Source organism: Leguminivora glycinivorella, chromosome 12, assembly GCF_023078275.1.
Source record: "Leguminivora glycinivorella isolate SPB_JAAS2020 chromosome 12, LegGlyc_1.1, whole genome shotgun sequence".
In the NCBI taxonomy this organism is placed as follows: Eukaryota; Metazoa; Arthropoda; class Insecta; order Lepidoptera; family Tortricidae; genus Leguminivora; species Leguminivora glycinivorella.
This window is the reverse complement of record NC_062982.1, coordinates 15,637,199-15,698,290: the sequence shown is the minus strand read 5'-3', so window position 1 is coordinate 15,698,290 and position 61,092 is coordinate 15,637,199. Positions and strand designations below refer to the sequence as shown.

Sequence of the window (61,092 nt, the reverse complement as noted above, 5' to 3'; positions counted from 1 at the left end):
TTAAATAATCTCATCTCATATAACTCTAATGACTTGACTAGAAGTATATGTATTAAATTAATGAGCATTATTGTGTATAGCGCCATTTCTCGGTGAATTCGCTAATTTGCGCGACCTGTATAGTGTGATCGTTTTTCAGAGATAATTTCTTTATAATGTTAACCGATTTCGTCAGTTTTTACTTTATTTGAAAGATAATGTTTTACGTAAAATCTCGTATAATTTTGAAATACGATATGTGCATTTTCGCGAAAAAAGATTCATAAAGTTATTTTTCCAAATTAGGTAAATTTAATGATTTTCTTACTCAGAATCACGAGCCCTTTCGATCATACTAGGCAGGAAAAAGCATCCCAAATTTAATTTTTCCACTTCGTTACTACTTTTCAAACACTTTGTTCAGCGGTTACAAAGTGGAAAGTATGCAAAATAATAGAAAATTTTGGGACCAAAATTTTGTCTCTCGTTTTTTATCCTAGATCGAAAGGGCTCGTGAATTTGAGTAGGAAAAATATAACTTTTACCTACCTAAAAAAATTTTTTTTTGGTGATTCTTCGCGCGAAAATGCCCGAATACATCCGCAAGGGTGGTAAAATTGAAAGTTGAAATCTTTAGAGAAAGTTTTTTGTCAATTAAAAAAAAGTTTCAGGTACAGACACGATTTTTTTTCCTGTAATATTTAACATAAAGCCAATGTTTCGTAAAATTTAAATTTTTCGTCACTAAACTTCAGAGATAAATGGGCGGATTTTTTACATTTTCCTTCAAAATATTTTTTTTTTTTCAACAAAAAAACTATAAAAAATTGTTTTTATATGTACAATTTGAGCTCTTTCTAACGATACCCCACTTGATCTAGTAACTTAAAATTTACAGTTTGGCCCCTTTTAGTTTCGCCATTTTCTATAATTAATATTGATAAATAAAATAAAATAATACTCTCAATTTATATTAGTGGTTAACAATATTCATAATTATTCCTAATTTAAAATCGATAAAATAAGTAATTTTCGAGATATTCAGTAATGTGACAGACGGACAGAGTCGCACTAAACCCTTAGGTTTTGTACCTTTGTGGCACGTAACCCTAAAAAGAGACAAATTTTATAAGAAAAATTGTTTTGTTTTTGTTAATGTTTATTGCAAATTACATATTGTGTGAAATTAAATGAATAAATGGATGAAAATTCAAGGTCTTGTTTTTTAAAAATATTGTTTTCCGACTCGTCCGGGGAAAAAATGCGTTTTATGCGAAATGTCCGGGTTTTTCTGAATCTTTGTCCGGGTTTGGCGAAATTCGAGATGGCAGCCCTATTAACCTACACCATAGACAAAAATTATTAGCGCATCTGTGGTTAAGAGCGTTTGAGACTTATGAATAAACGTTCGTACTTGTGTGCACTTTATTACAACGGCAAGTAAAAGTTAAGCTGGAAACAAATTATCGGACACAGCCATGACGCCATGCCATGACACAGTTCACAGCATAACAACAGTCACAGCCGCGACCGCGACTTACAGGACGTGGACTATACGAGAGCTTGCAAGTGCATAACCGTATAAAAATGGAGACTAAACGAATAATTGAGTGCGTTCGCAAAAGGGAATTTCTGTATAATTTTAAATTACAGGATTACAAAAATACTTCAAAAAAACATGAAGCCTGGGAGCAAATAGCCACAGAATTAGATCTAACGGGTGAGTATTACCAAATCTAGTATATACAGTTATTTTCATGATAGAATAATGTATTTAACAATATTTCATTCCCATATGTACATTAAGCTAAGAACAAATTATGAGACGCGTCACGCGGACGCGGCTTGTGACCTCGACTTAGGCTTGTGCCGTTTCGTTCGTTGATCGGAGCGCTCCGATCTCGTTCAATCGCTCCCACGAACTAGTTCGCTCTTTTAGGTCTTTGCTCATTTAGTTCAGTCAGACCAGCGACCACTACGACGGTCGGAAAGATCAGAACGAATGGGAATAGGATCGGCGAACGCGAGCGGTTTGGATCAAGAACGAGTGTGTGACTGCGCCGACCGAGAGCGAGAGCTACTTAGCAGAGCAACAAAAAAAAGTCAAGTTTTCATATTAAACTTCGGTTACTTACAACCTTTCGGCCCGGAATGTTACTATCTGTTGACTATTCATATCATTTTGACACTATTTGGTCCCATTCGTTCTGATCTTTCCGACCGCAGTGGTCACTGGTCTGTCTGAACTAAATGAGCAAAAGACCTAAAAGAGCGAACTAGTTCGTGGGAGCGATTGAACGAGATCGGAACGCTCCGATCAACGAACGAAACGGCACAAGCCTAAATGGGACCGAATAGTGTCAAAATGATACGAATATTCCACAGACAATAACAATTCCGGGCCAAAAGGTTGTAAGTAACCGAAGCTTGATATGAAAACTCGACGTTTTTGTGTCGCTTTGCTAAATACCTCGCTTCCGGTCTTTCTTGATCCAAGCCGCTCGCGCTCGCCGATCCTATACTGAACTAAATGAGCAAAGACCGATTCACGGAGCACGGAAAGATTCAGTTCATTTCGGTCATTGATGGGATTTTACTCCTAACAGTTCATAGTTCGTGAACGACACAAGCCTACCTCGACTGATCAGATAAGGGTGCGCGCCCACGGGCGACAAAGTTGCTCGGCAACATATGTACCTATTTGTATGAAAAGTTGCGTCGCTTCGTGAGCTCACTCTAAGGGCCTGTTCACACTAGCGATTCTTTTCGGCGATTTTTGGGCGATGCGAGATCGCGGCGAGCACGCAACGAGCTCGCCGCGGGTCGTCGCGGCATCGCAGCAGTTTTTGATCGCGATTGTAACGCCGCGTACTCGCGGCAAGCTCGCCGCGATTTCGCTGTTGTTATCTTTACGGGCTTTCATTATTCACAAAATGGACTCTGACGAGGAGATACTTTTAGCTGTGTTGCTCAGAAGGCGATTAAAACGAAAATCAAACCGTAAATTTTGGGAGGATCCCGCATGGGACTACAGAAAGTGATCATAATATTTTGTGCTCTTTCGCAAGCGTGTTGAATGTAACCCAAAATAGTACATTTCGTTATAAGTGCGCATTTCTTCTATAAACAATTAATTATCAATTTCTGATGCCATTTTCGCGTAACGGGATGCAAATTTTCTTTGACTTGAATGGTAGCATAAAGTGGGTAGATTAGATTGTCTACCTCATAAACAATCGCGGCGATATCGCAGCTTGCTCGCCGCGTGCTCGCGGCGATATTATGCGATAAAATAATCGCCGCGATGCCGCGGCGACCCGCGGCGAGCTCGCTGCGTGCACGCCGCGATCTCGCATCGCCGAAAAGAATCGCTAGTGTGAACAGGCTCTAATACTAGCCCATGGTCGCGACAAAAAAGTCGCTTCGAAAAGTCGCCAGTGGGCGCACCCTCTAAGTGTGCACAGTCATAAAGGGCAATTTCAGATTTTGGGTACCGCAAGTAAGTTGTTAACAAAAATTAACTCGCTGTCAGTTTTGTGACGACAATTATTAAGCATAAAATCTGTCTAAAAGTTTCTTTTTTCTCATTCTCAATGTGGATTATCGCTTAAAGATTATGTAGTTAACGCAAAAACAATATTTTTATTGAAATTTCATGCTTAGTTATCGTCACGAAACTGACAGTGAGTTAATTTTTGTTAACAACTTACGCTAATTGGGGGGTCCCAAATTCTGATAATGCCCTAAAACATCCAGCTCGCCAGGTGACGTCTGGAAGTCCGTGCGCTCAAGGCCACGTCCACGGCTTACGACCGACAGTTTGCACAATTCAGTGTACATGCGCGGACCCAGGGGGGGGGGTTATGGGGGTCATGAGCCCCCCACCTGTAGGCCTAGCACATGATGGTCGCGAGAGTATGTCGCCGCGAGATAGATGACACGTCTTCTTCTAACTGTATTAATGACATAAGGACGGGTAATCTATCTCGCGGCGACATACTCTCGCGGCAATCATGTGCTAACCCTGCTGGAGCCTAAGTTGGCCGTACAAATAGACCACGTGACCCCGTGGATCCGCGCTTGACAGTGTATATTCATTATCTAGATCGCGTCCTATAATTTGTTCCTAGCTTGAAGCCAAGGCAGACGCTCATTTTCAGAAATAATGTAGTCGCTAAATTTATCATGCACAGTAAATGCTTGGATTTTGACGAATACCCTCCAATGGCACAAAGTTTTCTGGTATACAATTTTATTAGGTTGTTCCTGTTGGATAATAGTTATTTGTTATACAAGGGGGCAAAGTTGTATTTTAACGCCGAGTGTGGAATTGAAAAACGAGCAAGTGAAAGGATTCTATAGTTGAACCACGAGCGAAGCGAGTGGTTCGAGAATAGAATCCTGAACTTGCGAGTTTATTAACACACGAGAAGTAAAATACATTTGCACCCGAGTGTAACACAAAACTTTTCCCCTCACTATAGTGAGGAAACTACAACGCAAAAAATGCGTTTATCACTGCTTCCAGTAGTTCCACAGGTGGTAAATCATCTTTATTACTAGATTCACCTACTTTTATCAATTTTAAAGCAGTTAATTTGACTTTATTCAAGGTCAAATTACTTTACCCACTAGTGGATAAAATGCGTTTTTACCCGCTGGTATTAAAGGACAAAACACGTGTTTCTGAGCTAGTGAGGGGAAAAAAAACTATCCTCGTCGTCGCTACGTAGGAGGTCGATATGACTAGTAACTAGCCTAATAAAGAAATACCTACTAATATGTACTTACATGAAAATGAAAAATGAAAAAAATATATATGCGTGATAAATTTGATTTTCATTAGACTTATATTGACCGGGATATAAACCGTAATCACTGATCACCTTGATGCATGCAACTGCGCCGAAATATCTGAAGCTCGACAAAAATCAAATTGGTAATCAACACTGTCTTTAGTCCCAGTTTCCCGGTCAATATAAGTCTAATAATAAAAATAACCGTGAATCATACAAAACTCTCAAATTTGATTGTGCTACGAAGGAAGTGATGTACCTATTATGGCGAGATACCTAAAGTATCAACTATTTCAAATAACTTTATTCGTAGATCTGCGAAAACTATATCTAGTACTTTGGAGACTTCCGGAGACTCCTACTTCCGTAGTCGTGATAGTTTTCAGGTGTCCGTGACTGGCATCATGATGACCTCGGACACTTGTACAACCACGCTTAAACTAAATTATCCAACGCGTTTACGGTGGCTTAAGGAAGACCACATTCATCCGAAATGAAATTTAACTCTACATAATACATTTATTCGTTTGTATATTTGTTTCAAACATCAATAATAATAAATGGCTTAGGCTAGGTATACCTGTCTCTCACACACAGGCAGGTGTGCGCAATTCCATACTAGCACATAGACCGGATGTGAGCGACAGTCGAAGTGAGAAGTCGTCGAGCGGCTTTGTCGCCCGTAGGTGCACACTCTTAACTCCCTTTAGGGTGCGCGCCCGCGGGGGCAACAGTTGCTCGGCGACTTTCGCACTTCGTATGAAAAGTTGCGTCGCCTCGTGTGCGCACTTTCATATTAGGCCATGTTCGCGACAACAGTTGCCCGTGTGCGCGTTTTCTTAAGGGCCCACGCACACGGGCGACAAAGTTGCTCGGCGACTTTTTGTCTCTGTCGTCGCTCCTCCGGATAATTTGCAGATTTGCGCCCACGCGAACGACAGCGACGAAACTTTTTTTTTTTTTCATGAAATTAAGAGCCTATGCAAAAAAAAACTTTTTCCTCTCACTAGCTCGGAAACACGTGTTTTGTCCTTTAATACCAGCGGGTAAAAACGCATTTTATCCACTAGTGGGTAAAGTAATTTGACCTTGAATAAAGTCAAATTAACTGCTTTAAAATTGATAAAAGTAGGTGAATCTAGTAATAAAGATGATTTACCAGCTGTGGAACTACTGGAAGCAGTGATAAACGCATTTTTTGCGTTGTAGTTTCCTCGCTATAGTGAGGGGAAAAGTTTTGTGTTACACTCGGTTGCAAATGTATTTTAATTCTCGTGTGTTAAAAAACTCGCAAGTTCAGGATTCTATTCTCGAACCACTCGCTTCGCTCGTGGTTCAACTACAGAATCCTATCACTTGCTCGTTTTTCAATTCCACACTCGGCGTTAAAATACAACTTTGCCCCCTTGTATAACAAATAACTATTGGTACTTCAGAATGAGTGTTTAAAAGTTTAGATAAACTGGTTAGAATTTTACAACCCGGCATCGTTTTTCTCCATATTGTCGGAATATTCTTTTAAATTCTTGTCATATAAAATCGGTCTCTCCTCTACTTCTTTGATTAAACGACAGATATCAATGTCGTCTTCAACAATTTAATCGGCATTTAATTTTTTTTTTTTTTCGAATAATAACATACGTTCGCCCAGGCGGTTGTGTGATTACTGTCAAAATGACCATGACGACTGTTTTGTCGCCGGTCGGTTGTCATTTTGACAGTAATCGCATTGCAGCACTTGCATTGAAACCAATAGGGAAGGAGACAGTTGCGTCGCCGGCTTGCTGCCGAACCCGCAGACAAAGTTGCATCGCAACGTGTAGTGTGTGCACTTTCATACTAGCCCATAGACCGATTATGTGAGCGACAAAAAAGTCGCCGCCAAAAGTTGCCCGTGTGCGCGCTCTCTAACAATTTGTTTCCATTTTTTTTAGTAGGATCGGCATAGTACCTATATCTTTTATTTTTTTCCAAATAGCTATGTTCACATCCTAAGTAATATTTTCTCACTGTGCTGAATCCCAAATTGTATTTAATCCTAGTGATCGAAATTATTCTCCAATTGCAAAAAACCTGAAACAATTAAATGACGGTCACGGAGCACTGAGAATGTCGTACATTGCCCTATTAACATTTGTTTTTGTCGCACCCGACAGAAAAGAACAGGTCAATGTGAAAAATTCTTAGTGATTCGTGGCCCGCCTTTAGCTGTCAATTTTATTAAATTTTTATTTTCAGCCACGGAGTGTAAAGCCAAGTGGAACCGTGTTCGCAATGCGTTCGCCCATGCCATGTCTAGAAGAAAGGCAGGTGAAGGAATGAAGAATTACGTAGAATGGAAATATGAAAATGAAATGGCCTTTTTGTTACCATTTATGGTAAATAAGAACAATAGGAACTCCACTGCAACACCAGTTGCAGAATACCTGCTGGTAACAAATCAATCATCCGATGAAGATATAGTCGAAGAATCCTTTAACACAAATAACACCCCACGAAGAAAACGGCACTCGATGAAAGAAACATCTCCGGAGAGGTCTGAAAAAAATGATATCAACTTATTTTTTGACAGTATCGCAGAGACTGTTAAGAAGTTTCCCAAATTAGAGCAAGTTAAATTAAAATTTAATATTATGAAAATGGTTAACGAGATAGAAATGAAGACGTGTTTGGAATACGACGGAGCTTCGACTTGGAAATCTTCACCGTCCTATAACCATAATTTTTCTCCTTAATCATTATATTCACCTTCACCCCAGCAGAGATATGATTATGACACTCATTATTCCATTTCTTCTCCTGACACTCACCAAGCTGCTCCTCCACAGTTCATACCTCAGTCTTCACCTCCATCCCATATTGAACTCAACTGTTCCTACTGTCACGCAGCCAGTCTACTCTCCTCAATTCATACCTCATAAAGCTAGGAACATACTACGCGGACGTCTGTCGTAAATCGACCGCGATCGCGACCGACCATCAGTGTGCACGGAACAAAACATCCAACGAGCCAGATTTCGATCGGACGTCCATGCGCTCAAAGGCCACGTCCACGTCCGTCGACCGATAGTTTGCACGGTTATTTGTAATTTCATTGTCCAGATTCCCGTCCGCGGTCGATTTACGACGGACGTCCGCGTAGTATGTTCCTAGCTTTATTCGCCAACCTTCAACATTAAACGTTCCACTTCACAAACATCTCATCTCAGTCTCTTGCGGTTAACATCTAACACGCAAAATTGTGTAGTGGAAATTTCGATCTCGGAATTTTAATTCAAAGCAATCTAGTAAGAGGACAACCGCGCGGGGGGGTTGTCACGTGGTCTATTTGTATGGCCAACCTAGGCTCAAGGGTGGGGGGGGAGGGGTCATGACCCCCATGACTGGCTCAGATCCGCGCATGGGTACTGATCTTAACGATTTTTTAATTATAAAGAAAAATAAATAAATATCGAAAAGCATGATTATTAAGTAAATAATTGTAAGCTTGCTTAATAATATTGCTTTGATATTATTTCAGCGCGTTTAGATAGCTTTTTACTCTTGTCGGAAATAAAACTCTCAGTGCCATCAATCAGATCCCATCACTCAGAATACTGGCTCTTTAATCTGAATAAAGTTCGCACTAAATATGCTCAAAACTCACCAATAAATCGTATATTGAAGCTTTATAATACCAAATTTACTAGTATAGATTGCCCTGTTTATCAAAACTTACAAGCCTTGTATTACAAGTATTTTGCCTGTAAAATTATTCATTATTACAAGAATGTGTTTATCAAAACTTCACTTGTAGACTACAAGTTACGAGTGACGTTTTTAATTTTACAAGTATATTGTTACACGTGTATTCGTGATTCTGTTTATCAAAATATTACTTGTACGTTACAACTTGTAAAAAATGACGCAAAAACCTTAGAGTGTCCGGAGACCCTCTATTCCGTATTACAAGTTCACAAGTGTCGGTTGGTTGGTGTTTTTAATTAGATTTCATTTCAAAATGTGGCTAAATGATTTGAGTGGCCACGGAACCAGATTTATAATACTCATGTTTATACAATAAAATATATAGTAGATTATATTAGAAGGGAGTAAAATTACATATTTACAGCGAGAGCGTAAATTGAATCCTGAGCATAGCGAGAGATTCAAGTGCTAACTAAAGGTGGACATTTTGTTAATACTATATACTGACAACATGAAGTCCATGAAGGAAAAGTGCAACTTTGCTCCCTCCTCACAGAGAAAAAATGTAGCCTTTCCCTTGAGGGATGTGAAAATATCATTTTAAAATTCCGCTTCTAACGAATAGGATTTGTCGAATTATATCAATTAGCTCACTAATTCCAATAAGGTCTAGTTAACCCTTCGGGTTGGAAGGTGAGATGGCAGTCGCTTTAGTAAAAACTAGTGCCTACGCCAAATCTTGGGATTAGTTGTCAAAGCGGACCCCAGGCTTCATGGGCCATGGCAAATGGCGGGATAACGCAAGGAGGATGATGATGATATCAATTAGCTCATACATGACTATGTCAAAAATTTAAATGGCCATGTGCCGGAAAAAAAAAAATATGTCAGGCACAGAGTTATACTATTCAGCCATGTATTTAACTAAGTAGTCCACAACCGTTTAAAAACAAAAACTAGTGACATGGCGGGGAAAGAACATGGTGGCGGTACTTACATTAATTTGATTTTAGAATTTACAAGAATTACAAGTAAAAATTTACAAGTGTGTAATTTTACAATCCTTGTAGGTTTTTTTTGATAAACATAATTTACACGTACTTGTGATTTTTTTCTTGTAACGTGTAACTTGTGAACTTGTAGACTTGTAATATTTGATAAACAGGGCACTGTTCGACTTCACAAAGTGCACACTAAAGAACCGTATGCGACTTTTATTAATGCAAGATAGACCGACAGCTAACTAACTAATATATGTATGCAGTATTACCATTTATCTACCTACCCTTCATCCACTCACACATTAAAAAAAAAAAAAAAAAAAAAAAACTCACACAAACACACATGACACACGAATACCTCTCACACCTCACACATTCAATACACTCTCACCGTTTTACGCGTGCTAGTTGTTAGTTTCTGGTTTTAGCTTGTATAATTGTTATATTCACTTTTCCTTCCACCTAGTATTAAGTATTAATTGTATTCTTGTGGACATCTTTTATTGGCTTACTGTATTGCATTTTACAATAAGCATTTGTTTTTCTTGTATTGCTGTTGATGCCCCAAATAAATATAATATAGAATACCGTATAATTTTACTGTGTTATTATTTACTTACCTCAAAGCAACCACTAAACGTTCTTTTGCTGATACGCTGATACCTATTATATCACAGACCTATCTAAAAACTGCTGAAGTGTGCAAAAGAGAAGCTTATGATAATATGACCACCCTACTAATATGTATAAAAAAAACCGGCCAAGAGCGTGTCGGGCCACGCTCAGTGTAGGGTTCCGTAGTTTTTCGTATTTTTCTCAAAAAGTACTGAACCTATCAAGTTCAAAACAATTTTCCTAGAAAGTCTTTATAAAGTTCTACTTTTGTGATTTTTTTCACATTTTTTAAACATATGGTTCAAAAGTTAGAGGGGGGGGACGCACTTTTTTTTTTCTTTAGGAGCGATTATTTCCAAAAATATTAATATTATCAAAAAACGATCTTAGTAAACCCTTATTTATTTTTAAATACCTATCCAACAATATATCACACGTTGGGGTTGGAATGAAAAAAAAAATCATCCCCCACTTTACATGTAGGGGGGGTACCCTAATAAAACATTTTTTTTCACTTTTTATTTTTGCACTTTGTTGGCGTGATTGATATACATATTGGTACCAAATTTCAGCTTTCTAGTGCTTACGGTTACTGAGATTATCCGCGGACGGACGGACGGACGGACGGACGGAGACGGACAGACATGGCGAAACTATAAGGGTTCCTAGTTGACTACGGAACCCTAAAAACCGGCCAAGAGCGTGTCGGGCCATGCTCAGTGTAGGGTTCCGTAGTTTTCCCTATTTTTCTCAAAAACGACTAAACCTATCAAGTTCAAAACAATTTTCCTAGAAAGTATTAGGTACCGGCCACACCAGAGACGTTTTTTGAATTACACTCAGGTGGCGTGGCGCGGACGTCCGTTGCGCGCCCCGAGACACGCAACGGTCTGATGTGGCCGGTCCCTTATGTTCTACTTTTGCAATTTTTTTCATATTTTATAAACATAAGGTTCAAAAGTTAGAGGGGGGGCACACTTTTTTTTTCCTTTAGGAGCGATTATTTCCGAAAATATGAATACTATCAAAAAACGATTCTAGTAAACCCTTATTCATTTTTAAATATTTATCCTACAATATATCACACGTTGGGGTTGAAATGAAAAAAAAAAACACTCCCCACTTTACATGTAGGGGGGGGGGGTACCCTAAAAAAACATTTTTTTTTACTTTTTATTTTACCACTTTGTCGGTGGTATTGATATGCATATTGGTACCAACTTTCAGCTTTCTAGTGCTAACAGTCACTGAGATTAGGTATCCGCGGACGGACGCACGGACAGACAGGCATAGCGAAACTATAAGGGTTCCTAGTTGACTACGGAACCCTAAAAAAAATACTTATTTTGTACTTTTGGCTGTTGAGAAAAGTGTAAACAAACTGGAGCTGTCAAATTTGACAAATCCAGGTGTAGTGAACCTTTTAAGGCTGACCAAGATAGGACTTTCGATTGATCCATGGAACATGGCGGATCGTTCTCCAAATATGTATTTTTTTTATTTTTGCATTCTGCTGTTTAATGTATAAGTTTGATAGAATATTATGCGGTAAATAGCCTACGCAAAGGGTGCAGTTGATGAAGAATTCGTTTGGACATGCGAATATCCAATTCTACGGACATCACTCGGCAGTTCATGGTCCCGGCCGTCATCATGCTTTGTACTGCTGCTCCAGTGCATCGCGAAGGCCTCGTTCGCAAAAAAACTACTTATACTGTTTTATATATCTCTGTAATTTACTTGACATTGGCAAAGTGCCCTGGTAGCAGAAAGCCATTATTATACTAATAAAAAAAAGGCTGACCAAGAATCTTATATACATAATCATATATACATTGCTGGTTTTTGTTCGTTTCATAGGGATACCATACTTTAATTTGATCTAGGTACATTGCTACTGCCAAAACTTGGTTGACAGGCTACATAAGATTCTTGGATAAGTGATAAAATTGAACTACTTTTTAGGGTTCCGTAGTCAACTAGGAACCCTTATAGTTTCGCCATGTCTGTCTGTCCGTCCGTCCGTCCGTCCGCGGATAATCTCAGTAACTGTTAGCACTAGAAAGCTGAAATTTGGTACCAATATGTATATCAATCACGCCAACAAAGTGCAAAAATAAAAAATGGAAAAAAATGTTTTATTAGGGTACTCCCCCTACATGTAAAGTGGGGGCTGAAATTTTTTTTCATTCCAACCCTAACGTGTGATATATTGTTGGATAGGTATTTAAAAATGAATAAGGGTTTGCTAAGATCGTTTTTCGATATTATTTATATTTTCGGAAATAATCGCTCCTAAAGGAAAAAAAAGTGCGTCCCCCCCTCTAACTTTTGAACCATATGTTTAAAAAATATGAAAAAAATCACAAAAGTAGAACTTTATAAAGACTTTCTAGGAAAATTGTTTTGAACTTGATAGGTTGAGTAGTTTTTGAGAAAAATACGGGAAACTACGGAACCCTACACTGAGCGTGGCCCGACACGCTCTTGGCCGGTTTTTCTTTAAACGAGAAGTAGGTTTAAGAAAAAAGGTTGAAATTGCACTGGGCATTGTCTGTCAAATACCAAAACCAACGAAGTAAGATAAACATGGAAGCCGCTTTTAAGAACATTACCGTTCAAATTCTTGGCACCGTTTAGCACACATACACAATTACGCCTACATTTACACAAGACAATACGTTTACAGGCCATGTAATCAAAACTGGTAAACAAAACAATAGTCATCTCTTTTATACTAATGCACACAGATAAGTGTAGCTGAAATGCATATAATGTCACTAACTACCAATCAGCGATTTTATTCGGCTAATAACCTTCTTGCTGTACGTACTGGCAGCTAAGAATTCGCGGTTCATATTTGACTAAAATTTGACACGAAAAGGGATGGGTTTATGTCATACATTAAAGAACCAAGCAGAAATTTTTTTAATTTTATGCATGTTAAAATTACATAATTAATTCGTTGTTATGAAGTAACAACCTACATATGAAAATAATAATTATGTCGTACACGTATTCCGCTATAAGTAATAAGTATTTTTATGGCTAGATAAATTCAATTTATATCTGTATAAAAATGTACAGTCACGTTCATATTGTTCTCAGTTGCCATCTATTGTTAACAGGTGTTAAACGTAGGCATTCATTTTATAAATTTTACCTTTTGAGGGCTGGTTTTTAGTACAGTACAGGTCAGATAAATATCAGCTGTCACTGTCATTTATACGTGTGATGAAAAGGATAGTGATAACTTTATCTGGTAGATATATTTATCTGGCGACTGAAAAACCGGCCCTTAAATATGTAATTACTTAGATGTCGCCACCGAAAGATAATAACATAGAACACTTCTTTCAAACAAAATGCCAGCCGAAAAGTGGTTCCAAGATTATAATACGCCGTACTGACACCGGACCATAGGTCACGTCTATTTCTATTCTACAACCTTCTAAATTAACACGTTTAGGGACGCTTAGTGACGTCATCTGTCATAGACCAAAGGAAACAAATGACTACGCGTATGCTATACCATACGTGTCCACGAATGTATTCAGATTGGCCATTTAAACCACTATGCCGGTGACACAAGGTCTGTGATTAAAATAATCGAACTGCTATGCCACTGACACGTACGTGTGTTTAAACAAGTTTACTGGCCTATGTCGGCCGCACAGCAGGCAGGCAAACATGATCGCGCGATATTAATAAAATTATACAAAAATGAAAGTTTTTAAATATCAATGGCTATTAAAAATATTGCATAACATCATCCCCATACAAAAGTAGTTCGTAAAAAATAAATCAAAATAATTATGATCCTCGCCAATTTACACATGAAACTTAATCCCATATTTTTCTACGTATTTGTTGGAACGACTAGCACATGATATTACAAAACAGTACGGCATATTCTTTTTGTAAACATATATTCTAAATATGCCGTACTACGACTGTTCCGACTGGCCGCCATTAGCGCACTGACAAGTTCCGTGGCACAATTTTGAGGCCCCGCCTACCGTGGCACAATATTTGTGGGGTCATTTATGAGAGCTCTTTAGACATCTTGGTATATTAACAATCGCTGGCCAAAACATTTTGAAATGCGTTTGGTAATGGTTTGGTAGAACCAAAGTAGTGATAATAGTAGAAATTATATTCTCTTTGGCATTTGGATCGTTTTGGCGAAATTATAGGTCTATGGAATGTAGAAATTATCTCTATTCTTCATGGATAGGTCCGTGTGAGTCTGTGTTTGGGAGTTTTGGACGACGATGGGGCCACGATAAGCATAATGGGAACCGTTACAAATCAGACCCAGCGAGGAGCCAGCAGAATACGACGACGGTGAAGGATCCGGAATCCTAATGAAAACTATGCAGTTCTGAGCAGGTACAGTAGTTTTGAATTTTCGTTAAGTACCCAATTTCCTCTGTGCACTTCGTCAACACAACATCGGTGTGAAGGCAGCATAAAGGATTTTTTCCCTTGACTAGCTCGGAAACACGTGGTTTGTCCTTTAATACCAGCGGGTAAAAACGCATTCTATCCACTAGTGGGTAAAGTAATTTGACCTTGAATCAAAGACATATATAACTCCGTATAGACAGATAAAGTCTAAGAAAAAAACGTACCTCAGTACCATGCAGAAAAAGGTACGCAGGCCTAGATGGCATTACACCTTTGGGGTACACTCAGCTAGATGGCGCTAATATTAATATTTGACATTTTAACACATATCAAGCTAATGGGCCAAATTGTCAAAACTGAGGTTCAAAAGTTTTAGGCCTGTGTCAAGAGATGGCAGTCTATGCACTGTGATTACATATTTTACTTTGACATTAACTCTCTATAATACTTTAATACTTTATCCTCTTTGCCTTGAATAAAGTCAAATTAACTGCTTTAAAATGGATAAAAGTAGGTAAGGGTCCCCCCACATCTAGCGTCTCGCGAACGTCGTCGCCTCTCCAACGCCCGCGCGGCGTCGACGCCGCGCTTCCGCAGCGCCGACGCGACGTTGCGGCGCCTCTCGAACGTCGACGTCGCAGTGACATCCGCGCGGCGTCGACGCCGCCTCTCGAGTCTCTCGACGTCAGTGGCAGTAAATCAAAAGTAGCCTAATTATACGTTAGTTCGTATGCCTTAACCAATTTTTGTAAAGTGGGAGCTGAATTTTTTTTTCATTCCAACCCTAACGTGTGATATATTGTTGGATAGGTATTGAAAAATGAATAAGGGTTTGCTAAGATTGTTTTTTGATAATAATAATATTTTCGGAAATAATCGCTCCGAAAGGAAAAAAAGTGCGTCCCCCCCCCTCTAACTTTTGAACCATATGTTTAAAAAATATGAAAAAAATCACAAAAGTAGAACTTTATAAATACTTTCTAGGAAAATTGTTTTAAACTTGATAGGTTCAGTAGTTTTTGAGAAAAATACGGAAAACTACGGAACCCTACACTGAGCGTGGCCCGACACGCTCTTGGCCGGTTTTTTTTTTTGAAAAGTTATTTCTATAATGTAGCCAATGTAGGTGCATCAACTTGTTTACAGAGAGTCTGTGGCCTGTGTTGTATCAACTACGTTTGACGTCCCAAGTAACAATTTCTGGTCCTATAGTGGTCGAGAGCACCAAATTAAATCACATTAAATAGTCCTATAAATAGTCTATATTGGTACTGTAGAGCCGATTTGGCGCAATTATGCAGCCATTTAGTGATATAATAGGGCTATAGCAGTATCATCCGTGACGTTTAAGGTCTATAATGGTGATGTGATGATGACTATTGTGCCAATTTGTTGACATAGATGACACAGTAACGCTATTATAGTATCAATTTATGCTATAGTAGCATTTGAGATTCCGTTATACAGGTTTTTTGTTCTGTAATAGCAGTTGCCGTCCCTTTTAATGCGAATGAATGAAATTTCTAAAATAATTTAATGTGTGTAATATTTAACAAACGAGGAACTTTATGAAAAGTGGCGTGTGAACTTGTGAAGTTTAGTGTCAATCAAAATAATTTGGATTTCGTATAATTCCATCATTACTGCAAAAAGGTATGCGATGGAAATTTTACCGTTAAAAGAATATTAGTTTAATGGAGTATTTTAAGTGCGCCCTCGATTTATACCTGTTTTGAATAAAATAAATAAATATAATTTAATACAATAAAATTATTGGCACCATAGTTTCTACTATGGATCCAAGAAGTAAAACATACGCTTTTATAGTTCGACTATGTCACTTATCATACGCATTCACTGCCATAAGCCCGCCATTGTGGATTCAATTAGGATTGCATGAGACTTTAACTATATGATCCAGTTTAACTTATAAGTTCTTTATATAGAAAACAATACTTGTTTTCAATGTTTTACTATAGAAAGATCTTCTAACCAATTTTTTTTTTTATAAAACATATAGTAAACTCAGCTATAACGCTATTGTGTTTTAAAAGAGATACCGAAACCATTATTCCACAGTTCTGTTATATAAAAGAGTAATTGTGACGTATACGGCGATGAGATATAAAAGGCATTAGAAAACGACTATTAACGCTTTTCAGAGCTATATAAACGTATCCTGAAAACTTCATTATACAGCAAAATAGCTCTATAATGGTATTCATATCACTACTACAGTGTTTAATACTGTAGCAGTGTTTTCCAAAGCCACTATATCCCAAAATAGTGGTATAGTTAGGTTTTAATTTCTGTTAAAATACGACTACTAAAAATACTATAAGCGGCTTGTTGGGAACCTTAATAGCGCAAATTGATAGCATAACAGTGATTCCTAACACTATTATACAATAATATTGTTCTTTAGTAGGTTATTTGATCCTGTTATAGACCAGGCCTATAGCGGCTGTATAAAATGGTGATATAAACGTTTACATCACTTCCTAATAACACCTTTTAGCTGTATAACACAACAACTATAGCGGCTTGTCGGGAACCTTAATAGCGTAAATTGATTGCATAACAGTGATTTCTAACACCATTATGTAATAATATTGTTCTATAGTAGTCATATTTGATCCTGTTATACATCAGGCCTATAGCGGCTCTATAAAATGGTGATATAAACGTTTACATCACTTCCTAATAACACCTTTTAGCTGTATAACGCAACAACTATAGCGGCTTCTCGGGAACCTTAATAGTGCAAATTGATTGCATAACAGTGATTTCTAACACCATTATATAATAATATTGTTATATAGTAGTCATATTTGATCCTGTTATAGACCAGGCCTATAGCGGCTCTATAAAATGGTGATATAAACGTTTACATCACTTCCTAATAACACCTTTTAGCTGTATAACGCAACAACTATAGCGGCTTGTCGGGAACCTTAATAGCGCAAATTGATTGCATAACAGTGATTTCTAACACCATTATATAATAATATTGTTCTATAGTAGTCATATTTGATCCTGTTATAGACCAGGCCTATAGCGGCTCTATAAAATGGTGATATAAACGTTTACATCACTTCCTAATAACACCTTTTAGCTGTATAACGCAACAACTATAGCAGCTTGTCGGGAACCTTAATAGCGCAAATTGATTGCATAGCAGTGATTCCTAACACTATTATACAATAATATAGATCTATAGTAGTCATATTTGATCCTGTTATAGACCAGGCCTATAGCGACTCTATAAAATGGTGATATAAACGTTTACATCACTTCCTAATAACACCTTTTAGCGGTATAAGCTTATAGAGCTAAAAGGTGTTACTGGAGGCTTTTATACGACAAGCGGTCACGCCGAAAACCTTTATACGACATCTATAGTAGCTTTTGGCGTCGAAAACCAAAATTATAGCACTAAAATGTTACTTGGGGTATTGCTTCCTCTTCATCGGAAAAACTGTCATTTCATAGAAATATTGTAAAAACACTAAACAGAGAATGTGTCGAAGAAACGAGAGCAAAAAGCAATATTTAGGCGTCTAGCGACCGTCATGATGCAGAAATTTAAGGTTTTTGATTAGTAGTTTACGTTTATTTGCCATAATTTGTTAGTTACTTTACTAAAAATACCGGGATTCCGATTACAAAATTAAATATCGGTTTTGAAATCTACCCCAAAAATCTCGAGATACTTGGATCCAGGTATTGGAAGCCCTAGCTGGACGTTGGTAGCCGCTGGCAACGTCTATATAAATAAATAAAGGAATATACAAGAAATGCTCGTTTTTACTTGTTCATAGTTCTAAAATAACAGTAATTTATTATTATTATGATTATTTGTATGTCTTACCATATCTCGGGACCATGGGGTCCCGGACTTTTGGGAGGCATGTGTGGGGCCGAAGCCAACAGCACAGAGGCCCTTTTAGACACTTTAATCTAAAGGCAAGGGATACCATCCCCGAGCGCACAATATGATACATCCGGAGATGGTCCCCGCCAGGTGTAAAGACTATTTCAGTGCAGCACTTTTGTGTTGCGATGGGAACTAAGGTCATAGGCTATTGTTGTGCAAGTTGGATGGACTGGATAATGGTCTATGGGGGGAGACTATCGAACACCTGCCATGACAACTAGTCTCAAGATTGTAAAAGACAGGCGGTGACTCGCCAACTCATTGAGTGGGCCCTGCAAAACGGCCGCACGCATGGTGCGACAACAGAGCAACACTTGAAGAGTGGCTGAAAGGTTGTTGGTTTATTATTATTATTATTATTACTTGCTAGTACGGATTACAATTAACAGATGGCGGTATGTGCCTATTATTTCCGGATAATTCTAGAATGCACTTCTGTTTGAAGTATTGAATTTTAAAAATACTACTGAGATAACGGAAGAAACTTAAAATTCGTAATAATAATTAAAGCACTTAATGAATACCATAGCTGGGCATTAACTCGTTAATCCGTTAATCGTTAATTAACGAAGTTAACATTTCGATTAACGGATTAACTTTTAAGTTAACTTGAAAAAATGTTAACGGACTCGTTAACTTCCGTTAAATTTCTCCGAGTCCGTTAATCGTTAATCTAGTAGGGCACAGGCGCCATCTGCGCTGCGAAAAACACGTTCTGAGCGCTACTATAAAAGCCCGAAGTACGGCAAATCCTATGATTTGCCGGTAAATCCTAGGTTTACCGATGTCGATTGCTAAAAGTCCGAAATATTACATGAATACGCAAGTTTTGTCATCCGCAAAGCATAAGTTAGTCAATGTTGTTGTTTGTATCCTTGACCTGTGTCGCCATCTAGTACCTACATCGAGCGAAAGAATTATCAGTCTTAACAATACAACTACTTCACACGAGATGGCGCGCGTTCCGCCACAAAAATTATCATTAAGTATTTTTTTCAGTAATATGAAATGACTTGAAAAAATTATTACACCTCTCCCGCGATTCATAAGTTACTCAATGTTTGTTGTTCGTATACGGGGCCTTGACCTGTGTCGCCATCTAGTTTTTGCAATAAATAGTACCTACATCGACCGAAAGAATCTTAATAATACAACTACTCCACACGAGATGGCGCGCGAAGAAAAACTCATGAAAACTCGAAAATTCGCGTTTTCCGGGACCTAAGGACTGTTAGATCGACTTTTCATCCCCGAAAACCCGGTCTACGAGTACATAACAAATTTTAGCGAAATCGTTAGAGCGGTTTCCGACATCGTCGGTGTAGGTATATAAATAAATAAATATACAAGAATTGCTCGTTTAAAAGTATAAGATTCTACTAAAATATCTATAAGTTTTGTAATAAACAAAACAGTTATTTGTTTAACATGGCGACAAAGCTGTTGAATCGCTCGTGCTATAAATATTGGTACCCGAGCAAGCGAAAGATTCCAATATCGAACCACGAGCGAAGCAAGGAAACATGCATTTTGCCACATAACCACACAACCATATTTCACCACACGAAAAAAAGGAAAATATCAACTGTAAAACTGATACAACAAAATATTGTATCAGTTTTCCTTCCTTCAATATTATAAATGGGAAAGTGTGTATGTCTGTTTGTTTGTCCGTCTTTCACGGCAAAACGGAGCGACGTATTGACGTGATTTTTTTAAGTGGAGTTAGTTGAAGGGATGGAAAGTGACATAGGGTACTTTTTGTCTCTCTCTGACCCCTCACTTCTCTAGAATGGGGGATGGAAGTTTGTATGGAGAATCCGCAATTTTCGAATTTAACGCGAGCGCAGCCGCGGGAAAAAGCTAGTAAGTATATAAATATGTTCATGTAAATAAAGAAATTTATTTTGTGTAATAAAAAAGGCTGTTATGTTGATAAAATATTCAATCCAAGAATTTATGATAATAAATTATCACTCATTTCTACCAGACTTCAATCAACAAGTTAAAATTTGTATAAAACATGTAAGTATACATAAGTGCTTCGTGCACAATACCTACATATATGTACATATATCGATAAAATGCAATTATCTCAACCGTTTCTAAAGTACTAGGTATAAAGATAATTACGATAGAGTTGCTACTATTAATAATGTAGGTATGTACTTCGTGTGTTCAATTAGTATGTAAAATGTTTTCCTAGCCAATCCTTCCACCTTAATTAGTGATCCCACCTAATTCATTATCTGTCTTATAAAAACAACCTTCGCCCGTTATCACGTGGGCCTCCGATGACGGACTAAATACGTAGCGAGTTCAATGACCCCCATCTCCACGGATCTAAGAGATAAATCACTTTAGAAAACAACGAATAGTTAGATAAAGGCTAAAATTTTTCCCCTTTACCAGCGGGTAAAAACGCATTTATCACTAGTGGGTAAAGTAATTTGACCTTGAATAAAGTCAACTTTAATATTGATAAAACATCATAAGATGAAACTGGAACCAGAGATAAACTCGTTGTAGTTTCCTCGCTACAGTGAGGGGAAAAGTTTTGTGTTACACTTAGAAAACAACGTGAACATTGATTAGATAAATTCCACACTCGGCGTTAAAATACAACTTTGCCCCCTTGTATAACAAATAACTATTAAATAGATAAGTTAGAAAAAATAGAGTTAGATTTAAGTTAAAGCTTTTTCTATTGTCTGTACTAAATAAAATGATGCGTCATAGTTTATTAATAGGACGAGAAATAGCGGAATGAGAAATCAGATAATACGTCATTCGTCACAAACTCATTGGAAAATCCGCCACCCCACCCCAGGCCCAGACATTGCAAAAGCTAGACAAACGAAACTCGACCACTCCGCCTAGGTGCAAGTACCTACAGCGCGTAAACTACAACTACGTTCATGTAGCTTCTCTGTATTTACGCGAGACGTCTCTTTTTGACTTGTATCACGTACTACGCCATACACACACACCAATACGATTTACGAGATCCAACTACTCACTGGTTTCATTCATGTACCGAAACTAGACCTCTCTTTCTATCTCATTCAAGCGTACCGGAAACGACTAGCGTATGAGTGAAACGGCGAATCCCTCGATGACACGAAATGGCGTTTGTTGAACCGAACGTCGCCGTGCGTCGTCGGCCGTCGGTCGAAGCGAAGTCTCGCTCCCTCGCGCATTGGCAGAGAACGCGTTAGACTTTCGAACGCAGTACGTACGCGAGCGTGTATGTCTCAATTATTGATGCAAAAGTTCCACGATGGTTGACCATAACGAGAGATTGTTACAGGAGTTACAAACGAAAAGTGGGAACAATGTTTGTGCCGATTGTGGAGCCGACGGTACGTGGAAATCAGTGATTATTTAATAGTGATAATGTTTTCGTTGTGAAGCGTGGTATTTCCATGGGGTGAATAGGCGGGGGGGCGTAAGTGCGTCCATGCTTTGGAGTTCAGTGACCTCGGAGTAAAATGCTTTCAATGAAAATCAACATAGAAGCACAACTCGTTTTTGAGCCAGAGAATTAAAATAATCCTTTGCCAAATTTGGGTAAGGTAAAGCGGTAAGGAAGGATACGTGAGTATTGTCGGTTCCGCTTATGGTGCACGCTAATTGAAAATTGATTTTGTGTGACCATGCGAGCCGCCTCTACTACGTCTCTATTTGTGATTGTTTTTTTTAATTGAAGACTGCCCGAATTGAATTGAATAGGTAGCGTAAGAGGAAAATATACTATCCTAAAAGCCTAAAGCTGCATCAATTTCGCAGAGTAAAGTCTGTAATTGTTTGCAGACGCATTTTCTGATATCAAGGCTAATTTTAGTGGTCTCGCTTTTATTAGTGTTTAGTGCATTACACAACTGTTATGATTACCAAAACATAGCGTGGTGTTATTTACGATGTAACAGAGGCCATCTGTGGATGTGTGCGTTACTGCGTTGTGACGTTCTCGTCTACTGTTGTTTGTGTGCGTGAGCAACACGGATGTGTGTAGGGTAGGCCCAGCATTGCAGCTTCAGCAATAACCTATCAGCTGGTCAGTTGATGGTAAGGAGAAACAGACTTGCATATGTAAGCAAGGTACCTTACGCTAAGCCGTTCACTGTACCAAATAAGCTCTGTTGTTGATGACTCACCATTTGTTTGGGTGTGACTAGGCCTCTATGCCTATAAAAAATTCAATTGCTTTCATGATTGTCGGATGTTGACGTATGTGGGCAGTTGTAAAACGGAAACGGGTAGGTTTCGCGTAGGTTTCCTTCATAACATGAATGTTTTGCTTGGTTTATGGTAAAGAACGGCTATGGGAGTAAAGTGCGCCATTGAGAACTTGTTGCGCAATGTTATTGTCGTTTTAGTTAATTGGTAACAAAAGCTATATCTAGAACTAAGTTAGATAGGTTCCTGAGTTCGATTTGTGAAAGACTTAAAGACTAGTTTTTTTAGCTTACGATTCGTGGAAGGTAGAGTCATTATAAGTACCGAGATATGTTGACACAACGATTTTGACGGCTCTGCTCTGCATGCCGATGCCAGTCTTAGTTTAAACGTCAAACTCGAAACGATGACTTGAGTTTTATGACTCTACCTTAAATAGGTCCGCAATGTTTTAAGATATTTTGCGTTCTAAAAATCATCATCATCGTCCTCCTTGCGTTATCCCGGCATTTACCACGGCTCATGGGAGCCTGGGGTCCGCTTTGACATTCGCATTCTAAAAACATAGGTACAACAATATGTATACTATCCTATTCACTAGAAAACATAGTCCAGAATACAGAATCATTTATTTTGTCATGTGTACATAAGGTGTTACATTACATTTCAATCACATTCAGAATCCTGTTATTGCTGTTGGTACTACGAGTATGTCTGACCCGACCCAACAGGGGCACGATTTTCTTCCGCATAATTGCCGCGATTTGTAAATAGAGATTTAGAAAAGAGTCGTGAAATGTATAAGTTACTTGTATAGGAATCACGCACTGCATTCTACGATTCTTCTTTCGCGCACAAACGCTAATAGAGCACTAACTCTCGCATAGCTTCCATTAAGAGTCTATAGAGAGAGAGAGTAATCTCAGCAGTTCTCAAAAAGTTTGTACATAGCCACTTCAGCAAATTTTAATTGATCCTATAGAGAGTGACATAGGACATAGGCAATTTTCGAATTTAACGCGAGCGAAGCCGCGGGAAAAAGCTAGTATAGTGTATGTATGTTTGTATCATGTGATCATTGCAACACCCTAAAGTGAACTCGCGACAACGACGACCCTCGCAGGTCAATGATAAACCTACTGCGATGGCTGTTAGGGGAATCCAAAACTCGTTCCGTGCCCATGACAAGAATATTCAGAACTGGCTTTTGGCGCTCGCGTTAAACTCCTCGAAAATTGCCCAATGCTCCTTACCCCCCCCCCTTCCTTTTAGGAAAGTGCCGCGAAAGACGAACAAACAAACACACACACTTTCCCATTTATATGGCTGCTCGTAGTTGGAGCTAGCTAAACCACAGAATATATAATAGTGCTAAACTTAGTAGATACACTGACGAAAACAAAACGTGAAAGTTCAACACAGAATGACAAACACACGACTAAGGTACCTTACTAACGCCTAAGATGGCCCTCCCCAAATTAATTAAATAACTAACATAAGATATTGAAACCAGGCAACTTCAATAAGGAAAGCTACAATCAAATATTTAAACAAAATCGGTATAAAAGTGAAGATGCCAAGCTCATTTCAGTCATTGAATACCTACTGTAAACCCGTATGCCTGTGTGGTGACGGGTTAAGAATTTCACCACCCCTTTTCTTCCCGTGGGTGTCAGAAGTCGACTGTGCGGCATGGGTTAAATTGTGGCGTAGGCGAGAGGATGTCACTGCAATGTCACAATTTTGTTTTCTTTCAACCCCTTATTTGCCAAGAGTGACACTGAAACTTATGTACAGGTTCATGTCCTCTGCCCTTTATAGGATACAGGCGTGATTGTATGTATGTAAATGAAAATTAGTGTCGAAAGTGCGTTGGAGATGGTCGCAAGTTAATTCGTCGATGAGACCTGGTTTGCGGCACTTGCTGACAAAAGGGAAAGAACACACCATAAGCGAAACGTCGCAATCGGTTGCAAGCTTGAAGCTACCCTTGTCAGCTATGTGGCAAAGTATGTCGCTCTCGCATAGCTCTGTTTAGCCATCACATATCAAAAGCGATGTCTCTCGGACATTGTACCATAAATCGTCTGAAATAGACGCTAAGACCTACTGCTACAAATGAAAATGAGTAGTCACTGTAGTTAGGTAACCTGCAAGTTGGCTAAGTAACAGTCCAAGTTCAGTCTCGGCGGGAGTTTATTATTTATAAACTGCCCTCGCGGTGTACATTTTTAGGGTTCTGCGTGCAAAATATGCATATGCACCTGTTACGTTGTTTTATCCATAATATTTATTTTTACCCTCACTAGCTCGGAAACACGTGTTTTGTCCTTTAGACCAGCGGGTAAAAACGTATTTTATCCACTAGTGAGTAAAGTAATTTGATCTTGAATAAAGTCAAATTAACTGCTTTAAAATTGATAAAAGTAGGTGAATCTAGTAATAAAGATGATTTACCACCTGTGAAACTATAACTGGAAGCAGTGATAAACGCATTTTTTGTGTTGTAGTTTCCTCGCTGTAGTGAGGGGAAAAGTTTTGTGTTACACTCGGGTGCAAATGTATTTTACTTCTCGTGTGTTAAAAAACTCGCAAGTTCAGGATTCTATTTTCGAACCACTCGCTTCGCTCGTGGTTCAACTATAGAATCCTTTCACTTTCTCGTTTTTCAATTCCACACTCGGCGTTAAAATACAACTTTGCCCCCTTGTATAACAAATAACTATTATATTGAAGCCTGAACCGAAATTTATTCACTATTGTCAAGAGAGCGCTGTTATTCTGATGTACCTAAGCGGTGACTGTTGAAAATTAGTTAAGAAATATGTAGTTGTAATCAAATTCCGCAACATGGCGCGTAGTTATATAGAATATCTGGTCAGGCTACCTAGTTTAGTGCTTGTTTCCCATCAGATCAGATGGTTGTAAACCTACCTAAACACTACTCTCTTGCTCATTATCATGGATTGTACAAAAGTATTTAAATTAATTAGTAAGGTAAAATACCCCATAATGGACGGTGATGCCATTATGGACAAAAAAACACAAATGCTTAAAAATAAGTATCTAAAATAAGTTTCTAAAAACTGACGGCTATGTACCATAAACTAGAGTTGTAGAGCTGTTTAATTTTGAAGTTTCAATTAATTCGGTTATTTCTGAATGATTTGGAGACAAGATAAAATTCACCAGTTTACTGAAAAAAATATCAAGGCGAATTCTTAGTAATGTTGCTAAGAGAGATGAGTTCATGTATAAAATAATAAAAAAATAACGCACGGCGTAATCTTGAATGCGTTTTACTTACTGCATTAAGCATGAGATAAGGTATAAAACATACTAGTTTGTTGCTCCAAAGATATAAAGAAATGACGTTATTTTGCAAGTGTCCATTACTGGACCCGAAAAACTGCCTACCTCCTATGATGGACAAGGAACAATTTACAAAACCCAAATTTACAAGAAACAATCCTATGTTAAAATAACCTAAACTAATTGTATTTATGGTGCATAAAATTGACTCATTGCGTATCAGTTGGCTTTAAAAGTAAAATTTTAAACTTATTTCACTGTCCATAATGGGGGATCCATTACTGGAGAACTGCCGTCCATAATTGGAGAAAAAACACCTAGTTTTAATTTGTTAACTATGAAGAAACCAATAGGAGTATCTATTCTGCAATACGCTTGAAATGAAGAAGAAGGATAGGACATTCAAGATTTAACACGCTTGGCGGTAGAATTTTTACATTTATCAGTGAAATATCAAAAACAGGCGAATTTTTTTCTTAAACTGTCCATGATTGGGTTCGACACCTTATGTACTTAGACAAATGTTACCCAATACATATACAGGATGTCCCAGAAGTACCACGCCACAGTGACACCGGAGGTAGGGCAGCTCAAGAGGAATCTAGACTAGCCACAAACGCTAAATTTACTGAGGTCATGTTTAGGACGCCCTGTATGTACGAGTAGGTATCCTTAATAAATGAAATACTCAAAAGAACCCTTCACAGCTCACATTACGCTCTTAACCGTCCCCAATTAATCAACTTTAATAAGCGAAGATAGTTTATCGTGTTTACCCCTGTACCAAGTGTACCAACTCCGTTTCTTATGATTTGTTCTTATCTCGAGCGTCACCCGATAACGAAATACCACGCGTACAAACAAATGTTTTCGCTACGTACTACCGAAGTACCTTTGCTCCGTCGTTTATCGCTTGGAAAGCGATCGGCTTGACCAAACCAGTATAAATTTGTTTTGGCTAAAAGGCTATAGGTTCACAGGAATCGCAGACATAAACTTTAGGACTAAAATATCCTAACCACAACATTAAAATTTTGAAAAAACCCCCGACCGCGACATAGTGGACCGATTTTCGAACACTCCCCACTCAGCTTTCAGACAAGCAAAACTAAATCTAAATCGGTTCATCCGTTCGGGAGCTACGATGCCACAGACAGACAGACAGACACGTCAAACTTATAACACCCCGTCGTTTTTGCGTCGGGAGTTAATGAGAGTCTTATTCAAAATCCTAGTTTTGGGGACAGATTTTTAGGTTGTTTATTACAGTACAGCGTTTTCACATTATTCGATCCGACATCGGATGTAGGAAGGATTTCAAGGGCAAAAATGTATAGGATATCGGTAAGTTAGAAAAAAGAATTCAAGGGCTCTTACCATCTGTACAGTATAAGTATTTTTATTACAGGAAAAAATACAATTACTATTAAGAACTAGGTATCTTAAAATAAACTAACAAATTAAACTAAATAAGTAAACCTAAATGTATCTAAACTTAAATAAACAGTATAATAACAAATATTGAGAAAAATAATATTACGAATAATCCCGCCAAGGACTACCGACTACCCCCGAACCTGGCCCAAATGTCTCAAATATGCCAGCTGCGTTGCCATAATTTATCATATTAAGTAAGTATAGTTTGAGATAACAACCATTTTCATAAGGTAATAATGAAAAAAAAATTCTAAACATGTTTTTTTTTAGTGAAATGGGGTCGAGAATATTCAAGTTTGGTTTACTATAAGTGTAATATAGTAAATATTCTGAAATTCGAGATACATACGTGTTCCAAGCAAATGGATGAATCCACATTTCAAAAATATAAATAATACATATATGCCTGAAGTTATAGACCCGACTCAAGGTATGGGTCGCCGTGGCCGGGCGCTACTTGTAAAATCTACACATATTTCCATAGCACGCAAAATTAAACTTTATTGCATTGTTTTAAAGCTTATTTCATGACGAAATTCGTTGCGAATTGTACCATTTTACAACGGATTACTGTTTGGATGGCAGCAAGCAACATTTATAAGAACCAAACATATTACCATGCTATATTTTTTTATTTCATTACAACTTCATTACAACAGGGCAGCTTAAACAGTCACAAAGTAAATAGTAATTATTGTATTATCATAAAAGTGTGTGACAAATATTTACAAGACAAGTTTTTTCTAAACATTTGCGTGGTGTTTATAACAGTTTTTAAGTGCTCTATTGTTTCTATTATAATGACGTTTACCAAAACAAAGATCATGACAGGCCACATGTAAGATTATCGGTGACACTTGGCCAATGAACAATGAATGCACCTGAGCGGCGGCGGATTAAGCGGTCGTCTCATCTTTCACGTGGTATTTTTAACAAAAACTCAAGAAATTATTTTTCCCATCCCCTTTATTAGGATGTATTTTAGAGTAATATGGGAAATTCTATTTAGTCACGATTTATTCGTTGGCGACTTTATACTCGTCCCAGTGCTCTTCAGTGATTTCGTATTTTGTGATTTTTGTAACCTTGGCTATGGATGACTAGAAATATACATAATCACGCGCTAAGTTGCGGAATTTCATTATAAATATTTTTTAAGTACTTTTCTGAACCGTATAATTAATTAATTACATGAATAACTGCATCCTCTCGATAATCATATATTTCTGGTCAGACTATAAAATGTTCATTCTTACAAATAGCAACAAATTAGTAAATACATTTATTTTGAATATGAACAGAAAACAGTTGGTTAGTAAAAATGTTGCATAAGATTGTTCAACTGGCCGGATTCATAAGCGGCAATTTATTTTGCGTTCGCGCCAGGCCAGAGACCCATGAGCTGAGTCACGCGTTTTAGCTAAAAACGGTTTGTATGGTGGCCCGGCGTGATGTGTACGCTCGACAGTCCATGGCCATGAATGGGTTTTTGCCATTTTATGATTTAATCTCGAGGTCATCATGACAGACTGGTCGCTTCAATCGAATACTAATTGGCACTTGGGAATAACTACTGTAGGGCCTAGTAAATAACAACGCTGCTTATCTAAAGATAACGATATATTACATAGAAAACAATAAAGTTAACGTTAACCGTTCAGTATTTCAAATGTCTTATCTTGTAGATTTTAGCGATTGATGAAAAATAGGTTATTTAGGCGCCTGTTGCTAGAGTGGTTTAAGTAGTAACTTTGTATTTAACACTTACTACGTTTCTACTTATTACGTAGGTGTATATCTATTTGTATAGGTACTTGTTCATACCTTTAATGTATGCCGTGAAAATCTGTCTGGAAAGATAAACGGACACTAAATGTATTAGGCACTAAATGTTTTTAATTTCTTCCTCTTCCAGACCCTGACTGGGCTTCATATAACCTGGGCATCTTCATCTGCATGCGATGCGCCTCGATCCACCGAGGCATGGGCGCTCACATCAGCAAAGTCAAACACCTCAAACTGGACCGATGGGAAGACTCACAAGTTCAGAGGATGAGAGATATCGGCAACATCGTAGCAAAGAACAAGTATGAGGAACGCGTGCCACCCTGCTACAGGAGGCCTACGAAGAACGACCCACAGTGAGTATTATATTTGTTAGGCGCTCTGAAACCAACAAACACACTGGACTGTTGGGTGGACTCACCAGTTCAGACGATGAAGGATATTGGCAACATAGTCGCGAAGAATAAATATGAGGAGCGTGTTCCACCTTGCTACAGGAGAACTACGAAGAACGACCCACAGTGAGTATTTGTTAGGCGACCAGGAAAATCAAACCAAATTCAAAGGAGAGATTGGCAACATCGTAACAAAAGACAATTAAGTAAGATTGGCGTCTTAGCTACGCAGAATGAACGATATGCTGAGTTGCTGACGTATCGTTCAGTCGACATGCAATGTCAAATCGCTAAAAAATATGAAAGTGCACTTGTTTGGACTTCCCCGTACTGTCTAGTGACCAATTAATTTGAATTTTGTAGGCTATTTATGTGTTCATACTAGTCATAGTGATATTATGTAACTGAGTTTTCCTTATGTTGAAACCATACGATACCATTTTGTAATAACTGTAATATGTGTAGGTATTTAATGCTTTTACTTAAACCATATACAGGGTGGGGCCTGTAACAAAAGCAAAAAATTAAACTGTAGGCTATACTCCTTAAACTGACCAACATTTGTTATGTGACTTTTAAAAATTATGAAGTCTTTAAATTTTCAATTTTTCATACAAAATAAATATTAGCTTCAATGTACGCCATTATTGTTGTCATTGACGTTGTCTGTCACACTTTAGACTTAACAGAATTCGCAATACATTACCTCTTAGAAAAAACTTTCAAGGGTGATAAAAATCAAAATACAAGTTATTTTTAAAAGTCGCTGAACAAATGTTGATCAGTATAAGGAGAATAGCCTACAGTTTAATTTTTTGCTTTTGTTACAGGCCCCACTCTGTATATGTAATGGAGGCCGAGAAACCTGCATACTGCTGGTGCTGACACACGCGATCTTAATCTATTACACCCCTGGCATTACTACAGTTAAGTTCTCCAAGAAAACAAGGCAATGTGTGCACGCAGATATTTCATAAAAAATCGTCAAAAATCTTCATCAATTCCAAAATAAAAAAAACCATGGCACTCTTTTCATAAAATGGCAGGTATAGTATTAACGTACACCTCACGGTACAAATAACCAAATAATATGCTCATTCTTATTTTCTACCTTTGTGAAATTCTCCAAATTATCTGGGTATTTTCCCAGGTTAAATTTTCGTATGCAGCACCAGTACGTTCGTAGTTAGCTAGTTTTTACCGATTGATACTCACATTAGTCATATCTCACAAGTGTTGCGCTTCTAAAATTAGGTTCAGTAAGACCGTAGTCAAAACAAGTGTATTTGTCATAAGAACTCCGAGCATTTCCTGGCGCGTACGCCAGTGGCATTTCCTGCAAACTGCTCTTGACCGACTGACGTGGCGATTGTTCTGATGCACTAATGGGACCTAATGATTTAAGTTGTTTGTCTTTAGTGTCCATGGCCGTGAATTACGCATTGTTAGTTTATGTGCAAAACAATATAGAACTGAATGCGAAAATAATGAAAAACAAAGTTTGTCAGACATTTGGCTTACGGACGGGCGAGGATAGCCAACATTTTAATTTTTGGAAGGTTAAATAAGGTAAAATGTTTAAGAAATACGCTTTCATTCTAGCTGATTAAATTATAAAGATAAAGTGTCGTAGAAGTACTGAACATGAAAACAAAATTAGAGTAAAATTATACTTGACTAATATTGACTAAGGATAAAACTCGAGTTGGTATGTGTAATACCGTAAGTTATTTCTGAATAAAAACATATAGTTAATACCTAATCTGCTTTTCCTTTTAAAGCCACGAAACAAATATTAGCATACGTATACGTACCTACACATAAACTTTATTGTATAATAATAGTAAAATGGTAATGAATTCTTTACAAATCAAAAGTTTTGCGTGTAGGTAGAGACGCCTACAAGGGTGGAATTGAAATGGATGTGTGACTTATGATATGAGTCATAGCCTAATTCAAGGAAAAGCACAACAAATCATACGTACCTATACGGAGAAAGCTAGTGGGAAAACTGAATGGAGGGGTGGCGAGTGACGCATAGGTAAACTTGAAGCTTGAAGTATAATAAATTAGAAAACTTTATTAAGTATTAGTAACAAAGTGTTTTTTATTCGTAGTAAGTAGGTATCCATGGCAAATTAGGAACCTTAATTATAACCTCAAATAGTGTACATTAGTGTACATTATTAGTGTACATTTTGAGCACATTTAAGGCCACTTGCACCAACGAAAATGGAGGGTTAACCCGAGGGTTAACAGATGACAGCCCACTAACCCTGAGTTAAGTGGTTGGTGCAAGTGCGCTTAATTGGGGTAACAAGTTATTGAATTTAATTTAATTATGTATTTCAGGCATTGTCACCCATATATTTGGTAAATGCTTCATGTGCATTGTGCATAAGAATGATCTGTGATAGAAATCCACAGCTATCAATATCAGTAACAAGAGGGGTTTAAAGAGGTCTGGCAACAGTATTAAGAACGGTGCACGGGCTTAAACCATAATTAAACCAGTCATAGTTGCTGCGGTGTCGGAATATTGAAATAAATAACATTTAAATCAAATAACATACAAAAAATTATAATTCTTTCCACATTTCATCAACCACCAGTAAGTCACCCCTTTTCCTTCCAGAGTTTTGATCGAGCAATGGATCCGCGCGAAGTACGAACGCGAAGAGTTCTGCCATCCAGAACGGCAGAGCTACCTCTCGGGCTCCATGGAGGGGTTCCTCATGAAGAGGGGGAAAGAAGACAACCGCTACCAGCTCAGGAAGTTTGTACTCAATGAGAGCGAGGACACACTCAAGTGAGTGAAGTTACACTGTGAAATATCTGAGCACCTCATTCGTATAAGTGGACGGGAGGAGAGCTGCCCAGATGTTTTTGTGTATTTTTATAGCTTTGACTTTATTTCATACATCATATACATTAAATACTTCATTCTGGGGAAGGCATGCTGTTTCTCGCTGTGCTTTTTCTTGTTCTGTCCGCTATTTAACAGAAAAAAGATTAATTGTATTTGGTCAAACATGGTCGAAGTATTAATTAATTAAAAACATGATTTCTAAATATTTTATTTTTTTGACACAACGTTTTTACTCGTGTGTTTTTCAATTAGCGTAAAATGCGCCTGTATTTATAGATGAAGACATGTTTGACAATGCCTAACAGTCTCCATGCTTGCTTGAAATAAGTACCTACCTATTTAGATATTTGTGTTCGCTTTCCTGTTTATTAATTTAGGTAAATTATCCATACAATTTGCGAAATAAATGTAATTTTAAGATTGGATGTTATACTTTATTATAGCAATCTAATCTTAAATACAGTATGTATACTAAGGAAAACCATTTACTGTAACCCGTAAATGTCCAGGTGATACTGAGAAACTTTTACTATGGGATCAACTCCGAAATCACGAAAATATCTTCTGACAGTTTCATAGGTAGTTTTATTTTTAACCGTCGCCTCATATCTCAAGAAGGACGGTTATCAAGTCGTCTGTATGTTTTTTTTTTTATTTTTTATGTTTGTTCCTCGATATCTCCGTCGTTCCTGGACCGATTTTGAAAATTTTTTTTTGATTGAATGTATATACATACAGATTGGTCCCATTTTTCTCAGAACCCAGTTCTGATGATGGGATCCTGGAGAAATCGAGGGAACTCCTCAAATCTGAAAGGCATACATATGGTGATTTTTGTGTTAATAAAGGAACAGCATGCATTTAGGTACGAAACAGTGACATTTGGTGCAGTGGAACTGCTGATGATGGCCAGAACGGAACTCTTCAAATCTGAACGGCACGCTTATAGTGACTTGGGTATTTTTATACGAACAGCATGCACTTTCGTACAGAACAGTGACATTTGGTGCAGTGGAATTTCTGATGATGGTCAGAACCGAACTCCTCAAATCTGAACGGCACGCTTATAGTGACTTTGGTATTTTTATAAGAACAGCATGCACTTTCGTCCAGAACTGTGACATTTGGTGCAGTGGAACTGCTGATGATGGCCAGAACCAAACTCCTCAAATCTGAACGGCACGCTTATAGTGACTTTGCCATTTTTATAAGAACAGCATGCACTTTCGTCCAGAACAGTGACATTTGGTGCAGTGGAATTTCTGATGATGGTCAGAACCGAACTCCTCAAATCTGAACGGCACGCTTATAGTGACTTTGGTATTTTTATAAGAACATCATGCACTTTCGTTCAGAACAGTGACATTTGGTGCAGTGGAACTGCTGATGATGGCCAGAACCAAACTCCTCAAATCTGAACGGCACGCTTATAGTGACTTTACCATTTTTATAAGAACAGCGTGCACTTTCATCCAGAACAGTGACATTTGGTGCAGTGGAATTTCTGATGATGGTCAGAACCGAACTCCTCAAATCTGAACGGCATACTTATAGTGACTTTGGTATTTTTATAAGAACAGCATGCACTTTCGTCCAGAACAGTGACATTTGGTGCAGTGGAACTGCTGATGATGGCCAGAACCAAACTCCTCAAACCTGAACGGCACACTCATAGTGACTTTGGTATTTTTGTAAGAAAAGCATGCATTTAAGTTCAGAACAGTGACATTTATTTAGTTATGTTTGTTAAGCATATGTTTTGAAGTCAAAGTTTGTCAAGCTTCGATTTCTTATAATATAATCGGATTCATGAGGAATTGAGGAAACTCCTCAAACCTTAACGTTATACGTATATTCATTTGTGTTTCCATCTAATAATTAAAGCATTAAAAGCAGTTTTAAAAAATACTAACACATTTCTACATAATCCAACATTCGCAAGTAGCTTTCACCAGAACCCGAAAGGCGACGGTTTTTTTTTTCTTAAAAATTATATAGTAAGTATTTCCTATGGGAGAGTAAATTTTTATTTCGCGTTTTGGGTGTTGGTCCCATAGTAAAAGTTTCTCAGTATCACCTGGACATTTACGGGTTACAGTAAATGGTTTTCGTTAGTTTACATACTGTATATAAGGTAAGAGGTTCTAATGAAAAACTTTAAATAAATTCAAATTATATGGATGATAATATTGCATGATATTTCAAATGTGTACCATTATCAGTATCATCGCAATCATGCATTTTCATAAATCGCTTAACTCATTCCCACCATCCCAAGTCATCATGATTCATTAATAATCCATATAAGTATTCTATTTTCGTCCACCGTATGTACCGATACCAACGGGTAGATTGTTATTCTCCAAAAATAAACTCGGTCTCATAAAATCACCAACATTGACGATTGTTTCAGGCAGGAAAATTAAATAAAAAAAAACGCTGAATCGTGTTTATCATTTATTTTAAACATACTAATTTAAACACTGTAATGCTAAAACCAATAAAGCCTTGCGCGAACATACACGATAAACACAATAAGCCAAAAGCTAAACGTTATGAAACAATTATGATTTTTTTTTTTTTTTTTTTTTTTTTTTTTTTTTTTTTTAGATTGAATATTTTTATTGTCAAATTAAAGTTTTACAATTATTACAGAAAATAAGTAGGTACAAATAGAAATAGCCTTAAAATAAAACTTAATTAAATCTAAAAACCTAAATACATAACCCTAAAACAATTATGATGTAAAACATGTAATAGATGGTGAAATTACAATTGAAAATATATCGTTCTTGCAAATAAACTAAAGTCCTGCGAAATAACAAAAATAAACAGAAAATAAGAAACTGTAACATTAAAAAATAGATGATGGATCGATGTTAGAAAGACTTAGCTTGTTTGCCGTGGTCTCAGATTGATAAGCGAGATTAAAATAGGCAAGATAAAACCATGAGTACAGGTCAACAGGTGGCGCGTCGTGACGTAGCCCGAATCCCATCGGAAAAACTCCACGCCCCTGTTGCCAGCGTAAAACAAATCTGCGTAAAACTGTTCAAACATTGACTACGTAATTTTAAACTCATCGCCGGCTTGACAACCAAGTCAGCCAAGATAACGGCGTCATATTTTGGCACACCCATCTTAAATAGATGGTAAACAAGTCTAAATATGGCGGAATCTTGTGAAATTGTGACGTAGAGTGACATCCGTTTAGAATCAGTTTTGTGATGTCACCTAATGGGCTGCTTTATTTTATTTGAGGATAGACAAGCGGAAACATTACGGCAACACAATCACACTATGTAGTGTACTTAACTAAATGTGAGTGTGCACGGGAAAACGTCCCACTTTGTTGATTGCTATAAAGCCGCTTTGTCAGTTATTTATATAAAGATACAAGTAAATCTCGCCTTAATGGTAACCGACAAAGTGGGACGTTTTACTAAACAAACTCACAAATAATCTTAAGCTTAGCTTACAAAGTACCTATACGTATGCAAAACAATGTGAAATAATTTTTGATTACTTTTAGTAGGTAATCAATTGAAATATTGAAATATTGAAATATTTATTGAAATATTTGAAATATATTGAAATATTTATTTATTTTTCAAGTAGGCATATTACAATGCGCATATGAACGTCAAATAAAGCTACGCCGGCTCTAACCCTACGCCTCAGCCTCGAGAAGATTTCAGTCCCCCCTCAGTTGGGAGGGGGGTATCCACTATGGGACCGGCAAGAAACTCGGCGGGCAACTTCTTTTCAAAACATTACATCTTATAATTAACATGCATTAAATAACAACATACAATTTAACATGCAAAAGTATTCATCAAAGAATATGAACAGACTAGGTACTCTATGGAAATCAATTTCAATAAATTATATTATTGCTTAATAATACGTCGTTCTTCTTCAGAGAAAACATATCAAATTGTCATAGAAGAAAAAGATAATATGAATCTCAATATCATTAAATATGTAATTTACCTACACAACATAAAATGTAAAATATTTGATGTGCTTTCTTATCTGAACTGTGTCCTCTATACATAATACAATTATTTTAATTGCTATTCGTTTTTTGTAGTTTCTGGTTCGGGCCATGCATGTTTGTCTGTCAAATAGTCCTCGACTGATTCGTAATAGTACTTAGACGAAAACGATTTATTTAGAGACGAGAAAAAAAACAACAAAACAGGCAATTGCTATTAGAGCCGTCTCATTCAAGTCAAAGCGGAATACTTAATTTATAACCATTAGATATTTAAATTGTTTTATAACTAGAAAAACCTGGATGGCACCAGACTATCCGACTCGTACGCACAAACAGGAAAATTGTAATGTTCCGTTCCGTTGTATTCTCCTCGCGTTTGTCGCTTGTGGTAGGTACTAGGTACGCTCGTATTTTGATCGGAATGCTATGACATACATAAATATTAGAATGATTGACTATGAGCATGGAATGGAGTAAGCATTAAATAAAAGTAGCTTGATTGGTACAAATTGACAACATTTCAAAATTATAGTCGTAAAATAAATTAAACTTAGTCTCCAATGTCTCCATATTTAATTAATCATAAAAGTCTCACTAAACATCGTAGGATTTTTCTTGCATAGTAAGGAGCTCAAAATCACCTCGCCAATTGCCATAATGCCCGGTTCACATTATTCCAGTCCAGTGATCCAGCGATCTAATCCATTCCAGTGCTGGACTGGAGCATATCGTTTACATTACTCCAGTATTTAAGAGTAGCTGGATTGGAAACACATCGGTGACAATGATTTCTAGAAAAAAACTCAAAAATTGTTTAAAAACTCTCATCTCGATTTCAACCAGACGAATCAGACGTGATGTCCCAGAGACATGCATGTTCTCTGTATAACGAGACAAAATGGAAAGTTTGATCCTCATTCAATTTCATTATTAAATTTGGAACTTGTCCCCAAAACAACTATCTTGTATTCACTGTAAAACTGATACAGCCCATAAGTATAAAGACGGTTGACGCGCGACGACAAATAAAAACTTCAATATAAGAAACATCTTAAATATTTTAAAATATACTAGTTAGTACCTGTAAATCGTGTGTTTTATTTGTTCAGTTTCATCAGTTCAAAAGTAGTAGTAGATATAAATTTATAACTTTTATAAACTTATAATACCTACATAAACTTTGAAATGTTGTCAATGATGTAGGTCTCGCTACTTATGCCCTCGTTGTCTAGGTATCAGCGCCCATCAGACGGCTGTAGCCGAACCGCGAGTTGTCTTGATCAGTTTTTCTCTCGGCTTCGCGATCGCATCAAAAACTTTGGTCGCTCGAGGTAAGGACGTGCTATTTCAAATTTAAATGTATTAAATATTTGATTATAAAACGAATGACAAAATTTTTGATAAACAACTATGTTTGAGGAAAAAATTATCATCATTCTCATTTCGCTTTCATTAATCATTTTCATCATATCATTGTCATTTAATCATTTTTGTATAAACTAGAGTAAGTTGTACCTAATCTATATTGTATTGTACCATGGGAAAAGGTACCATATGCCGCTAGGCGCTTACATTGTATAGGTACGAACGAATTAGTATGAGAGTCATTCATCATAGCGTAAGCGCCAACCGCCATACATAAGATCCCTTTTACCCGTGGGACGTATGTCTACTAGTGTAATGTCAGGTAGAGTAATAATTGATCTTTAATTAATAATAATAAACCTCTGAATTGACATAATTCACTATACGTTTAGAGGTTTATTTAGTTCATTTCATCCCTCCCGCGATGTTTGAAACATCACTTTAGAAACATACATCTTACACTTTAGATGACAAGCATAATTATATACGATATGTATGCATTATTATAACCTATCTGACCTTACTAAAAGTTTACATAATACAGTCATCAAAAATATCAACGACGCCTAAATTCATATTACTTTATCTCACATGTCAATATCGAGCTACTTAGCTACAGTGTATATGTCATTATATTTTTGCTACTGACTGTAGGTACGTAATTTTTCAAGAGACTAAGTATCATTTATTTAATTCTCGATCTTTCCCACATCAGGTACCACGTAAAAGAAAACAAAGAGCCAAAGGGAATTCTAAAGCTGTCAGAACTGAACGTCGCATTTGCCCCCTCTAAAATCGGACAGATGAACTCCATGCAACTCACATTTATGAAGGACGGTTCCACCAGACATATATACGTTTACCACGAGGACCCAGAAGTGATCAACTGTTGGTGAGTACGAGCTACGATTTTATGGGTTTAAACCCTGATTAGAAGTATGTGACTATTGTCAAGAGGGCGCTATTATTCTGATATAGGTATATGCTGTGATAGTTCAGCATAGTATGACAAAATAGTGCTAATGAAATTCCTAGTCATATTATGTCTAGTCAGGCTTTAATAGTAGTTTTTAACCCCCGACGCAAAAACGACGGGATTTGACCTGTCTGTCTGTATGTCTCTCTGTCTGTCTGTCTGTCTGTTTATCTGTCTGTGTGTGTGTCTGTCTCTGGCATCGTAGCTCCCGAACGGATGAACCGATTTAGATTTAGTTTTTTTGTCTGAAAGCTGAGTTAGTCGGGAGTGTTCTTAGCCATGTTTCATGAAAATCGGTCAACTATGTCGCGGTCGGGGTTTTGTTCAAAATTTTAATTTTGTGGTTAGGTTATAGAATGAGAATTAAATTCCATTTGTATGGAAAGAGAATGGCCAATTTTTATATTTTTGAAGACCGGTCTGGCTTATTTTGGAGTTACGCTGCCTGCTAAGCTCATGGTCCTGGGTTTGAATCCCGGTATGGGCATTTAATTGTATGATGCACTTACACAGATATGTGTTCTGAGTCATAGATATAACAACGTAATATTTATAAGTATGTACATATATTGTCGCCTAGCACCCATAAAAAAGCTTTGGTTAGTTTGGGGCTGGGTTGATATGTGTAAGGTGTCCCCTAATATTTATTTATTTCTTTACCAAGAGCAAATTAGGTTCCTAGGTTAGGTACAGTACAGAGGTATAGGCTATCAGTATCAGTATGACACGTGTATATGTAACCTAACCCCCGTAGACTGTACCTACTCTGCGGCGGTTGCTGAAACCCTATATTATATTATATTTAATATATATTATAAGGAAAACAATATTATAATTATTATCGATTAGGCTGCGGTTTCCTGTTTTGTACATTTTTTGCAACTAAATTATTTATGACGTTTTGTTTTTGCTAAAACCCCATTGTGCGGGGGTTATCAATCTTATTGTGTTTCATATTTTATTATTTGGAAGCTATTTCCCGCCCCTTGCCATTTCGGTAGGTCTCTCTAGGGAGCAGGCCCTATTAGAATGGAAAGCCTGTCTTAAGATATAAAAGAATATTGATGTCCCTAAATAAGCAGGTGGTTCAATGCAGAATTAGTCTAATGTTTAATACTCTGAATTGTAATTTATCCGCATAGAATTGACGGTAAATTATTTTCGTACCAAAACAAGAAATATTGCCTCAAAAATCAATTATTCATTATTTAAAATTGTATGTTTAATTGTTTATATTGTTCATGAATTACGTTATCTTTGTAAAGCCGCTAAACATGCATATAGGTATTTTAGAGTATAAAGTTAATGCTAAAAATGCATGAAATGACATACGTATTAGTAACATCGTAGATTAAAAATATAAGAAGATCATTCCATCCCATACATTAAAATGCGACCGCCTAAGGATGCTCATACACTACACCACATATAGATGGCGCTACAAAAAAGAAAAGTAGTCGGTCGCATTGTAATGTATGGGATGGTATGATCTTCTTATAATTAAAAAAAAAAAAATCGTTTATTCTCAAAATAAACCCTTTTTTAATATCATTAAATCTTCTGCCAAACTGCAGGACAGTTTGTTGGCAGAGCAATAACAATCTATGGTAACATAACATGTAGGTAGACATACTCGTAGATGACACTAGGGTGATTCTTAACTTAAAAGGCAGGAAACAGATGTCCCTTTTGTAGCTTCGTGTAACTTGAGCCTTAGTAGGTAGGTACGCAGCAGGGCAGGTAAAAGTGCGCGTCGAACTTGTTTCAATTGTTATTGAAAAGACGGGTACAGTTGATCTATCGACATAAAGAAAGTAACATAAATGGATATTTTAATCCTTTACCCGTATAGTTTTTAAAACCTTAAGGAACGGTGCTTTCTCAAATTCTTAGAATCAAGTGATAGCTAATAAAGTAATAACAAAATCGTGGTGTTATTAGTCGACTTAAACAAAAGAGAAAAAGGACCTGTTTCAGTCTTTGTTATACACATACCTGCATCCTTAAGGATTATAAAAAAAATTATATTTCCTAGTAACATTGAATTATTATTAACCAGTTTACATTTACCATGAAATATGATGAAATTTTATCAAACTGCATTGTTGAACCCCTTAGTCAATAAGTCAGAGAAGTTGTCGCAGCTGCTTTTAAACAAAAACAATCCAACCGACCACATATTCTAACAATAACTTATCGTTTATTAGTTCCAAGGGAATACCGAAGGCTCATCTGTAAATAGGAAGTTTCACTGAACAAGCATATTTCTATAGGTATACGGAAAAACACTGCGGCACGGTTTATTGACAAACAAAATTGCTCAGGCATACCTACAACGCAACTGACCACACGTTTGGTTTGGAGATAAAATCTGATTCATTTTGATGCTGCATGTCTGCTTTAAAACGAATAAGGAAACAAATATTAAATACCCGCTAGAAAAAATCTAGTTACAAAATAAGTGGCAGCTATTATGCGCTCTCGATAATAGGGTTTTACATATATTAAAATTACACATACATCGGTATTACCTACCAGTACCTATAAACGATCTATTACGCGATGTATCGCCTTTTGAATATGTCAGTAAAAATGTTACGATTTAATTACAAATAGGTACCTAATACACCTCTTCTAAATTGTGGCCGTAGGACACATGAAGTAGATATATATAATTAATGTAACCTATGAAAGCTCACATCTTTACATAGCCATACAGAGATATTATTGCAAACAGTCCCCCACCACGTTTCTTCATATTACCTACAATAAAACACACCATTTCAATTCCAGGTATATGGCAATACGCTGTGCCAAGCTCCACCTCCTCCAAGTCGCGTTCCCCTCAACCCCACAGTCAGACCTCATCCTCCGCCTGCCCAAGGACTTCGCCAGAGAAGGCTGGCTCTGGAAGACTGGACCTCGGTCCTCAGACGCCCATAGACGACGCTGGTTCACACTGGATCAGAGGAAGCTTATGTATCACGATGAGCCTTTGGACGCTTATCCGAAAGGAGAGATATTTATTGGTATGATTTTTTACTTCTTATTATCCTTATTTATTCGAAGTGACTAACATCACCGTACAAAAATGAGTACGTAATTGAATTACAGATATATATATCTTTTTAGGGTTCCGTACCAAAAAGGTACAAAAGGTACCCTTATGGTGCAACTCTGTCCGTCTGTCACATTGCTAAATATCTCGAGACCTATGTGAGCAATTCCCGTTTAGTTTGTACATTTGGATCACGTCTCCGATTTTGATAAAAATTGGTAGGCTGATAGAGTCCATGATGCTGAGCAAGATCCACTAGGTTTCCCAAAATGTCCTATGTAGTTTGTATGAAACCTTCCTTTTTGTTACCAGATTTCTATACATTTTCGGTAACAAAAAAGGAAAGTTTCATACAATCAACCTAGGACATTTTGGGAAACCTAGTGGATCTTGCTCAGCATCATGGACTCTTTCAGCCTGCTAATTTTTATCCAAATCGGAGATGTGATCCAAATGTACAAACTTAACGGGAATTGCTGATGTGTGCTATCGATTTGAAATTAGGAATAGTTATAAACATTGTTTACCTCTACAAATTTAAAGTATTTTTTTTATTATTTAATATTAATTATAGAAAATGGCCAAAATGAAAGGGCAGCAAACTGTAAATTTCAAGTTACTAGGTTGAGCCATAAATCTATGTCAAAAGTGACACTTAACGCCATCTACAAATATAATCGAAAGCTACAAGACATTTTTTTTATGGCGCCATCTATGTGTGGTGTAGTGTATGCGCGTTCTTAGGCGGTCGCATTTTAATGTATGGGATGGTATGATCTTCTTACATTTAATCTATGTTTTGAACTTACAATTTTCAGGTCACGAATCCAACGGCTACTGCATCAAAGTCTCCAACACCGGCAACGGTTGCAAAGAAGCTCGTTTCTCCTTCCAACTGGTGACGCCAGAGCGGACTTACTGCCTAGCGGCCATCTCACATGAGGAACGTGCTGGATGGCTGGTCGTGCTACAGAAGGCGATCAAACGGCCGCTTTCACCTCAGGATTCCACTAGTGAGTGTTCCATTGTTTCTATTTTGGCATGAAAAGTGACAGAGATAGCATTACTGCTCGTGCTCCAATGGGTGGAAGAAGCTCGTTTCTCTTTCTAACGGGTGACGCCGGAGCGGACGTACTGCCTCACGGCCATCTCACATGAGGAGCGCGCTGGCTGGCCGGTCGTGCTGCAGCAGGCTATCAAGCGACCGCTTTATCTCAAGATTCCACTAGTGCGTTTACCTGCTAAACTAAATGTGTGCCTGTATCTAGTGGTAGTATTAGTAGTCCACTAAGGTGTCCACACCTTAGCCTAGAAATTGGCAGACTTTCATCAGGCAATCTCATTTTATTGTTACAAGTTATGAGCTATCGTGAAACGAACCTCTGGTGCCCATAGGCATACTCATACTCATTCATAAATTGACATTAAGTAGGGTATCTCATTATATCGATACTGAGCTTTCTCTTGTTTCAGTTGAGGCGACCCTTGTCCGCAAGCGCACGACGTCAAACTCCACGATGAGCATATTCTCAGGAAGGTAGTCGCACTGTCCACTCTTATGCCATAGTCGTAAGAGGGACCGATGCCGCACATTTCCAACTAAGACTATTCCCCGTTCCGTACGAACCTGGAATATTTTCAATCTTTTCTAAATCCTTAAATGAATATTTTAGTGTAAGTTTGATAACAAAATATTTATTTGATTTTATAGAATTTAACAATACATTTTATAATTGTTATTGTTTTGTATTAAACATAATTGTCTTATAGTTATTAAAAGACATTTATATCATCTTTTAAAATTAATTTAAAGCATATTTTAATTAAAATACCCGCTCCCGGAATAATGTACACCATTTTGACGCGGTGTACATAATTGCGGGAGTATCCCGGAATAACGGAAACACAGTCCGCAATGTTTTTATGTTTTATTACTATTTGCGGTGAAGTATATTTATATATTTGATGTAAATTTATTGAGTAAAGATTACAGATTATAGTGACATAATTACGGTACATATATTTTTTAGATTTTAGTCTCATAATTGAGTACGAAATGTATACTCGTTGAGTAATACGTGCGAAATATTGGAGTGTGGCATCGACATTAAATTTGTTTTATTTCACAAAATTAAAGCACAAAGGTTACTTATTTCGATGTTTTGAGTGTAATTGTTATATAATCTTCCAATGTACTAAGAAAAAAATCTTGTTTGTCTTTTAATATAGCCTTCGTTTTGACTGCCGTAATTAAGTACACGATTTTATATGAATGTATCTTATTCCGGTATGCCTATATAAAGTATATTAAAATATAAAAACACAAAATAAGGTATAGAAACCCGACTATTATGTTTTTAAACTTCCTTAGTTAGCTAAAAATCTTTATACCGCATATTGGTTTGTCCGTCAGTCAGCTAAAATTTACATGAGGATAATATATAATAGGATAGACATATATAAATATAAAATAATACAAATTAGTCAGACAGTCAATCTGTGTAAGAACGGCCTATAATATTTATTTATTGAGTACTATTTATTTATATATAAGTACATACTTGAATAACGTATCACCACCATATATGTATACGGTGTAGCTCAGTGATCACCAGTACCAAAAAACTGAAATTTTCACGAGTACCGTGCAATTTTTATAACCGGCAATAGCTTCTGGATTATAATTAAATTTTGAAAAAAAAAACTCCGACATTGTAAAGCGTTTTTCATCAAACATGGCTAAGAACACTCTCGACTAATTCAGCTTTCAAACGAAAAAAACTAATCTAATTTGGTTCATCTATTCGAAAGCGATGCCTTAGACAGACAGTAAAACTTATAACTCCCTGTCATTATATCATACAATAGTTATACCGTAAAATATCATATTTCCCATCCCACCCCAACCCATCAAAACATTGCCAATTATAAAAAATACACTCTGTATAAGCATCTATCAAAACGATATGTGCATTTATATATTTATGTAAACAATATTTTTAATTCGTTTTTTTACATTATGCTTCAATAACGTGGATTATATAGGTATCCCGTAATTACGTACAACGACTCCCGGAATTGAAGCCATACCAAAATTGTATCCCGGAATAATGGGCAAACTAAGGGTTAAGTAAAACAACGGTAATTTCTATAAATTAGAAGTTACGATGCAAAATAGTGTCTTAAATCCATCGTAGAAGACTTATCCTTAAAATAAAATAATTAGCACGACTAGAAACTTCACATTTTTTTTACAATCCTCACTCAAAGTAGGAAACGTCTTAAGTTCCCGTAATATGGGACAGTTACCTTAGATTGAAATTGCCAAATTATACATTTGACGTGTACCTACTTTTATTTAAGACATTTATTTGTATAATTATAAATAGACAAATGAATTATAATAGACTAATGAAGTGGAGTAAGTAGGTTAAACAGAAACATTTCGTTTGAGCCACAAGATGGCTCTGTGCAGTGAGGTTCTCAAGCGTTTGACAATTTTACTTACTTACTTGACCACAAAATGGCGTGTTGTGAAGTCACATAGTTTTTCTGTCAATATGTATGGTAACTTTGTTCCACTAATATAGTCTATTATAATTATTCTGTTTTTATATGATATAATTTAATCATATAATTCAGACAACTATTATGTAATATTTTGTCTTCGTTATTATGTTTGAGAGTCATGTGTTTTCATTAAGTTAAGAATGTTTGCTCTTCATATTTAATACAATGATGACTGAATGTTAAATTATTATCATTTTATTGTTTAACTCTCATACTAGTGTAGGTATATGAATGTGTTTGCGTACACTGAGAATACTGGCTATGCGCACAATATATATGTTATACTTAAGCTTTTTTAAAAAATAACGATACTTACCTAATCAATAATCATGCAATACTTGTAAATTATATAAAGTTCGTTCGGGTTTATATTAAATCATATGAAACTTTAAACGAAACATACTATTTATATAAATAACTGTGCTCTCTTCTTCATGGTTAAAAGACATTCTACAGGGAATTTGTATAATGAATAACTTTAAATATACGTAGTTATGTAATAAGGGGAGTATCACAAGTAATTATGAACTGGAGTGATATTCACTTGCATTTCAGTAACAACATTATGGCCTTTATCATATGGACGTATATCGGCGGTAATCATTTTAGTTGTGTTTGACATTGGCTAAGATTTTAGTGATATTCCTCACCATAACTAAGATTAAGAAAAAATAATCATCATATTCATAAGGGTTAGCTAAGTTTAACGGCGAGACCACCTATTTATATCAAAACCATCTATACATTTCAAACGTTTATTTTTAAACTCAAAGCTTTAATTTCAAGATCATATTAAGGAATTTATTTACTTAAAATCTTAAAGGATTGACACATTTTGTTATTGTTATAATATCATTTGTAAAATTTTATTTTAAGAGAATCGGAGAGCCACATATTCACTCTTTCGTAAACATTTTTTTATGGAAAGGAAAAACAGATTCATATACGAATTCCACAACAGTTAAAATCAAATATAAATATGTACTAAGGTTCAGTTAATCGTAACTCTCCAGTAGACTCAATTAATAATCACTAGCCCCGTAATGCATGGTCGTATTTATTTTGAGCGAGTGTTTACAATATTTGTACCCCTACGAATACAAGATGGTATAGTCAATAATTCTATAGTTAAACTCAAATGAAATCGATTACTTTATTTACGTAATTAGCTCAATTATTGGCTCTTTTTAAATCAATGTATGAATTAGTAATAATTGTTTAGGTAACTTTTTCGTCGCGTAAGATTTAGTACCTACTGCAAAACAGAGCAATAAAATGTTTTAAATAAATTATCAAGCAATGCTTGCAAAATGTTTAGCTTTTATATGTGCTATATAATTTGTTATGATAGTGCTAGGTAGTGTGCATTATAAAGTTTGGTTAGGCAACATGGTTTTATTAGAAAAATATCTAAACAATTTCGCAAAAATATTGTTGGTACAGCCATTAAAAAGTTATTAGAGAAAACTAGTTGGAAATCGATACATAATCGACTGTGTAGTTTAGCAATACTCTTTTGTTGTGTCAAAAGTTCGTAATAAGCGTTCTGACTAAGTAATTTATATAATCATCACATTATAATAAGAAGATTAAAAATCAAAGCTAGGAGACTACCAAAAATAAGGTAGGTTTAATATTTTTATTATAAACAGTATACTATGTAACACTGACGCAGGAGGAATAGCTTGAATAAGTTAGCATAGAATGTATGAATAAGATTCATCTAGGATAGTTCGACTTATGTTGAAAGAGCTCCGAAGTTCGATCTTCATGAAAAATGTATGTTCTTCGGAGCTCTTTTTGTCTTCGTCAACTTGTGGAGTGGTGGCGTGTTGCGTGATTGCATTATAATTAGGAGAATTCTAGACTAGCACTTACACCGATATTACTGACATTTAGGAGACCATCGGTTTGTTTACATGGTTGTTTACGCAACGTGTGACATAGTACATGTGTGTAAAAAAATTTTGTTCAAATTATATCACATATCTGTGACACGAAAAAAAGAAACGATTTAGCGACCTGAGAGTCGATATTCTGGTACTGTAAGTAAGTAATCCAATAAGCACCTGAAAAAAAGTGTTAAAACATGCAAATCCTGACTAAGATACTGTATATTTGTATAACTCAACTATCTATCTTAGCTCTGTAGCTACCTAAGCTAATATGTGACATTATCTGGGTAAAGGGACCTTATTGTCGATGGCGCTTACAGCGTTATGAGCGATGTACGTGTACAAACACGGCGTCGCGGGTCGTAAGCGCCATCGGCAATAAGGTCCCTTTACCCAGATAACGTCACATATGTAGGTTATTTTCTTACAGAATATTTGTACCTTATTTCTTTCGGAATCTCGTCACGAGCCATGTAAACACACAGCAGTACCGCAGTCACCGTGTTATACCAGTTAGTTTAGAACTAAGCTAATGTCCAAAATGTTCATTTGGTAGGTGAGATAGTAATTTAATCGCAATAATTTTCTACATATTTACGTAGCTACAGTTAAGGCGTAGCTTTACAATTTATTATCAAACTAGCCATTAGTTTTAGTGACATAGTGAAATTGAAAAGTTAAAGCATTTAGACAATTACTTTGACCGCAAGAGCAAAATATGATTCCTATGTAATGTACAATTTTTTTAAGTGACAAAAGTAACATTTTATTGAGGATATAAAAGGCCCGTTTTGAATTGTTATTTGTGAACGTCTTGTGCAGAGGCATGTAAACAATAATCTCTCTCTCTCTCTATACTATTATAGCAGTCTTAAATGATAGATGGCGTGAAATTAACCAGATTTCAGTTATTTTTTTCTATTGCTGTTTGACTCCCGTTAACTGGGTGAAAATAAACCAATGAGGAGGCACCTGTGCAAGTGCCTAGACATGTCACTGTTATTCATATATGAGAGAGAGAGATAAATGATAAAATCTTCTTGCTCTCACGTATGAAATTCTTTATATGTGCAATGGACTAATAATGTGGCGCCATCTGTTATAGTCATATTAGTAGTCATTTTGCTTTTTTTCAATACAGCCATGAAATACAGAGTTTGAAGTGTATATTACAATGCCATCTGTATTTTTATTTACCAGCTAAACAGATAATATTAAAATTTATGGTTTGTTTGTCACGCCATCTATGAATGACAAATACCTACCATTTAGTACAGAGATCAGTCTTATAGTTTACTCGTCTTGCGCAAGATAATTATTCCTGTAATAAGTTTGCCAATAGTAGTTATAAGTTGAATGACCGTACAGTATGTTCCATACATCGATTTTAATAGTCATGACAGGAATGAAAAAATGTATGAAAACCAGTGATTAGGGCATACCTGTATTTTTTTTTTGTCACCGCCCGGCCGGTAATGCCGGCTATACACAATCGTTGAGAGACTTCTCAAAGACCAGGTACCGTAGCCGAATGGCATTTCTGCGACGCGAAACGAAAACGAAACGCCGCGAAAGGTAGTCGGGCTCTGTCGCGCCAATAAGCAAGAGCGATAGAGATAAATATCTACTATAAGCGTTTCGTTTCGTGAGCGTTTGTGTCATTCGGCTACGTACCCAGAACCAAACGAATAATGTGAAGGGAATAGTATGTATATACCTTCTCACTCGCTCTCAGGCCTCTCAGCATGTTTCAGTCTATCTATGAGTGTGTACAGTCAGCATAAAAATAATGTTACTTAAGCAGCTTCGCTTAGAACGTAACATCATGTTTAATATCGATTGCTTTAGTTATAAGTTTAGAATTATGTATTTAAAAGAAATTTTACCAAAACATTGCCTCGCTTAAGTTTTACCTACATTACATTTTACGATGTGTTGTAAATAATTTAAACAATATTGTCTTTTGTGCTCTGGCATAATAATACATTACTCCTATAAAGTATTTATAAAATAAACTTTTCACCGGCTATTACCATGTTTTATTTAAAACTAGCTTTTGTCCGCGGCTTCGCTCGCATTAGAAAGAGACAAATAGTAGCCTATGTCACTCTCCAACCCTTCAACTATCTCCACTTAAAAAAATCACGTCAATTCGTTGCTCCGTTTTGCCGTGAAAGACGCACAAACAAACAGACACACACACTTTCCCATTTATAATATTAGTATGGATAATAAAATAATAGCTACTATGGTAGAGGTATAGGCTAGTTTCCTACACTTAAAATAAAATATTCTATGCAGTGCATGAAATAAAGCACCACATAATTAGTAGAAAAATATGTTATATTTAAACATAAATTCTATTTAATAAGTCAAAGAGAAAGATATAAAGTTCATGAATTGACTGTGACGTCACTCCTCAGTATTTCATAGTAATTCCATATTAGCAAATCGTTTTGACAGTTCTTAAAAAGAAGCTGATTTGACTAGTAGGAAACTAGCCTATTATTAGGTATCCTTTATTACAGCAAGTATTAATTATACAGTATATTGTTTTAGTTCCGTTTTCATTCCTAGTTTTAACAAACATTTCAACTTATTACATAGACGTTCTACTTGGTTTAATAATCGAGTATGTGTAGAGTAAAAGCAGAATCGTATAATTTGGTCCTTCGAACCGGATAAATAAAACTTTATCTATAGAAATATGTACTATCTACATGTAAAACTGTTGTCAGAAGAATACTCTCAGCCACGTTTATTTGGAGTAGAATATAGAACATATAATATAATCGAGGCGATTACATATAGTTAAGCTCTACGAAATATCCCCTAATCAAGAACAACTATAGGTAACGGCTAATTTTATTTTACCTAATCTACCTACCAAAATAACTCAAAAACAACCTTCAGTTTTTATAAACGCTTGAGCAATTACGAGATTCCCTGAGATCTATTTTTGCGGATGTCAAACACTTAATTCGTGTTTGTTTTGTCAGGTTCGCCGCGTTAAAGTATTGTGTTACCATTTCACACTCACGGTCGGCTTTCTAATAATGTATTTCCTTCCACTGTCAGTCTGTACCAAAGACCTTTACAGGGAACAGCACAATCACATTTTTTGCTATACTAAATTGAATCTTATCACTGAGACAGAAAGGCGATCGTATCAGACTAGCGAAAACGGTCTTTGATTTATTGGCATCAAAATAATTACATTAGAATTATTTGCCAATTCTTTAAAATATATCAAAACCCTAGTTTGGATATAACACTAAAATTATATAAGAAATTATAAAGTTAGGTAATATACAGATAAAAATACTACTACTATGGTAACCTCATTAACACTGGCCAGTGGCCACACGTGCGAGAGGGACACCAGCCCAAACAATGCCCTCTCATGTGGACACACTTTTTGACCTAACTATTCATTCTGGCTTAATTATAATTCTGTGGTCTGTACCGCCCTAAAAATCAGTTTTTACTTTCATGACCTAGTAGATTTACTCGTCTTGCAATATCTCTGTACTTGCTCTGTAGTCTCTGTACCTACACTTATTAAGTAGTTAGTATAAAGTTCTATGTACCTACTTACATAGAACTTTATACTTAGGTAACATTTCAGTTTGCATGTACCTAATCAATCAAGGTTTTTTTTTTAATTAAGTACTTAACTATTTTTTGATCATTCGTCATTCTACATTCGCGAGTAAAATATGAAAATACATATATGCTTAGTGTAAATTAATACGCTTGTGTAGAAGTATCGTTTCAAATTCCCTTTGAAGTTTGATATTGTTTTATGATTATAAATGAAATGACCACTTAGCGTTAATTTAATAATTCGGGTTTTATTTTTGAACTAGAAATCAGATCGTGACATTGTATTTCTTAGTTCATTAATTTAATTGCTCTCTCCTAGTCTAGACTTAAACCGTACACCTGAGATTCAGTGCTAAACATGTTTTTGAGAAGATAGCGTCAGCCTTCGTCTTGATAAACCTTCATTTACCTTTCAAGGCAAAAGCCTTAGAGAACTTGACGCAATAAAACTTAAAATAAAAATAGAAAATATCATAATTTATTAAATTTAGACATACATAAATATTTTGTTTCCTTCACCAATTTTTCAAATTAAGAGTTGTTAACCAAGTTGTCCGAATAATTTCTCATTTCGTAGTAATTATTTTTATAGCCATAATTGCAGTAACTTTGGTTGCAGTTGGATTCGTTCGGTGCGTCTTCGTACATTTTGTCGTCATATTCCTCATTGTAATCCTGGTAGTCGCAGTTCATGTTTTGGCCGTTTTCGGGGGTTTGGTTGGTGCGATTGTCGGGTTGTGTTGTGACGCTCCATCGTTGAGATATTGAGCAGCTCAGGGAACCGCCGTGCTGGAAGGCGAAGGGCCATGCCTGGAATAAGTATTAAAATGAATATTACATATTGTTTTCATAAAGCCTAAAGGGCAACACAATTGCCAGCAATTCACATAGGTACCATTGCCGCGTTTGCTCCATAGTTATCAAATGTTGGTGCGTATTTGAATAAACGCGGCAATGGTATGTAAATCGCTGGCTGCATGTTGGCCGTGTAACAGAACCGTAAGGACTAATGACTTTTCAAACACTAGAATAGATACCTACCAAATTTACTAGGTGTAATTTTGACCAAAAATTTAATTTCATGGGCAATGGGCATTCAATAGATCTGATTGACGTGCGCAGTTGTGCATGGTCTTTTACCTACAACAATAATCTAAAACCACCATCACCATTCAGTAAGTAAGTAGGTATATAGACTTTTTAATGTTTCTTCAACTTCTGTCAAAAATAAAATTCATATCCTCTCAAGTCCCGAAACCTTAATACTAATGTGGTATCAGCAAATTTAATGTTTAACCAATTTAAATGTCCATACAAACAAGCGACGCCCCATGACCCCAAAAGGAGGACCCCCCAAATCGTCTCCCGACTCTCCCGAGCAAGTGTGAATCCGTTTATTGCACTTGACCGCACTTTTTATGCACAAACACTCTCGGCGTCGACACATGTTGGATATGTGCAAAAAACTGTTACTAATATAATAAATGGGAAAGTGTGTGTGTCTGTTTGTTTGTCCGTCTTTCACGGTAAAACGGAGTGACGAATTGACGTGATTTTTTAAGTGGAGATAGTTAAAGGGCTGGAGAGTGACATAGGCTACTTTTTATCTCTTTCTAACGCGAGCGAAGCGAATAGGTACAACTTGTTTTATAAGGGGCAAAGTTGTTGTTTAACCGCAGTTTAAGTAATTATTCACCCGAGCAAGCGAAATATCTCAATATTCAACCACGAGCGCATCACTCCTGTGGATTAATGCAGCTTTCAACAATTTTCGAAGAATCCTTGAGCTTGAGAAGAGAATGAGCATTTATTTTACCACAAAAAGCACTTTTTACACGAAGACTTCTAAGCCTCTACCATGAAGTTTTTCAGAATTTTCTGGTTATAGTAAGTTCCGTTTGGGGGCGCTGTTCAGTTTCTCGTTTTAAAAATTAATACAATCCGTACAATACAAGCAAAGGATGTTTCAATCAGCCAATGATTTTTTTTTGCATAGCTAAAATTTGACTATTAAGCTATAAAAAAATATTATACGGTATGAAAAATGCATTTTATTTATGTTTTACAATTATTTCAGTGTGTTTTACATTTATTTTGTAAATTTCACGTAGATAAATCGTTATAATTTGCAATCTGGCAAGAAATTGTGACGGCCATTTCGATTTGCGATTGACCGCCGCCGCAATACAACACCGCCATTCCGATATCGGATGTCGGAAGGATTTCAATAGAAAAAATCCAAGATGGCGCCTGTAATGTATGGGATATCGGTCCAACATCCGATATCGGATCGGATAATGTGAAAACGCACTTAGGATTTTTTTTCTCTGTGTTGTCCTCTCAAATGTGATGAAAAATAGGTATTGTGTGTAACTTAGGAGGTAAGGATTTTGTAAATTCGTGTCTATAACTCTCTCCAGCCTGCGGCTGCCGTGAGTTATTAACACTCGTTGACAAAATCCCCCTTACCTCCCTTGTTGCACAATATACTATTATGAACTTATGGTAATAGAGCTTCTCATATCATGGGAAGATGAAATTATTGCCCCGGACTTTTTAAACCGTATACTACGATACTTAACGGAGGTAAACACACGTAAACACCATAATTAAACGGCCGAGTGAGACAAAGGGGTAAGCGAAACAATAAAACCGTAGCATCAACGTCCGGAGATAAATTTTATTTATACCAGAAACAGCTGCAAACTTTTGGTCAGCGCGTAAAACGTTTGTTGTTGTAATCTTTTTGTTTCTATCTCCGTCATTTTGAAGTGTTTATGCCAAGCGGAAGGACTTGTTCAAGTTAAAAAATTGTGTTTGTTTTCATTGAGCCTAGGTTATTGTAAGTTGGGAACACACAAGACGATATTGTAACTATTGCTGAAGAATTTGCAATAGGGACGTGTGGCATTTGGGCATTTGTTTGCTACACGAATGAGAGTACTAATGAGGTTGATATTATTTCCCGCGATGGAAAACAAATTAAAAATACCTAGGTACCTACATATACAAAATGTCAGGGGTCTCCACAATAATTTAGCCTTTCACTACCAGTAACAAATTAAACAATAATATTTTTCACAAAATTTTACTTTAGGTTCCGGGTTATTAAAACGATTAGTGAGCCTGCGTTCTGTATCATATAATAGTTTGCTGTTTGCTCTGAACAATCAGCTAAAATGCGTCGGTTGCATTCTTAGCTGCTACTTCAGTGTTCAATCTCTGCTGAAAAGACACCAAGACACCAACTTCTCACCATAGGCAATAAATTAATCGAAACTTTATATCACGCTATCATATCCACGCGATAAAAACCGCGTCTACAAACGTCGGTCCCGCCCACATGTCGCGCGGGATAATTGTCGACAATTTATCGTCTGTCACTGTTGTCATCTGCTAATTCGTCGGCTACGCTACCGCAATGAATCAATGCATACGATGACGTCCGAAATATATGGACATGGGTTTTGTGTGAAAGGATTTATGAAAGTAATAAATATAAAAGTAAACAAGATATTAAGAACTTTTTACCGCCCCAAATTGAAGATCCCCCATTTGCCCAAAATTAAAACATTTTAAGCCGCATAGGACCATTAGGACCTCAGTTTTTTCACAGACCAGCGGTTATAAATGTTTTAATTTTAGTCGAGGTGGCAATATTTTGGTATGTTCCGGAATCGTAATATCCCATTATTTGCCACATTACATAGATCTCCGTACGCGCATTTATGTCAAAGTGCATATAGCGCCTCTAGGCTACGGTGACTGCTTCACGCGAGACGTATGCTTTTTGTAACCGATATTGCATAAAAAATACTTTCGGATTGAAAACATTGTAAATACGTTTGTACGTTTACATTTAAACAATTGTTATGTCTAGCTGTAGGTAGGTAGGTACTACTTTTTTATGAACTAAACTAACACTGGGTCTAGGGGCTGATTAAACACATTGCGAAACTATAACTAAGGGTTAACCTCGTTGTTCTCTTGTTTGTATGGAAATAAATGCAAGTCCATATGTCACCCATCGCCGCGCGTGTCGCTCGCCAAACGCCGCGCTGTCGTCGGGATTACGGGACACGTTCCACGAAGGTGTCGCGAGTGATCGATTGGCGGATCAACACTTCAAACGCCAGATTTACAACGTTTACTTAGCGGTTTTTGGAATGTTCGTTTCATTTTCTAATATGCAATTTTTTTTATAAGTATGAATCTATGAAGTGTTACTATTTTAGTGAACTAACCACTTATTAAGTGTATTTTTATAATATAGGTATCTCACAAATAAGTATATGGGTCTTTTTCGCACTGTGTAATTTAGAAGAATGGGACATAAGGTAAGTATAGGCACAGTTTGAGTTGAGCTGAATGAGGTTTAGGATAGCCAGGTCCGGTAAGGTAACGGACCCAATCATGGACAGTTTAAGAAAAATTTTCGCCTGTTTTTGATATTTCACTGATAAATGTAAAAATTCTAGCGCTAAGCGTGTTAAATCTTGAATGTCCTATCCTTCTTTTACATTTCAAGCGTATTTCAGAATAGATACTCCTATTGGTTTCTTCATAGTTAACAAATTAAAACTAGGTGTTTTTTCTCCAATTATGGACGGCAGTTCTCCAGTAATGGATCCCCCATTATGGCAGTGAAATAAGTTTAAAATTTTACTTTTAAAGTGAACTGATACTCAATGAGTCAATTTTATATGCCATAAATACAATTAGTTTGGGTTATTTAAACATAGGATTGTTTCTTGTAAATTTTTGTTTTGTAAATTGTTCCTTGTCCATCATAGGAGTTACGCAGTTTTTCGGTTCCAGTAATGGACACTCGCAAAATAACGCCATTTTTTTATATCTTTGGAGCAACAAACTAGTATGTTCTATACCTTATCTCATGCTTAATGCAGTAAGTAAAACGCATTCAAGTTTACACAGAGTATTATTTTTTAATTTTTTTATACATGAACTCAACTCTTTTAGCAACATTACTAAGAATTCGTCTTGATATTTTTTTCAGTAAACTGGTGAATTTTATCTTGTCGCCAAATTCTTCAGAAATAACCGAATTAATTGAAACTTCAAAATGAAACAGCTCTACAACTCTAGTTTATGGTACATAGCCGTCAGTTTTTAGAAACTAATTTTAGATACTTATTTTTAAGGATTTGTGTTTTTTTATCAATAATGGCATCACCGTCCATTATGGGGTATTTTACCTTAATAGGTACATATGTGGCGATTTGTTATTTTCGATTTTGATAACCAGGTGATCATAGTAATAATAAATGCTACATAAGTATGTACACAGGCCTGATCGATGATTTGCGAAACAAAGAGTTACCTACCTACCAGGCTGATTGGCAGGGATGGCTTACGATGGAGTGATGAGTGGGTGATGGAGTGAGTGGATGGTGCAGTAAAAGCGGACGTATCTATGTACCCGCCGTGTATGACGAGTCCTAAATAATTTACTTATCAAGCTGATTGGGAGAGGTGTTTCGTTTCAAAGGCGCAGCCTTAATGCGTCAAGTTTTGAATACTTTCCGGTAGCTTAAGAATTTATACTTACCAGGTTGATTGGGCGGGGTGTGTGCGTTGAGCGAGGCTCGTGCAATAAGGCTCGCAGATGAGCTATGTATGATGCAGCTAGCCTTAATGTGTCCAGTTTTGATAACTTTGTATCAGCCGGGACCCAGGGAAGGGTAGTTTTCAGCCTGCGAAAATTTGGATATTATAAGACAAGCGTTTATCTACCGATGCGAGAAAAAACACTACAATATATTATTATATAAGTAATGCGTTATTATACATATAATGCTTATCATGCCTAAAGGCTCCTTAATGCTTCAAGTGTAATAAGGGACTTTTTATCAGATTTTCTTTTAGAATTTCGAAGGGAAAAGACCTCATTTATTCTTGGCATAAGGGTCGTTGAAAATAGTTTCAACTTCTAAGTAAGATTATTATGAGGGTTTGCGATCTATTTTATGTATTTCCTAGGAACTCAGAAGTACATAGGTACCTATGTTTGAGTAATTAATATTGCTACAATTAAATGAGTTGGGCACTAGATAGTTACCTGCAAAATGCCTTGGAGAGTACTCTCATCCTGGCCCGCTCGCGCGCGTTGGCGGCATTCCTGTGCTGCGGTTCCTGCGAACCTCGACCTGCGTACAATACCATCATAATTGGACGGTGTTATGGAATAGCGAACTAAGCGCCAAAATCCGAAAAAAAAGTTATGAATGCAGTTCGGATATAAATCTGATAATCTATAGTATTGATTATTTCTTTGTTGAAAAATCATGCTTACAGCCTTATTTTAAGGGGTAGAATCAAGCGACACGTTAAAATTTGTATGGCCCTGTGTACTAAGTCGTTACGTAAAAACGAATTGAACGCCAAATTTACTTTTACAAATTATAATAAGCGTATATTCTAAATCGCAAAATCGAGTTAAACGCCATAAAGATGTTATTAATTCGTTTTGGTTTAAAGTTTTGATGATTTATAAACGCAATATCGATTTAACCGCCCTATTGGTGTCGTTTAATTCGTTGTTACATATTTGAAATTGCAGGATATCAAGAGGTTTTGTTATATCATAATTATCTTATGTGTGTAATCCTGGCTAGTACTAATGAATTATTATTAGTTACAATGCCAATTTTGCCATATATATGCTGATTGTTTTGATATTTATTAAAAAAAGTTGATTGCAGAACAAAACTAAATTGTTAGACGGATTAGTCCTAATCATTGTGAAGGAAAACATTGTTGTTAATTTATTTACAATAGCACTATTTACTCAAATATATGGAATTTTATTTTATTGCAGTATTCACTTTACCTCTAACAATTTGCATTAAAGAATCAAGCGACAAAATATGTCTCATAGTACGCTACGGCGAAATAAATTAACGTCATCGCAGTATTAGTTCAATAAAGAATCAAGCGGAAAAACGTTAATAACTTCGAAACTTGAATAGGTATGGTGTTATTTTTTTTATCAATTTAAATTACGAACACTTTTATAGGTTCAATGTCAAAATTAACTTTTTTGCTTCATAAATGAACTTACAACAACTGATTCAAATTTCAAATCTTTCTAGCTCATTTTCTCGATTTCAACTAACTGTCGCTTGATCACTTATTCCATAACACTGTCCAATTATAATGTAGAATACTGGGGATGTTAGATTTCACTGATTATTGAAAAAAAATTACATTGTAGATAATACCTAAAATTGAAATTCTGTTTATTGTTCTAAAAATTTATGCCTGCTGTGGAGCCAACAACGATATTTTCAACAGCATACGCCCGACGTAGAGTTTAAAATACAATCACTATTCCATGTTCCCACACCGGGGCAAACGACGCAACGGAGCCACGCTGTGACGTCATCGCCCAAATCAATTGTTTAATTTTATTTTTAATTTTGTTCTCTTTAAATTCTCTCTTTTTTGTTATCTAAGTTTCGTGACGCATTGGTTTTACTGTAATGTTATGTAAACATGTTTTTACTAATAAATAAATAAATAATAAATGTTACTATTTAATAATCAGATTATTCGTGTACAGTAATCTGATTATTAAAATTTATATTATATCCTATTTTATATATCCTACCGGCTGCGCCATTAAAAATCTTTTTGTTTTGTAGCAACAAGAAAATGATTACTTAGGTACAGTTTCACATAGTTTGAAGTGGTTAAGTCTGTTTTCACATTATCATCGGATGTCGGAAGGATTTCAATGGAAAAGATTCAAGATGGCGCCGGTAATGGATGGGATATCGGTCCGAAATCCTATATCGGAGCGGATAATGTGAAAACGCACTAAGGCTGGATGGGGATGGTACCCCTTTTAGAGTATTAACATACAATTACTTGTTTTAACATGTGTTCAGTACTATATTCACAAATTATTAGTATTACTAGGTTTTCTGCGCATAAAGGTATTTTATAACATCAGCAATGCTTGCGCTGTAGGTACGCTGCACGGTGGCTATTGACGACTTTGAGGTACTAATCCGGTCCTTTGAGTATAGGCGCCAACCACCATAAGCCCGGGTTTAGTTTTACCTATCAGTGGAACATCACATCACATCATTGTTAATTAAATTATTTTCAACTAAGTACATATTTATCTGGCAATCATCTTAAACCACTTGCAATTATATATGCAATTATATACTGAAAAAACACTTATTAAAAACTAAAAAACTTAATAATCCATACTAATATTATAAATGGGAAAGTGTGTGTGTCTGTTTGTTTGTCCGTCCTTCACGGCAAAACGGAGCGACGAATTGTCGTATTTTTTTAAGTGGAGATAGTTGAAGGGAAGGAGAGTGACATAGGCTACTTTTTGTCTCTTTCTAACGCGAGCGAAGCCGCGGCCAAAAGCTAGTGTATAAATAAAATAAATAACAATTCATATGTATACACGTATACACATACTCCTTAACTCAAATAATCTTTTCAAATTAAGATTAGCAGTTAAGTTCATAAATGCATGTACGTTTCTTAGAAATAAACAGATTAATTTTTTTTTTTTATTGCACTGATGCACAAGATGCACTGTTCGGTGTAAATAGAGCTCATACTGACAATCTACATCAGTGAACTGCAAAGCATCCGAGGGTCCAAGCTTTCCCGGACCTTGTTCGGGGCGCACTATAATTTTTATACTTTATTGGTGGAAGGTAGTCCAGAAGCCTTGTCCCATCCAAGCAATTTAAATTGCGACTTGGCGTGATTATTACAACCCTAGATGCCCTACATACGTAGATGATGAACTCAAGATTTTATTAGGTTAGGTTAAGGTTTAGATGTTGAAGTACCTACTTGGGTTGGTTGGATACAGAAAAAAAAAATCTGAACATATTTTTGACTAAAATATCCTAAACTTATAAAACAATATTTTAGGTTCATTAAAATAACAATTATATTTTGTCATATTAAATAATAACGCTAATTAAAATTCATTTTACATTTATATTAATTATATATATTATTAAATTAAACGGGACTTAAACGCGTAAGACGTTTATATTTGGCCCGACGTTTCGGACGTGATATTACGTCTGTGGTTACAGGCAAATCCACCTTATTATTTTAAGCACATAGAATAAATAAATATCTTTCGGGGTGTGTCTGGACTGGATCCTCTTTTTTTGGGTGTTACCTACATATTTGTGCATTTTGTTCTAGACAGTAGGTAGACACATACATAGAATGTTCTAGAATCTAGACTATAGGGAAATTTGGTAGCACTATGAGTAGGAGTGTAGCACTATGAAAAGAGAAAAGAAAAAAAAAAATTCAATTGTAAATTTTATTGTAAAAACCTTAATGTCAATTATATAATTAGTGTATTTTTTTTTTAATTTAATGATTATTATGTAAGAAATGTTATTTTATTAATATTTGATGTAAATATGTGTATAGGTTAAGTTATCCATAGGTAAAGTTCACACACAATGTATATTGTTATATTGAAATAAATAAATTGAAATTGAATTGTACCTAAACCCATTAAAATCCCATTCCACTTACCTGAACCCGACTGTGAATCATCAAAGGAGAAATCATCATCGTCCTCCCACCCCTTATCCACTGGCGATTTGCTCACTCGTTTCCTAGGCATTTCACACTATTGCACATCACCGCAAAAACCACGAAATTTGAAATTAGAACATTATTTTTTTAATTTAACGGTCCTGGCGGTTAGGAAGACGGTTATCTTGTGAGATGCGCACCGGCAAGGCGGGCGGATCTTGGGCGGTGCCTCGCTCGCCCCACCCGCGCGGTCGACAAATGAGGAACCTACCTACTGAAATCGTAATACATGGAATTTAGAGTCTTTGTTGTACAAATAAACCGTTCGGCTTTTGTTTAGAGGTTGTGCTTGTACTATTATTATATTCTGTGGTTGTGCTCTGCATGTATTGATGTTATAGTAATTTACTGAGTGGGTGAAATTGCAGTCAGTGCTGCAACTTCTATTAATTTTTCACATTCTGTGCAGAATTAGCTTGACTTTATCAACAGTAAACATTAGAGGTTGCATTTCAGCTACAAAAGTGCATGGCGAATTATCAATGAATTCATTCATAATTGCTCCATGCACTTTCGCAGCTGATAGTACTTGCGATAGGTACTCTATTTTCTATTTAACATAGAGTATTTCTCTATAAACATAATACCTAAATACC

At 36.4% G+C, this 61,092-nt stretch overlaps 3 protein-coding genes across 3 annotated transcripts; 2 read left to right on the top strand and 1 right to left on the bottom strand.

Annotated features, from left to right (window-relative positions):
• The first annotated feature begins 1,470 nt into the window (after positions 1-1,470).
• Positions 1,471-7,818, top strand: LOC125232176. Its single transcript, XM_048137804.1, has 2 exons — positions 1,471-1,699; positions 7,014-7,818. Exons 1-2 carry the CDS (start codon positions 1,567-1,569, stop codon positions 7,508-7,510), a joined length of 630 nt encoding a protein of 209 aa, XP_047993761.1. The 5' UTR covers positions 1,471-1,566; the 3' UTR covers positions 7,511-7,818.
• Positions 7,819-21,600: 13,782 nt separating this feature from the next.
• LOC125231747 (arf-GAP with dual PH domain-containing protein 1-like) lies at positions 21,601-43,547 on the top strand. The gene is made up of 7 exons (XM_048137313.1): positions 21,601-21,787; positions 29,269-29,494; positions 32,169-32,342; positions 38,483-38,659; positions 41,537-41,772; positions 42,620-42,814; positions 43,275-43,547. The coding sequence occupies exons 1-7, from the start codon at positions 21,706-21,708 to the stop codon at positions 43,340-43,342; spliced, it is 1,158 nt and encodes a 385-aa protein (XP_047993270.1). The 5' UTR covers positions 21,601-21,705; the 3' UTR covers positions 43,343-43,547.
• Positions 43,548-51,308: 7,761 nt separating this feature from the next.
• On the bottom strand, positions 51,309-60,686 carry LOC125232078. The gene is made up of 4 exons (XM_048137691.1): positions 60,434-60,686; positions 56,952-57,039; positions 56,442-56,586; positions 51,309-51,682 (listed from the first exon to the last, which is right to left on the bottom strand). The coding sequence occupies exons 1-4, from the start codon at positions 60,522-60,524 to the stop codon at positions 51,404-51,406; spliced, it is 603 nt and encodes a 200-aa protein (XP_047993648.1). The 5' UTR covers positions 60,525-60,686; the 3' UTR covers positions 51,309-51,403.
• Positions 60,687-61,092: the final 406 nt, after the last annotated feature.

Bases quoted from the DNA above. Each gene is read 5' to 3' on its own strand.
- LOC125232176 (XM_048137804.1), top strand. From the start codon at position 1,567: ATGGAGACTAAACGAATAATTGAGTGCGTTCGCAAAAGGGAATTTCTG. The intron at 1,700-7,013 runs GTGAGTATTACC...TTTTATTTTCAG, and splicing joins CACAGAATTAGATCTAACGG to CCACGGAGTGTAAAGCCAAG.
- LOC125231747 (XM_048137313.1), top strand. From the start codon at position 21,706: ATGGTTGACCATAACGAGAGATTGTTACAGGAGTTACAAACGAAAAGT. The intron at 21,788-29,268 runs GTACGTGGAAAT...TTCCTCTTCCAG, and splicing joins TGCCGATTGTGGAGCCGACG to ACCCTGACTGGGCTTCATAT. The intron at 29,495-32,168 runs GTGAGTATTATA...TTTTCCTTCCAG, and splicing joins CCTACGAAGAACGACCCACA to AGTTTTGATCGAGCAATGGA.
- LOC125232078 (XM_048137691.1), bottom strand. From the start codon at position 60,524: ATGCCTAGGAAACGAGTGAGCAAATCGCCAGTGGATAAGGGGTGGGAG. The intron at 57,040-60,433 runs GTAAGTGGAATG...TATTGTACGCAG, and splicing joins TGATTCACAGTCGGGTTCAG to GTCGAGGTTCGCAGGAACCG. The intron at 56,587-56,951 runs GTAACTATCTAG...AAATTTTCGCAG, and splicing joins CTCTCCAAGGCATTTTGCAG to GCTGAAAACTACCCTTCCCT.